General features: G+C 35.7%; 2 protein-coding genes across 2 annotated transcripts in view; both read left to right on the top strand.

Annotated features, from left to right (window-relative positions):
* The window catches only part of LSM8 (LSM8 homolog, U6 small nuclear RNA associated), a 12,907-nt gene extending 2,749 nt beyond the window's left edge, over nt 1–10,158 (top strand). The window contains exons 3-4 of the mRNA XM_012476414.3: nt 1,254–1,381; nt 5,332–10,158. Of these exons, the coding sequence (XP_012331837.1) occupies nt 1,254–1,381; nt 5,332–5,422 (219 nt within the window). The 3' untranslated portion in view covers nt 5,423–10,158. The remainder of the gene's footprint in view (nt 1–1,253; nt 1,382–5,331) is intronic.
* Nucleotides 10,159–45,749: 35,591 nt separating this feature from the next.
* Nucleotides 45,750–57,907, top strand: ANKRD7 (ankyrin repeat domain 7). The gene is made up of 5 exons (XM_021673453.2): nt 45,750–45,955; nt 55,671–55,785; nt 55,974–56,147; nt 56,994–57,100; nt 57,766–57,907. The coding sequence occupies exons 1-5, from the start codon at nt 45,750–45,752 to the stop codon at nt 57,905–57,907; spliced, it is 744 nt and encodes a 247-aa protein (XP_021529128.2).
* The last annotated feature ends 14,182 nt before the right edge of the window (nt 57,908–72,089 follow it).

Raw genomic sequence — 72,089 nt, 5'->3', positions numbered from 1 at the left:
AAGCAATATAAAAAGAGCATCTTAAGTTCTAAAGTTTAACAGTTCTTTATTTCTTTGACACATAGTTTATTTGATGGGATAGTTGTGTGTAAAATGAAGCCAGGAGGTTATGAATGGGTGTTTATGATAACCATTTGTTAACTAGTTCAAGAAAGACTTCATATTTTCTCTTCCAAATTATAGATTTCTTTTTATTTCATTCTCATTTTATATATTTTGGTTTTCAGAAGATAAAACAGTTTAGTAGCTTGAGAGATTTAACCAATCAAAATCAATGTTAGTTGATATTTCTTCAGAAACTTGAATACCATCTGAGTTAATCTGTTGTACTAGTCCCATGTCTTTTTTTATTCAAAACTAAGCTTTCATAAAACCTTCCCTGATTATTTCCTTCAAGTTCTGGTTCTAATTAGTATAGTCACATTTGTATCTACTGGGAGAATTAAATAATTAATGTATTTGATATGCATTAAATAATACATGTGAGACACACAGAACTCTGGTAACTAGTAAGTACTCGTTAGGTGTTACCTGTAACTACTAGTTAAATTTTTTATATATTTATGGGACTGATTTGATTCTCTGAAAAATGGCAAATTATATTTACTTGTGTATAATAGTAGAATGTAATGGTTTAGTAGTCTGGCTCAGGAGCTAGCCTTTTGTGGTTCATCTCCTGGCTCTGACACTTACTGCCCATGTGACCATAAGAGACACCACTCTGTGCTTCAGTTTCTTCTTTGAAATGGGGCTAATTATAGTATTAAAGGGTAGAGATGAGTTGAGACAATATGTACAATGTGTTTAGCACACTACCTAGTGCTAGTATGTAGCATACAGTGATACTGTTACATTACTGTAGTTGGTATGTAAGATTCTTCCTTATTTATATATAGTTATCTATCATTTTATTTTAAATCTTCTTTGTTTTAGTATACACCTTTGGCTGTTGGACTACATGAGCTTTTATGCTACTTACTTGGAAATACGCTAGTACATAGGTGTCCTTTGTAACTGTCATCAGCTCTGCAAATGAGTGAGATGTGTGGTGCAGGTCCCTCCACCCCAACCAAACAGCCAAGAGGTCAATTTTGTATCCTCGAATACTGTTGGTTATAAAAAAGGCATTTTATTTGACAGTGTATAGGTACTTGTATTGGAGTACCTGATAACTAAAATGATTGTGAGGTTGAATTTACACTTTCAGGTAAACCAGAATATTTCTCTTTTTCTCCTGAATATTTTCTTTACAGGGAACACTAAAAGGTTTTGACCAGACCATTAATTTGATTTTGGATGAAAGCCATGAACGAGTATTCAGCTCTTCACAGGGAGTAGAGCAAGTAGTACTAGGATTATACATTGTAAGAGGTGACAATGTGTAAGTAAAATATATCTGTTAAAATTATAAATGATACTCCCTTGCTTTATGGAGAAGAGGTTTTACCCAGAATAGTCTACTGTATTATCCATACATAGTTAATAGAATCTTGCATTCATTTCTTTTATAAATATGGCTTTTCTTATATTTGTGTAAAGTAAGGCAAATCTATACATTTTATGTCAACATTTCTTCAGGTTTCAACCAAAGCTATCTCTTTACAAATCAAACATTTACCTGAGATTTGCCCATTTTTCTACTAGTTAAATAAGTAGCCTGGATAGAGTCCAGAAAGGGCCCTACCTTATATTAAATACTTGATTAAAGAGGTTTCTTAAAATGTTCTTAAAAATACCCAGAATTTTAGAGGAACGTATTTCTAGAGTCCAAGGCAAAAGTTTGAAAAATGTCTATGAAATCTCTCATTTGAACAATTTTAATTCATGCTCAGTCATATAGGTGTATTTATAAACAATTACTTAACCATTCATTTTCTTTTAATTTTTTAGTATACTTGACATACTTAAGATGTCTCTGTGGCCTCAGCTTACTTGGGATAGGCAGTTATAAAAGTTTAAGAGTAGTTGGCTGGGCGTGGTGGCTCATGTCTGTAATCCCAGCACTTTGGGAGGACAAAGCAGGCAAATCACCTGAGGTCAGGAGTTTGACCTGACCAGCCTGGCCAACATGGTGAAACCCTGTCTACTGAAAATACAAAAATTAGCCAGGCGTGGTGGTGTGCACCTGTAGTCCCAGCTACTCAGAAGGCTGAGGTGGGAGAATCACTTGAACCTGGGAGGTGGAAGTTGCAGTGAGCTGCGATTGTACCACTGCACTCCAACCTGGGTGACAGGGCGAGACGCTCTCTCAAAAAAAAAAAATGCTGAGTTTGGTGACTCGTGTGTAATCCCAGCAGTTTGGGAGGCTGAGGCGGGTGGATCACTTGAGGTCAGGAGTTCGAGACTAGCCTGGGCAACATGTCTCTACTAAAAATAGAAAAATTAGCCAGGCGTGGTAGCACAAGCCTGTAATCCAGCTACTTTGGAGGCTGAGGCAGAAGAATCGCTTGGACTCAGCAGGCAGAGGTTGTAATGAGCCAAGACTGCACCACTCCATTCCAACTTGGTCAGCAGAGCAAGACTCCTTCTCAAAAAAAAGAAAAAGGTTTAAGAGTAATTAAAGGTAGCAATTTAAGAAAAGCCTGTAACCATATAGAGCACTGTTGTCCAAAAGAACTTTTTATGATTATGGAAATGTCGTATATCTGCATTTTCCGATACAGTAGCCCTAGCCATGTATGGGTGTTGAATATTTGAAAAGTGGCAGATGTGGGCCGGGTGCAGTGGCTCACGCCTGTAATCCCAGCACTTTGAGAGGCCGAGGCGGGCAGATCATCTGAGGTCAGAAGTTCGAGACCAGCCTGGCCAATATGGTGAAACCCTGTTTCTACTAAAAATACAAAAATTAGCTGGGCATGGTGGTGATGCCTGTAATCCCAGCTACTTGGGAGGCTGAGGCAGGAGGATCGCTTGAACCCAGGAGATGGAGATTGTAGTGAGCCAAGGTTGTGCTGTTGCACCCCAGCCTGGGTAAAAAAAGCAAAACTCCATCTCAGCGGGGAAAAAAAAGAAAAGTGACTGATGTGACAGAGGAACTGATTTTAAATTATATTTAATTGTAAATAAATTTTTTTTTGAGACATAGTTTTGCTCTTGTTGCCCAGGCTGAGTGCAGTGCCACAATCTTGGCTCATTGCAACTGCCACTTCCTGGGTTCAAGTGATTCTCTTGCCTCAGCCTCCTGAATAGCTAGGATTACAGGCACAGGCCACCACGCCTGGCTAAGTTTTTTGTATTTTTAGTAGAGATGGGGTTTCACCATGTTGGTCAGGCTTGTTTTGAACTGACCTCCTGATCCACCCGCTTTGGCCTCCCAAAATGCTGGGATTATAGGTGTAAGCCACTGCATCTGGCTTTACTTGTAATAGTTACACGTGGCCAATATTAGTATGGTTATAGAGGCTAGAAGAACACGGAATGAATTTTCTAGTGAGTACTACATTGAATCAAAATATAGTTGTAAAGAAGCAAAAGATATATTAGCAATTTTAAGCTAGGATACATTAAGCAAATTTAAGGCTATTCTAGGGGACAGATAAGTCCCCTAGAATAACTTAAATAAAATAAAGAGTGAAGGAATAATTTACTCATTTAAGTTGCTTATGTTAACATCACCTTTAGATGAATAAATATTTTGATCTGTAATTAAAATCAAGTTACTAAAATATTTTGTAGAGATGATTAGGGTGGAGTTACAAGGTGAGCTGTAAGTAATGAGAGGGAGGCAGAGCAGATAGGGCCCCCATCTATGGATCAGAACAACACTGTTTATATTGGGGCTGTGCATTAATTGATTTTAAGGTTTCTCTTACATAAAACAATTTTTTTTTCTTGAACTTCAGTGAAAATGATGTGCTGGAGCCAGCTTGTACTGGCTCATGAAAGCAGATTGTTAATTTTAAGGAATTTTTCAAGCTAGTTGATTGATGTCTTATTAGTAGCTTGAAATTGGCCAGGTGGGAGTGTTTGTACAATATTAGTAAATGCTGCAAATCAGGCTCCTGCAGAGAGCTAGTTTTTAAACATTTATCAGCATTCCACTGCTTACCATAGGGATTTTAAATGATACTAAATGTTTAAGAGTAGAATTGAGGCCTTTAGTTTATTTTGAGAAAACTTAATTTATTCTGCCAGAGTTGGTATTTTTCATTTGTTAGAAAAGTTGACTTTATATAGTTTAAAGCAAAATTGGGCAAATTTCTTATTACAAGTATTCGTCTTTAGAATTTGACTGCACACAGTGGCTCACGCTTATAGCCCCAGCACTTTGGGAGGCCAAGCTTGGTGGAGTACCGGAGGTCAGGAGTTCGAGACCAGCCTACCCAAAATGGTGAAACCCTGTCTCTACTAAAATACAAAAAATTAGTTGGGTGTGGTGGTGCGTGCCTGTAAACCCAGCTACCCCAGCTACTCAGGAGGCTGAAGCATTAGAATCCCTTGAACCTGTGAGGCAGAGGTTTGAATGAGCTGAGATTGCGGCATTGTACTCCAGTCTGTGCGTCAAGAGCAAAACTCTTATCTAAAAAAAAAAAAAGAACTTACTCTCATTAAAACCAAACAAATGTAAACCCAACAAATGCTTTTTTAAAAATAATATTTCATAGATATCTTGTTGTCTGATAACATTGAATATTTCCATTTAGAGGGCCATGAGTTGGTTATCTAGCATGGTATTAATGAATTTCATGTTATAGATATTATGTTAGTGTTGAACAAGGAAAAATTTTCTAGCTTTAACCTGAGCCAGTCACTTAAAAAATGATTTGTTAAGTACCAAAGTACTTCTTCCTACTATTGTTTTTATACATGAAGAACTGTACATTTTGGCTTTGGATTTAATTGAAAACTTATGAAAATAATCTAATATATATCATTGGTTATCATTGGTTTAATTCGTCAAAGTTACTCAAATAGTAGATACTTTTACTTGCCAATTATTTTAGGACTGATTTTGTGAAATTTTTTTTTTTTTTTTTACTATAGTCCTAGAATTGAATTGAAATAATAGGATTTGGAAGTTTGGGGGTTTTGTACTATATCTATCCCTGTGTGTCTTTTTCCTTTAAAGATTCATGATACAATCACTATGTACAACATGTCCTTTAATATTGGTTCCTGTAGTAATGTTCCTTCAAATTATTTCTTGAATTTTGTGACTTAAATGTGCAGTTCACTGACTCATGCCAATGTTGTTTGCTTTGTACCTTAATTAGTTCTTTTTACTGTGCTCTGTTTTGGAAGAATGGTACTTAGTGCTTTGATTAGTAAGATTTTTGAAACACATGTAAATTTATTTCAGAAATGTGATTGTTTTAACTCTGACTTTTTTAGTGCAGTCATTGGAGAAATTGATGAAGAAACAGATTCTGCACTTGATTTGGGGAATATTCGAGCAGAACCTTTAAATTCTGTAGCACACTGAAGAAAAACTACATACTTGGACATCTATAAATCTTTGTACAGAAACTGATTATTCTGAGGATGATGTATGGAATTTTTATGAATGTGTAACTGGATTTTGACTCCTTGTCGATTTATTATAATATGTAAATTAAAATATTTCTGCATTTTATTGAAAAACAATTTTTTGCCTAAATCATAAGTTTGGTAGTTTGGTTTCTTTTATTAAATAGTGTGAAAATATAATGGTCATTTTGAAAACTTCTAGAAAATAATAGTACTTTTTGATATTTTAGTATTTATGGAGACTAGTGGAAAAGAGAAATTTGTGTGCTACTTTAAATCAGGCATTCAAATAACAGTAGTAGTACAGGATATATGTGTTTTCTTTCCCTGATATTTAGGAAAGTCACCGTAAGGTAAATCTTTTCAGGAGTTATTTCAATCAGCGACATTTATCCGATTCCACTGGTGGTGGTTTGCTATTGCTTCTAAAAGTTGCTCCCTAGCACTGAAGTTGGGTAGGTACAAATGTGTTTGCTTGAGAAAAGCTAAAATACTAACAAGGTTTTAATAGACTGGGCCAAAATTCCAACTTGAATATTAAGAATGACTAGGAATAGTAGAATTGACAGAGATGATTAGTAAAGTCTCTTGATACCCAATTGATTAGGTATGAAAGTAATATGAACACATTAATGTTACATGAATTTTACAGACAGTATATTATCTGAATAAAATTGATTCCATGTAGTCTTAAATTTTTAATTTTTAAGAATTGGAGAATTTCTAATATTAGAGTTATTTATAAATGTGAGTAAATAAACTCAAGTTTATATTGAAGTAGTGATAGTCATTATTGTCAGAAATTTTTCATGATTCATTAGTTCCATAAACCTGATTTTATGACTTAAATGTGCAGTTTAAAATATCCTCACTCAAAATCAGCCTTGTAAAGGGAGAAGCACTATCCCTAGAATTACCTGGTTGATGTTAAGGGCTATCTCTGGGAGGATTAGAGAAGTTAGCTAATACCGACTATTCATAAATACTTGGCATTTGTAGTATAATGTTTTATAATCAATTTAGTAATGAAATGATGCAAGGTGGGTAAGGCAAACAGGCAAATTTAAGTAGGGACTGTGAATGAAATATTTTATTTTAGTGTATGGCATTTTTAATTGGTAAAATAATTCCAAAAATCAAATAAGAATACACATCAATCAGTTGCTAAGAAAAATGCATTCTAACAGTACAAATGAAGTCCAGAGTCAGATCTTTTCTCAAAATACTTGACATATCAACACAAATTACACATAAACAAGTAAATAAAAACCAGTCTTGTCCCTCACGATAATGAGTTTCTAATGTGATGTATTCTTGAAATCTGAAACCTTTATAAAGTTGTATTTTCCTGTTGATGTTGGAAAAAGCATTCCCAAAATGAATTACTGTTTTCATGAATAGTTGTGAAGGATGTGAATGGTAATAGGCCAGATGATCTATGTAATTCTTTATTCCTGGATACATGCACATGGTAGACTTTTTATGCTGACAGCCAATTTATGTTGGATTTATTTTTGCCTGAGAATTGTAAGGGAGCCACAACCATGAGTAGTAACATAATTAATATACAGTGACAAGATTTTATATTTAATGCAACATTTATTCTAGAGTCAGTTCTTATTTATATAAGAGGCTTAAATCAATTTCAACCTGTAATTACCTCTGTGCTTTGTGACTGGGACACAATCTAAGCCCAGCTTAATGAATCAAAGAGATGTTTCTTGGCAAGATATTTTCATTAAAGTTATTTGGAAAGGGCAATTAACTGCAAAAAGGACTTTTTATTTTTCTTTTTAACCAACAGGATACTATCTAAAATAAAGCTCTTTGATACCTTGGCTTCACATGCTGACAGTTTGGGCTTAAATATTACAATTCTTGATTGCAGAAGAGCAAGATAGAAAGTTTTACTAATATTTGCTTAAACATCCTGTGTAATACCTTTATAACATCCTTCTGAATTTTTAAGCTAATAATGTAAGATATAAGTATGATAAAAACAATTTTTAAATGGTATTTAACGCAAATACAGTATAACAGTGTCAACATTTTTCTCAGCCATGTAAACCTAGTATTCATCATGTGAATGAGAAAGTAAGGTCCCTTTATATGGCGTGTGACCCAGACTGTTTAGTAGCCAGGATTGCAAAGCAACTCTTAACTGACAATATAGTATATTCTGGGCCTTCATCTTCAGAATTAGTAAGTAGCATTTATTGAGTGCATATCATGTGCCAGGCCTGATGCTGAGTGCTATTAATGACCATTTTTTATATGGGAAAATTGAGGCTTAGCAGGGTTAATTAAGTACCTTATAAGAGGTAGCACTAGTAAGTAACAGGGCTCAAATTCAACTAGGTCTTTCAAGTCTTTATACAATACTGCCTGTTATCAGAAAGTATAGTCTCAAAATCTGTCAAGCATCCATCAGAAGCCTGATGATAGATGATCTAATGCAGTTCCCAAAGCCACACTGTAGGCCATTTTCATTATAATTACCTAAGGTGCCTTAATAATATTTTTGGGCCCTACTCATTGATGTGGTTCAGCAGCTCTGTAATGAAGCAAAAAGGAATAGTCACTATCATAACAGCGAAGGAAAGCATGGAATTATTAAAAGACCTAGCAATTATATGCTGAGATGAGTCTCTAACCCCACAGAATTGGATTCAAACAGAATCTTATTCAAGATAAGGATAATAACATCTGTCTTCTTGGGTTGCAAAAAGTAACATTAGACTGCATTTTAAACATTTGGTATGATTTTGAGGACATAATGGTAAACAGCTATTTAATACTATTCTAGGTATTCAAAGGCCATTGTATAAAAGTTAAAACATAGGTCTTGTCAGCTTAGCTTTTTAAGAGTCTGTCCCACTGACTACCATATCTCTAAAAGAGAAGGGTTATGTAAGTTATGAAGAGTTCAGGTTATGTGGAAAGTATGTATAAGTTTACACTGTTTTAACAAATGTACAATAAAATTTGTTTCTATATCATCATACACTCTTGATTCAAGGAGTTTGAAAGTGCAAACCTAGATCTTTCACATGCAAAGAGGAACCTCTCCATTCTGTACTTGTATAGTCATTACCTTATTTTATAGATTTACTTATTTTAAATTTAATTTTACTTATTTTGGGCTTAAAATATGCTTGCGCTGTGAATCTCAGTTTTAAGTCATGGGCAAATTTGATAAAAATTGCTTTCTGTCTACAAGTAATACTGAAAAAAATGTTGACAAGGTAAAGCTATCTCCATTTAGATTGATACTTATTAAATAGCATAGTGCTCTCATTAAACCAGTGACAAATTCATTTAATTATAAGATGATAGTACTTACGCTGCATCCTGTTTATAGGGATTATTGATGTGAAATTTGGTCAGATGCTTTGATGTGATCTTCATTGCTCTGTATAGCAGGAAGCTATGAGACATGGGGTTAGTCTTTGTGAATCATTGCTGCCTTCTAGTGGCCATTGCTTTCTTTTCTACGTGTCCACATACTTCAAAAAAATAGATTTTGGAATTTTGTCAGGGACATTTATCAAGCTGTTAATACACGCCAGGCACTGTGCTCAAAACTATGGATAAGCCAGGGAACAGTATTCTTGTCCTTGTGAAGTTTATGTCTGTCTGTATCTACCTCAACCAAATCATCTTGACTCACATTTACCGTCCAAGGGCATGTGTTACTTCATCAGATTCTTTCAGTATTCTACGATATTATTTATGGGTTCTGGATTCATTCAAAACAACTAGAAATGGTCTTCTTAAAATGAATGTAATTCATATCAATCATTTTCCCCATCTATTTTGTTTTGTTTTGTTTTAAGATTGCTAAGTGTGTAAGCTGCATAATTCTAAAGATAAAGGCAAAATAGCACTTCACCAGTAGAGTTTTCTTTCATTAGTTAACAGTATGCCATCTGCTTCCTAGTGGCATCATTTGGGGAATGGAGGAGCTGAGAATCATTCTTACATGATATTTTTCAGACCTCTTCTTGGTTTTGACATTAATTTTTTTTAATCCAGTTTTTGTGTTAGTTTTTTGTTATGCTTTTTTACTTCCTTATTTTTGTATATTTCTTTCTTTAAAGTCCTTTTATTTTACAGAGTATTACTTGTCAGAAGTGGCACAGATCAAGCATTGCTACAACTAGTATCAAAGTCCCATCGATGTCCCTTCAATGATATGATAGTCCTTCTCTCTTCTCTTTAGGGTAATGTTCAATTATACTGTAAACATTTTGCCTTTATGTTTTTTTTTTTCCACATGTACTAGCTTTACAAATGCCATATTAGAATGGTACCAAATTGTTATTACATTTGAAATAAGAAGAATCCAGGAGTCAGGATGGGTGGGAGACATCTCCAGGGGACACAATACATTGTGTCATGTATTAAAAACTGGTGTATGTTGGGGTGGGGAACAGGCAGGAAACTAATGTATTTCTGTTTGATATATGAAAATATGCATAAGCTATCTTATGTTTCATCTGATGTGCCTCATCAAGAAAATGATTATAATAAATCATACTCTAGAAAACTCATTAACTGATACAAGTTACCAGAAAATGCTGTATTGTGGCTTATATAAAATTTTAAAATAAATGACCTGAAAGTCATCACAATGATAGTTAAAAGTTAATTTTTTTAATTTTAAAATTAAAAATTTTATTTGTAAAAGTATTTCGCTCTCTCAATCTGACTTGGATAAGATTTATTGTAATTGTGCTTCTGCCAATTACAGAGACAGTTTAATTCACACTAACAGGAGGTATGAGTTTTAAAAGGAAATTGTAAATTAGAGTCTTGGGCTAGTCCAGTATAGCATAGCAGTGAAAGGCACAGGCTCTGGAATCCAGACTTAGTTTGTAGAGTTTAGCATATTAATCTTCTCATGTCTTGGTATGAAAATGAGTACCTGCCTCCTTGTACTGCCAAGATTAAAATAAGCAGTTAGCATTCCCTAGAACATTAATTTGTCAACGTTAATTATAGCTAACAATTATCCTGATATTGAATGATGGACTCCAGATTATTTATTTTGGCCTAAGAAAAGTACTAAGAAGTAATTAATAGCATTATCTGATAATTTTGATGAAAAAAAAACCTGAAAATTCTGGACAGACCTAGAAATTTATTGGAAATGAAAGTATGTTTCCCTTGTGCAAAGGTAATGTTTTTATCACATTGTTTAAAATTTAAAATTTGATCAATTAAAAAAAATAACACGAGGCAGAGAAAGCACAGAAAGGCGCAACCAAAGTCAAAGTAATTAAATTATAAAAAAGATTAGATTTCTTTAGTGTGAAAAGATAAATGGGAAATGGGAATATGCCAGAGATCTGAAGAATGGATAAGAGCTTGCATATTTAATTTTGTATATTAAAACCAAATATTCTATGAAGATTGGAAGGATAATTTAGGTCAAATGAAATTCTACGTTAAAGAAGAAGAAACCTTAGCAACTCATTAGTAATCCTTCATTTCCTGAATATTTACTTCATGACAACCATAACAGAGATGATGTGCCCAGTAAAGTGGTGTTTGAAGGCACTATGTAAAAGTGTCCCATGCATGGCAAGGATGCAAATGCTTCTATGCATAGTGATGTGGGAGAGCTTGGAGGAGAATCTTCATGGAAATGGATGACTTGTGCCGGACCTTAAGGATAGTACGGATTTCCAAAGATGGTTGGGAAAACTTCAAATTGGCAGGCAGGAAGGCAGGAATGAGTAAGATGTGGTTGAATAAGGAGTAGGCTGATCTTTCTATACAATAAACACTCAAATCCTTTATATTCCAAAGACAGGACTCATCCTTCACCAGTTCCTGGAAGAAAACCTCTTGAGTCCTTGGGATATCTTACTTGTGAAGCGTGCTTTTGTATGCCTTAGACCATGGGCTGTGTTGTTACCAGTTTAAGCTCTGGGAAACTGGTGATTCAGTGGCTAAGGTCAGTTATGAGGGAGTTGAATATTTATGTGACTGAACCCTGAACCCTATCTCTTGTTAGCAGTACTTTGCATGTGTTGGCAGACACTGTTGCTGAGTTAGGTGCTGTCTGTGCAGCTCCACTGGGAGAGGAAGTTTGTGCTTCATTTCTCCTGAGTTTCACCTTGCACCTTTTCCATTTACTGATTTTAATCTGTATCCTTTTACTAGAATAAACTATAACTGGGAGCATAGCAGCTTTTCTGAGTCTTATGATTCCAAATGTATCATTGAACCTCAGTATGATCTTGGGGACCCCCAACTCAATAAAGTTTTCATTGAAAATTAATGAGAAAAGAAGGGAAAGGATGGCCTTCATTACTAGTGTAAAATTAATACTTTATTCTTAGAGCAGCAAGTTGTTTTTATGGGATTAAAAATGTAAGTTGTGTTAAAGGAACATTAATTTGGATGCATTGAACAAAACTGGTAGCCTGAAGGAGAAACAGGCAGATTATTTCAAGATAGGAAGGTATTGCAGTGATTAAATTGAGCTGATACATTTTCAGGTCAGATTTTCAGGCATGATAAAGGCTGGAAGTATAGATTTCAAAAGATGTATATAAATTTATGGAAAGGAAATTTTTGAATGGTGAGTCTAACCTTTAAGGTTCATGCCAAGGAAGGAAAACAACTAATTTTGCAACAACCTGTTCAACAATGAGAGGCACCAAATGCCAGACACTGCTAAGTGCTGGGAACTTACATCTAACCAAAGACATAAGATACTAGTCTTTAAGACAGGCTTTAAGAAATTCAAGTGTAGGGTAAGGCCACCTCCTCAGCAAGTAAATACTGACATGGTGAAGATATGTATTGGGTGATACGAGAGCATATAGAAGAGACAGAGTTTAATAGCAACAGTAGGCTGGACTGAGTGGTGAATGGGTTGATAGAGCAATTTAATTATGATAACTGTGTTATTGTCAATGTAGGCATTTTGCTCATAGCTTCGGGCAAGTGAGAAGAGACAAAGCTTAATAAAGGACTGGATATTTTAGCTTGACAGCAGTGTCTAAATTACAGATTAGAAAACTAATGACCAGCCATACCAAAGACAATTATCTGGAAATGCCTTCCCTAAGTGCCAACAGATAAGTAATGAAAATATAATCAATAGCTTTAAGTGACCCCATGGATCTTAATGCCTTTCAGGTAACATGTTTTTCTGACTTACAAGCATAAACAGTCTAAGCATTGTGCAGTAGCCATGAAGGATTAGGTATCCAAGTGCACATTATATTAGTTTTGTACAGTCATTGGAGGGAGTAATAGTTTTAGAATCATGAAATGAATCATAAGTAGCTGCTCTGGTGCTCTCTAGAGGCAGAATTCCTAAACCTTAAGACTATTAATGGTGCAGCTCTCAATGGTACAAGTGAAAAACCTCTCAGCCCTACATAGCATCTTTGAGAAAGCTTTAATTTTGATTTTTAAGAGCAATATTCACATGACATCTTTAGGGTCTGTAATCTTACTACCATTAGGTTAGAACTCTACCCAAACTAAAAATAAGTGGCCTCTATCAAGTTGAAATTACTTTAATATTTTTGTTTATGTTTATACTGTTTATTTAAATACAGAGAACATGGCTAACCATTGAGGACCATTTAATTATCAAATTATTAATGATTCTTACATAAAATAAACATAAACTGTCATATTTGTTAACTTATATTTCATTCTGTGGAATTCAAATTTAATTGATAAAGCACAATGTACTTTATAGTAGTTTATTCCTTAAGTGTTTGAGTTTACACTTTTTTTCTCCTGTAACAGACTATTCCCAAGGCAATCAACATTTTAATGGAACAAACTGAGGATTGCAATTGGTAATGTTATTTTCCCATCCTAGTTTCTACTTGTTTCTTATAATAAAGGAGGTTTCCAAATCTTGACTTTTGATTGGCAATTAATGGGCGAAATTTCCCCTTAGCAAACACTTTTCACATGTACACTAATGTTAGTATCTAAATTACATTAAAATCTCTGTAATTTGGTAGCAATTGACTTGAAATTCGTGATGCTTCAACTTGGGCTAGGTTGTAGTTTTGCTTTGTATCACTTATAAAGAGTTACTAAAAATGCAGAGGGCAAATTTGATATAACGATAAGAATAAACCTTTAGTGAACTTTTAATATGCAGTACTTAATTGTAACTAACCATTATCTTTACTGAATCAGGAGATGTTTCATTAACTGTTAGCAGTTATTTTGAGTTATTTACATATCACAGAACTTTGAACTGAAAGGTAAAGATCATCTAGCTGAATTTCCTTTATGTTAAAGAAGAGGAGAAAATGCTTAATACTAAGTATGTGCAAGCCTGGAGCTGCCATGGAGCATGTAGAGAGAGTCTCCTGGGTGATACCAACTCAGGAAAGCAGAATCAAGCAATAAAGAAACATTTTGGGCCTGATGACATCATTTCAGTACCTGGATCCAGCAATGCCTGAAGATGTTACTCCACGACTTTTAACTTACATGAGCCAAAAAGGTTCCTTTGCATAAATAAATTGCTCCGTGACACATTTTATAATGTACAGCCAATAATGTTAATATTTATTATTTTGCATTAAATATCAGTAAGTTCTATATGAAAATCTCAGTAAAATTCATTAATTTGAGAATGTGTCTATATCATAGTTAAGTTTTAAACCTAAACTCTGTACGATTCTACTTATTTGAAATATAAAATAAAATTACTGGTCATTTTCATGTATACATTTGTGGTAACACCTTAACTTTTTCCCTGTAAGGGCACCTTTTGTGTGTTTCTGTTTCCATCAAGCAGCCTTTGAATGCAAATTTATCTTCTGGGTTTTCCTATTCATAATTAAGAGTTTAGCCCTAGTTCACAAGTAATCTTTTAGCACAAATTTTATAAACAAATGCCCTGTGAATCTGTGTGGCATAAATCAAGTCTCTAGATCCTGATCACTTCTATGTGGATTGGTAATATTCTGGGTTTGGACTTACAAGAGCAAGAACAGACTCCCTAAACACAGAGGAGGAAGTAATTTAGGACAGCTTAAATATTCTGGCTGACTGCCTCATCAATGCTCTTTAATAACAGAATTCTGGGGATGTGTTGAAATACATACATTGGTAGTTTTTTTGGTTTTGTTTTTGCTTGTCTCACACAATGCTGATGAAGAATTCTGAAATTTGTTTAGGGTACAAGTTTTACAATTAAGAAAATATGCATATTGATTCTAAACAAGGGTTATAATCTCAGATTTATTTGATCTTTTGTAAAATAAAACCCTAATGACTATATTGGGGTAGGTTAAATAAGTAGGCTCAAATGAGACAGACTATTTATTTAAAGAGTGAGAACTTGGAAACTCCTCTTTACTAGTAATAATTATAGGTCTACGTGCATATATATGTAGCACAAAGGTGTCCACAAGTCTGGACAGAATTCAAAACAATTTTATGCAATAAGGTAGAAGAACAATTGAACCTTCTCTTAATTTCTCAAGAGACAAATAGATGCACCTTGGGATAGTCTCCTGTACACCCCTTGAGAGTTCATTTTGGAGGAATGTAATTATTCCTCCAAGGGCCAGAAGGTCCATACTTTGCATTGCAAAATCTCAAGGTCAGGCTTCCTATTGGACCTACTATGTTTTCAAACAGACACCCTAAAGAGGAAGGTAGGCAGCCTTTCTCCTCAAAGAAAATTTCATCATTTTACCTTTACAATTTTCCCATTTTATTAGAAGTTTATAATAATATAATTTTCTAAATATTGCCATTTGCCACATCTATTTTTCTTTGGGCAATAGCAAAATACAAAGCAATTATCAAAATTACAATAGGATGAATTAAGAAATTAAATAATATGAATAGCAAAGCAATCTATTTGTGTAGTAGCAAGCTTGTTGGAATACTGCTTTTTCTTAGGTTGGTGCAAAATAATTGCAGTTTTGGACCATGAAATTTTACATCATTATAACTAGGTTCAAACATCTTTATTAATCAAAATAGGAACTACTACATTCAACACATTTTTACCAACGAGAAATACGTTTGTTTATTCCTGTAGCATAAAAATCCTTGCTTGGCAAACTCTTGGAAAGCATTTTGTGCATCCTGTTATTTGTGGAAACAGTTTCCCGGCAAGAAGTTCTCCAGATGCTTGAAGAAGTGGTAGTCATTTGGCAAGAGGTCTGGTGAATACAGAGGTAAGGCCAAACTTCATAGCCCAATCCTTTCAACTTTTAAAGCATTGGTTGTGTGACATTCAGTCGGGCTATGTCATGGAAAATTAAGCCCTTTCTGTTGACCAGTGCCGGCTGCAGGTGCTGCAGTTTTCAGTGCATCTCGTCGATTTGGTGAGCATTATTTTCAGATGTGATAGTTTCACCAGGATTCAGAAAGCCGTAGTGGATCAGAATGGCAGCAGACCACCAAACAGTGACCATGATCTTTTTTTGGTGCAAATTTGGCTCTGGGAAGTGCTTTAGAGCTTCCTCTCTGCTCAAACACTGAGCTGGTCATCACCAGTTATCATAAAATCCACTTTTCATCACACATCGCAATCCAATCGAAAAATGGTTCACTGTTGTTGGATAGAATAAGAGAGATGGGTTCACAGCCAAATTCTACCAGACATACAAAGAGGAGCTGGTACCATTCCTTCTGAAACAATTCCAAGCAATCCAAAAAGAGGGAATCCTTCCCAAATCATTTTATGAAACCAACATCATCCTGATACCAAAACCCAGCAGAAACTCAGCAAGAAAAGAAAACTTGAGGCCAATATCCATGATGAACATAGATGCAAAAATCTTCAATACAATACTGGCAAACCCATTGCAACAGCACATCAAAAAGCTTATCCACCATGATCAAGTAGGATTCATCCAGGGGATGCAAGGCTGGTTCAACATACGCAAGTCTATAAACGTAATTCGCCACATAAACAGAACCAAAGACAAAAACCACATGATTATCTTAATTGATGCAGAGAAGGCCTTTGACAAAATTCAACAGCCCTTTATGCTAAAAACCCTCTAACTAGGTATTGATGGAATGTATCTCAAAATAATAAAAGCTATTTATGACAAACCAACAGCCAATATCATACTGAATAGGCGAAAACTGGAAACATTCCCTTTGAAATCTGGCACTAGACAAGGATGCCCTCTCTCACCACTCCTATTCAATATAGTATTGGAATTTCTAGCCAGAGCAATCAGGCAAGAAAAAGAAATAAAGGGTATTCAATTAGGAAAGGAGGAAGTCAAATTGTCTCTATTTGCAGACGACATGATTGTATATTTAGAAGACCCCATTGTCTCAGCCCAAAATCTCCTGAAACTCATAAGCAACTTCAGCAAAGTCTCAGGATACAAAATCAATGTGCAAAAATCACAAGCATTCCCATACACCAATAACAGACTTAAAGAGAGCCAAATCAAGAACGAACTGCCATTCACAATTGCTACAAAGAGAATAAAATACCTAGGAATACAACTAACAAGGAACGTAAAGGATCTCTTCAAGGAGAACTACAAACCACTGCTCAACGAAATAAGAGAGGACACAAACAGATGGAGAAACATTCCATGCTCATGGTTAGGAAGAATCAATATTGTGACAATGGCTATACTGCCCAAAGTAATTTACAGATTCAACACTATCCCCATCAAGCTACCAATGACCTTCTTCACAGAACTGGAAAAAACCACCTTAAACTTCGTATGGAACCAAAAGAGAGCCCACATAGCCAAGTCAATTCTAAGCAAGAACAAAGCTGGAGGCATCACACTACCAGACTTCAAACTATACTACAAGGCTACAGTAATCAAAACAGCATGGTACTGGTACTGAAACAGAGATATAGACCAATGGAACAGAACAGAGGCTTTGGAGGCACCACCACACATCTACAACCATCTGATCTTTTACAAACCATCTGACAAAAACAAGCAATGGGGAAAGGATTCCCTGTTTAATAAATGGTGTCGGGAAAACTGGCTAGCCATGTGCAGAAAGCAGAAACTGGACCCCTTCCTAACACCTTACACTAAAATTAACTCCAGATGGATTAAAGACTTAAACATAAGACCTAACACCATAAAAACCCCAGAAGAAAATCTAGGCAAAACCATTCAGGACATAGGCGTAGGCAAGGACTTCATGACCAAAACACCAAAAGCATTGGTAACAAAAGCCAAAATAGACAAATGGGACCTAATCAAACTCCACAGCTTCTGCACGGCAAAAGAAACAGTCATTAGAGTGAATCGGCAACCAACAGAATGGGAAAAAATTTTTGCAATCTACCCATCTGACAAAGGGCTGATATCCAGAATCTACAAAGAACTAAAACAGATTTACAAGGAAAAAAAAAAAAACAAGCCCATTCAAAAGTGGGAGAAGGATATGAACAGACACTTTACAAAAGACAACATACATGAGGCCAACAAACATGAAAAAATGCTAATCATCTCTGGTCATTAGAGAAATGCAAATCAAAATTACATTGAGATACCATCTCAAGCCAGTTAGAATGGTGATCATTAAAAAATCTGGAGACAACAGATGCTGGAGAGGATGTGGAGAAATAGGAACACTTTTACACTGTTGGTGGGAGTGTAAATTAGTTCAACCATTGTGGAAGACAATGTGGCGATTCCTCAAGGATCTAGAAATAGAAATTCCATTTGACCCAGCAATCCCATTACTGGGTATATATCCAAAGGATTATAAATATTTCTACTGTAAGGATATATGCACATGAATGTTCACTGCAGCACTATTTACAATAGCAAAGACCAAGAACCAACCCAAATGCCCATTGATGGTAGACTGGACAGGGAAAATGTTGCACATATACACTATGGGATACTATGCAGCCATAAAAAACAATGCTTTCATGTCCTTTGTAGGGACATGGATGAACCTGGAAACCATCATTCTCAGCAAACTAACACAAGAACAGAAAATCAAATACCACATGTTCTCACTCATAGGTGGGTGTTGAACAATGAGAACACATGGACACAGGGAAGGGAGCATCACACACTGGGGTCTGTCGGGGGAAATAGGGGAGGGACAGCGTGGGGAGCTGGGGAGAGATGGCATGGAGAGAAATGCCCGATATAGGTGATGGGGAGGAAGGCAGCAAATCACACTGCCATGTGTGAACCTATGCAACAGTCTTGCATGTTCTTCACATGTACCCCCAAACCTAAAATGTGATAAAAAGAAATCTGAAAGAAAATATTTCAGGGTTTTTAGATTGTCTATGCTAATTGACCTTATATACTGAGATATCCACAAATAGCCAACCTAGCTGAGAAGATTTGGTATATATGTTAAAAGTAAGAATGAATTAAAAGCATGTTGTGAAAAAAAAAAGAATAAGAGAAGACAACACTTCAACAATATTTCTTTTTACTTTCGCTCAGCTCATGATGCACACACAGTTACCGAGCTTTTTCACCTTTCCAATTTCCTTCATGTACCAAAGGACCATAGAATGGTGGACACTGAGTTCTTCCACAACTTCTTAGATATTTGTTAAGAGGATCAGCTTTGATAATTGCTCTCAGGTGGTTGCGGTCAACTTCCAATGGCCAGCCACTGTGCTTCTCATCTTCAGGGCTCTCATCTGTTTTGCAAAACTTCTTGAACCATCACTCCACTGCAGGTTTGTTAGTAGTTCCTGGGCCAAATACATTGTTGATGTTGTGAGTTGTCTCTGCTGCTTTATAACCCATTTTGAATTTGATTAAGAAAATCACTAGACTTTGCTTTTTGTCTAACATCATTTCCATAGTCTAAATAAACATAAACAGCAAGTAATACGTCATTAGCAGAAAAACATAGTGAGAAATGTCCATTAAAATGATGTATAACAACATTTCAGAATGTATTTAAATATCAGATGGCAAATTCCAACATTGCAAAAACTGCAATTACTTTTGCACTCACCTAATAAGTTGAGTGCATTAGATATTCTAGCAAACTCAGATATTCTAGGAAATAAAATATTCTCTAGGAAACTAATTTCAAGTTCTTTGTGGGAGTCGAGCAGTCTTTTTGAGGCATTGTCTTCACAGGAAAAGTAGAGTCCAGTTGGGTTTTTCTTTGACTCTGATGGCACTATGAAGTAATCAGTGACATCTAAAAGCTTACCCCTAGGACAGTGATGTTTGTCCCTTGTTCAAAACACTTTTATACTGATGAAATTTCCTGGTCACAGATTTCTTCAGGACACAAAGACTTTTTAGGGCCTTCTGCAAATAAGAATTTTCTATCCTTAGGACTCTGTATCAGGGTTTCTGATTCTGGGGACATTGCTGAAATTTCCCAGATCACATTTTGTAGAAAGTCTCCAAATACAGCTGGCTGTCAGCAAACCCTCTGAATGGGCCTCTAGCATTTTCAGCCCTGCCATTGTTATGGGGTAGTGGACAATCAGCCTTTTGTAGGCACCACTCCACCAATATGATGAATTATCTTCAGGCTCCTGATGGAATTTGTTTTATTAAACAAGCAAAGCCTACTGGTAGTGGTATTTCATGCAGCAGCCAATGCATTTCTTCATGCATAGGGCTGTGAATTGAAAACACACTAAGGAATATTTCTGCAAACCTCTGGATTTTTCTGGGGTAAGGAAAGAGAAGCCTTTAAATGAGATATCTTGGCTGGAGAGAAGGTCATCTGTACTCCTTGAGTAAGGTCCAGAATAGCTTCTCAGTGGCATTCATTTCACTGGTGACTCAAGTTCAGATGCCTTAATGTGAGAATACTCTTGTCTAGGTTTGTAATTATTCCTTGCTTGCCTTTTTATCATTTCTGCTCCTCTGATTATATAATGTATGGAAGGTAGGGGACTCTTAAGAGATGAAATGTGGGTTTACTCTTCAAACAGGAGACTGGATTTTAATCTTTGCTGTGTCACTTTAATATACAAATAATTTAAGCTTATAAATGTTCAAATTTTTAACCTGTAAAAAATTAGACAAATGCCTAGACGTCTCCCTGGGTGGTTGTGAAGATTAAATGAGACAATGTATGCAAAGTACATTAGAAACCATAAAGTGTCATATGAAAGGAAGTTATGATTATCATTGGTGAGTATATCAGTTAGAATGGTGTTTGGTTATAAGCACTGGAAACTCTGACTGTAGTGGCTTTAACAGGCAGGAGTACATTTATCCCAAGAGAAAAGAACAAAAAGTAAAAAGGAAGGCAGTTCAGACCTGGGACTGCTGAAAGAAGTGACCTAGTACCCAGGCCACTATTTTTTGTTTGCCATCCTTTTGCTCTCACAATTTGTCTGTGGTGTTTGGTGACTCTTATTTTCCATTTAATTAAAATAAAGAAAGAGGAAAGTGAGATTATCATATGGGAAAAACAAATGCTTTCCCAACTATAACCAGCAGACTATAGTGGCAAAATATACTGCTTGAATGCCATTGGCCAGATCTTTGTCATATGGTCACCCTAACTACAAGGGAGGCTAGGAAGGTGAGGGATTTTTTGCCTTTTATAGTGACATTTTGCCAGTCCAAATAAAAAAAGGGTTGCTGTTAGGAAAAAGGGAAGAATGGGGATGGGGTGGACAACCAACAATGCCCGCCATTGTGATAATGTAGAAGCAAGTATCTCAGAGGCAGGTGAAAACACTTCTATGTCCAAACAGGATTCTTTCTATATCTCTGATATAATATGCAGGATATGAATTTTAATAAAATTCCCCAGGTGAGTCATATGCACATTAAAGTTTGAGGAGCACTGATCTATACTGTCTGTCTACACACTTCTTTACCTTACTTTATCCTTTGGGATTCTGGCATTGAGTCCCTTCCTATCAGTCTTTAAAAACTGTAACCTTAAGTCAGTAGGGATATAGAAGACATGAACAGTACTTTCATCCATCTTGACCTAGTTGCCATTTATAGAACATTCTATCCCAATACATCAGAATATATATTCTTTTTAAACATTTAATGAAAGGATTTAACTCCCAAACTCCAAAGCAAGTTGTTCTAAAAAGACTTATTAAATAATCTTAAAAAAGAGATTTTAAATTGTACATGAGAAATGCTTTTAAGTACAGAATTATGGGGCACTCTGAATACTAATTTAAAATAAGAAAGAAATATAAAACCCCTTTAAAACTCACATAATTTTCCCATTTCCCTTGAAGAAGATATTAATATCTCTGATATCACATAGGAGTAAAAATTGAGGGGAGGTCCCAATATCCAATTTAATAGAGCTATGATTATTCAAGCTTTAGACTTAAATTTTTAAAATAGAGCCATGGTTGTTCAGTAGAGATTAATATCCAAATAAGGAAAATGAAGAAAGGGACTAAAAATCAAGTAAATAGGATATCTGAGTTTTAATGCGGAAGAATTTTTATATCATTATTTTACAACCCTGAATACCAAAGTCAGTGATGTCTCCAAAAGGCAACGGGAAGTGTACCATTCTTTGGAGCACTATAAAAAGTGAAAGGTCATCTGCCATATCTAATATGGCATACTCTAATGGAAAAAATCATCAAAATTATTTTCCTTCTTATGACTCTGTGGTAACAGTTTAGTCAAGAAAATAAATCATAATTTGTGATTTCCAACATTTAATATGTGCTATATTACGATATACCCATCCTGTATATTTATGCTTTTTTGTATACATTTTTCACCTTATTGAATATGAATATCTCCATATTTTTATAGCTATGGTTGCTTTCTAATTTTTTTCCTCCTTATTGCTTACGAATTGTTTCATTCTAACAATGATTTATAAATCTTAACACTATAGATGTATTGCTGTCAGTTATTACACCTAAAAATAAATTATTTTACAGAGACTACTAAGGATGTCCATTTTTTTCCTGAGAGTCTTGCCTTTTTTTTTTTTTTTTTTTTTTTTTTTTCCCCGAGACGGAGTTTCGCTCTTGTTACCCAGACTGGAGTGCAATGGTGTGATCTCGGCTCACCGCAACCTCCGCCTCCTGGGTTCAGGCAATTCTCCTGCCTCAGCCTCCTGAGTAGCTGGGATTACAGGCACGCGCCACCGTGCACAGCTAATTTTTTGTGTTTTTAGTAGAGACGGGGTTTCACCATGTTGACCAGGATGGTCTCGATCTCTTGACCTCGTGATCCACCCGCCTCGGCCTCCCAAAGTGCTGGGATTACAGGCGTGAGCCACCGAGCCCGGCCGAGTCTTGCCATATTTTAAGGATGATATATAATTATGGGGATAAGGGATGGTATGTAAAAATAGCAAGGACACACTTGTTTAAAAAAGAAAAGTTTATCTTTGAAGAAAGCCCTGGACTTTGATGATTTAAGAAGAATTTTAATTATTATCCTCAAGCAATATTCAGTTTTCTGGTTTGATGAGGCTATATTTTTCATTTACTACAGTAAAAAATAAAGCATATGAAATTATAAACAAGACAGCTGTATGTGTATGTCTATCACTGCACTATTCACAGTAGCAAAATCATAGAAACAACCTAAGTGTCCATGAATGGTTGATTTGGTAAAGAAAATGCACATATATATACATACACACATATATGTAACATTTATTGTATATATACACAATAACATTTATTGTATACAAATTCTATATACTGTGTATATATGTATAGATATATACATATATATATTGTGTGTGTGTGTGTGTGTGTGTATATATATGTATGGTATGTGTGTAAATCACGTCCTTTGCAGCAACATAGATGGAGCTAGAGGCCATTATCTTAAGAGAACTAACTTGGAAACAAAATTAACTATCACATGTTCTCATTTATAAGTGGGAGCTAAACAATGGGTACACCTATGGACATAAAAATGGAAATAATAGACACTTGGGACCACAATGGGGCGGGTATAAGAGGAGGCTAAGGGTTGAAAAATTACCTATTGGGTAATGTTCACTCTATGAGTGTTGGGTATACTAGAAACCCAGTCTCCTCCTTTACACAGTATACCCATGTAATAAAACATGCACATGGTATCCCCTGAATCTAAAATTTAAAAAATAAAGTATAAGAAATTATTTGAAATTTCAAATTGTTACATAACTCAACTGACAGATTTCAAATACCTTATTTTCCTATATGGCTGAGAGGTAGTTGTGAATTTGTTAAACTTGGTTTTGGTATATTCTGGAAAAATATTAAGAATAATGAGTATCAAATTGGGCCAAATAATAATAATATTCATCTTTGCTATCTGATTTAATTCAAAGAGCACAGGCTTGGGGTCAGACATATTGGAGATCAATTCCATGTTCTGTCTATTACTAACTCCTTTTTATAAGGCTAGGCTGTGAATTAAGTGAGATTAAAAGTACATAATTTACAAAAGGTTACATTCCTTCCCCCTATTTTTACTATACATAGAATAAGGTATCCATTAGATTACCATTTAGAGTACTATTGACAAATATTAGTTTTTAGAAATAAATCTAATATATTGATATGCCAGTTTCATACCATCCAAATGATCTTTTCTGCAAAAAATTAGTTCAATTTAATTAGTAGCATGTCATTTAGATAAGTGAAATTACAAATGGTACAGGTTGCTTTGGTTTGTTTAAAAAACTAAATAAAAATGATTGTGTAAGCTCAGGTACTTCCCAGAAAAAGAAAAAAGAAAAAAATAAGAAAATTAGCACGCACACACTGTGGGGACAATGGGAGAGTGTCCACACTTACACATAGCTACTAAGTAGAAAGCTGTAAATAAACACTCTGATAATAGAGATGAAAAAGGGGAGATTAACTGAGAGAGTTAGACACTGAAGAAATGGATTCCGTGAGGTGGACATTTTGCTTGTAATAACTATCAAAGAAAAAGAGAGAGAGAAAAAGAAGAAAGAGGAGAGTGAGAAAGAGGAATAAGGAGTGGTAGAGACAGAAGTGTGACAGGACAAACCAATTATGTATGAGCTTAAGCCAAGGAAGTAAAAGAAAAAGATAATAATAATAAAGTCTATGAAAATATATATCAGAAACTTTTTCATAGACATTTATAATTAAATTCATGTGTATTATTTTTAAATTATTTATTTATAAATGCTTATTGTAATCAATATTAATAGCTTAATTTTATAACTATAAATTATCATGACATTTAATATGCTTATGACTACTACCTGACAGCTGTAGATTACTGGACAGAGGGAGAGAGAGAGGTGCAAAAATAGATAAATTAATAAAATAAAATCTGACACATCTCTCTCCATATATATGGTTTCAAAGATATATTTAATGATACATGGGCCTGGGTTAAAAAATGAGACATTACAGTCTAAAATTCCCTGTATAAGCTTATAATTAGAAGATATCAGAGAACATACTGTATTCTTCTTTCTTATTTATAGTTCCTCAACGTAACTCAATTGAACTTATACATCATAAGCATCAATAGGGAATACAAATGTATGCCATACATTTAGAAATTCAAAAATACTAATTGCCAGGCATATTATGGAGATTGTATTATTGTAATGTTGCATTTTAATGCCTTTTATGTGCTGGCCATTATTCTAGGTACTCCAGGAAAACTCCAAATATGACTCCTGATCTTAAGTAACTTATTATAATGCAGGAGATAAAAATGGGTATAAAAATAACTATAATATAAAAATCCCTGAGGTTGGGGAGCTCTAGAATGTGGTTATCAACAGCTACTGCTTCTGAAATTATTTTACAAAAGCATGCCTTCTGGGATTTGGATGAAGAATTTTTACCATACTCTTAATGAATTGATTTAGGAAGTATAGGGAAATCCCTTTGTAATACTGGTCTGGGAAAGAGAATTTAAATTCATCTTACAAGATAACCACTATTTCGAATATTTTGTTCAGTCGAAGTGTAGAACCAGTAATGAAGAGAAGATAAAGTTACCTCTCTTTATGTATATATAGTCTTTTCTCTCTCTGTATATCTCTCTATATATAAAATTACTAATATATTAGCTTTAAACATATATAAATGTTTGTGTAATGTATGTATATATTTATATTATATAGTATTACATTTGTATATGTATATATAATCTTTAAATAATATGTATAATTATATATCTCTATATATATGTATATTCATTTTAGAACTGAGAGGTACCAGGAAGATTTCATTATTACTGCAGTAATTAATTCAAGAAAATAACATTTTATTAGGCATAACTGATATAAATCAATTAATATGATTTAAATCCACAGTAAATCTCCTTACCTTTGGCTTATTTTCCTAAGTAGAGAAACCAATGAGAAACACTCTCTAAACAGATGCTGAATCTAATTAGTAGAACATAGTCTATATGCATAGTATATTTGCATTGTACATTGTTGTAAAATATGTATTGTAAAGTAATTTTTAGAACAGACTTGCCAGAGTAGGTATTGCTTATGTCAGTTTCATGAAGATAAAGAAGGCAATTAACTCATCTATGGTCCTGAGGCCATAGTTAACTGAGATCTGCCTTCGAACACTTGATTAGGAAAAGTATTATTACATTAACTATCAAACATATGAGAACAAACTCTAAGCCTAATCAATCTTCTCAAAAATAAATTTCAACTGGAGTGAAAACATAACTAAATGTTTTCAAGTGGATCTTATTGGATCCAACATTTTGATACTATGCTGTAAAAATACTATGGGGAGAGGAAAAAGAATGGGTTTGGGAGCCTGGCAGGCTTGGAGTTAAATTACGGTTTAACTGTTTTTTTAACTGTAGGATCTTGGGCCAATTAAATTTCTCTGAACCATAGTTTTGTAATTAGTAAAAAAGAAGAAAATGACAGCATGGCAACTTTGCAGAGTCATGATCATTATGCAGAGAAGATATTCTCAGCACAAAATATGGTGTCTAACCCAGAGTAAAACACTGAATAAATATTATTTCCATCTCTCCCCACTCCCTTATTTAAAAGATAATAAAAGAATCATAAAATTGTACCAGCTTAAAGACTATTCTTCAGAATTCTCATTCATTACTAAAAAGTAAAGAAATTCTATTAAACAATAGACAAATATATAATAACATTAAGAATATAATGTTCTCAGGCTTTGCTACAAAGTACCCCTTTGGAACATACTAGAACAATATTCCAGAGCAAATAGTCATTATACTCTTGGTAGGCAATTAATGCATTAAAATATCTCACCTGGCATATCGTCATATGCAAGGGAGAATGTGATTTATGAAAATTTGATACCTAAAAGTGAATTAAAGTTATCATAATCCTAACTTGACCCTATCAAAGTAACAGAAAATGCTATCATGAACAGAATTGGTATCACAATTGGAGAATGACAAATTTAAATAATATGAAGTTTCTGAGTTTATTCCAGTAGGGTCAGAGAGCATACTTATTTTGCTCTCTAATTCTTTAGTCCAAGGAAGAGATCTTGGTAGACACCATTGAATATAGCACAAAGCATCCACTGTAAGGCCTAGAGGCACTGTATTTTGGAAGATAGCAGATAATAGAAAACAGGTAAGAGAGAATGACACTTGCAAAAACTTTCAAGCTGCCAGGGAAGAGGTGCGCGGGAGAGACCAATGTCCTTACTTATTCTCCTATTTAGTCCTAGCCACTTTATCTATCTTTTCACTGAATCCTGCAAAAGTGGCCGTTTCTCTCTCTCTTGGAAAGAACAAATGAAAAAGTTCCATGTTAAGAATTTATCTATTCTGAACTACTTGGAGGTTATACTCAATGAATTAAGTTGAAGAGGAACCACTGAGGAAGTGGAGGCAGTGTGTCAGAGTGAGACCATCTGAAGATGCAAATAACAACTCATATCAACATATCCAGGCTTCCAGAGTATATCATCATTGTCCCCTTCTCCAGTGGTATAAATGTTTGTTCATATCATGTAAGCAAAACTGTGTCATTTTTTAAAGCACTTTTCACAAAACAGAAACTACTTGTAGAAAGTAAGCCTTATTGTGCAGTATAAACTTTTCAGATTCATCCCTCAAGGGAGGAAGATCAGTGAGGAGTATTTGAAATATAGCATATACTCTTGAACTCTATTTCTTTCCTTTCCTTTTCTTTTTTTGAGACGGAGTCTTGCTTTTGTCACCCAGGCTGAAGTGCAATGGCGCAATCTCAGCTCACTGCAACCTCCGCCTCCTGGGTTCAAGCGATTCTCCTGCCTCAGCCTCCTGAGTAGCTGGGATTACAGGTATGCACCACCACGCCCAGCTAATTTTTGTATTTTTAGTAAAGATGGGGTTTCATCATGTTGGCCAGGCTGGTCTCGAACTTCTGACCTCAGGTGATCCACCTGCCTCAGCCTCCCAAAGTGCTGGGATTACAGGTGTAAGCCACCACGTCCAGCCCTGAACTCTATTTCTAATAAAGGGTTTGTGATTCTTGTTTTAAGTGGTAATCTCTTGAGATTATCTCCTTTAGGTGACAAAGCTGTCTGGACTACCTCTTATAGCATGATAGTTCAAAGAATTAGCATCATATGATGTCACTTTTCTAACCCTTTCTGTAATCATGCTTTATCAAGCATTATGACAAGACCCATGCCAAAGGACAAAAACAAACAAACTTGAATGACAACAATCCATTAAATTGGCATTTAATTTTTTAAACTATTTAAAAAGCTATCTGCTGATTAGTCTATTATAGTATATTGTAGCAAAACTTAGCTGCCTTGAAAGTTGAATATAATTAAAGATTTAAGTAAGGAAACATAAATATTACCCTCAAAGTAGAAGCATATATAATACATAAAGTAATTTTAAAAGTATATTTAGGTAAGAAAATACGTTTTATTCCCCAATATTAGGGCATAATCTAGTACCCTTGAAAGATACTTAATAATTACTTGTTGAGTAAGTGAATGAAATTAATGTTTTCCTTAGAAAAAATTTTTGTAAAACCATAAAAACTAACTGTTCTGTAAGGGTAAGTTGAAGATCAGAAGTATACCTATTTCATGTATGCATTTCTGGCATCTAGCAACATGCCTGACTCATAGAAGTTTCACTAAATGTAGATTATACTCAAGGTGGTCTCACGCAGTTGTTCAGGTCATGCACTACACAAGTCACCACATCTAAAGGGATACAATTTTCACTGTAGTATTATATTTTTGTTTTTGTGACACATTTTTGTACTTCTCTTAAAACTTGAGTAGAGTCCAGAGATGGTCTCTTTGTATATTTATGACACAAATGCAAATCTTCTGGCTAATGCCAATAAAATATCTTTGTTGTAACAAAATTAGTAAATCATGACAATTAGCCAACAGATGAAATAAAAGTATTTTGTTCTAATGGGAGTCAACATATATCATTCCTTTCAACTTGAAAGGGAAAGGATACTGGCAGACTGTTAATATAACCATGTGTGAAATAACTTGTGATTTTCAGTAAAGAATTGCTTTTAATTTCTATAAGAATCCACAGGAGTAAACTGAAAATATAATTTGGTATTAGTGTACACTGTCTAAACCTACATGTCTTTTTTTCTTTTTAAACCTGACATTTCTGTTGTTCATGTTGTCTTCTGTTTGTTTACAGTCCCAGTTTAAATAGACAAACATTTTTATTATTAATAAATCATTATATCATATTTAATGGTTATCTATTAGTAATAATTCACTTGTAAAAGTAGTAGATCCATTTTATAACAAATTCAATATAATTATAGGGAAACAAATAATATACTTAATTATTTTTAAAGTATATATGTACTTAAAATAATTTACTTAAGTAAAAAAATTATACTTATTTTTTACTTATATAATGGTAGCATACGGGCTTCTTGAACATAGTAAACTTTAGAACCTAAAAGTTTCTCCTAAATGTGGTAATATATACACAACAGAATACTATCCAGACTTTAAAAAGCAGGAAACTGTCGTTTGCAATAAGCTAGTGACATCTGCTAAGTGAGATAAGCTAGGCACAAAGGAACAAATATTGTAAGATCTCACATATAAGTGGCATCTAAAAAATTGGAGCTCACAGACGTAGACAGTGAATGGTGGTTACCACACGCTCATGGGGGTTGGGAGGTAGAAAAAGTGAAGATGTTGGTCAGTGTACAAAGTTTCAGTTGAACAGGAGAAATAAATTCTGGTGATCTTTTACACAGTATGATGACCATAGTTAATAATAATGTATTTTATACTTCAAAATAGCTAAAAGAAGATTTAAAATTTTTCAACAGAAATAAATGATAATATTTGAGGTGGAAGATATGTTAATTAGTCTGATTTGAGCATTCCAAAATACATATATGCATCAAAACATCACATTGTACCCCGTAAGTATATGTAATTATTATTTGTTAATTGAAAACTAAAAAAAAATCCTCAGAAAGCACAAAAGTTGTACCATCTTCCAGGCAAACTCGCTAGCAGGAGAACAAGAGCATCAAAAATAATAAAGAAAAGGGCATGAGGTAGAAAAAAACTTTTTAAAATTATTATTTAATAGATATTCATATTTTCTATTTCTACTCATCTTGGCTCTGGTATATTTTAGATTTTAAAGAATTTGTCCATTTTAGCTAAGTTGTTAAAATTGTTAGCATTAAGTTTTTCATAGTATTATCTTACTATTTTTAAAATGTCTATGTGGTATCTCCCCTTTCATTTCTGATATTGGTCATTTGCGTTCTCTCTTTCTCTGTCTCTCTCTTATATGGGCTAGATACGGTTTATCAATTTAGTTACTTTTTTTTTTTTTTTGAGACGGAGTTTCACTCGTTACCCAGGCTGGAGTGCAATGGTGCGATCTCGGCTCACCGCAACCTCCGCCTCCTGGGTTCAGGCAATTTTCCTGCCTCAGCCTCCTGAGTAGCTGGGATTACAGTCACGCGCCACCACGCCCAGCTAATTTTTTGTATTTTTAGTAGAGACGGAGTTTCACCATGTTGACAAGGATGGTCTCGATCTCTTGACCTCGTGATCCATCCGCCTCCGCCTCCCAAAGTGCTGGGATTACAGGCGTGAGCCACTGCGCCCGGCCTAGTTACTCTTTTTAAAGAACTATGTTTGTTTTTATTTATTTTTCTCTACCTTATGTACATTTTATATTTAATTGATTTCTATTCTTATTCTTTTCCTTCTACGTTTTTAAGCTTAAGTTGGAAGCTTAGGTCATTCATTGTCTTTGTTTGTATATAAGTATTTAAAGGTGCAAATTTCTCTCTAATCACTGAATTAGCTTCATCCCACATTTTGGTATGTTATACTTTAACTATCAATCGTTTAAAATGTTTTCTAATTTCCTTTGTGATTTCTTTTTTGATCCATGGCTTATTTAAAAGGATCTTAAAATATAATTTTTAAATATTTGTGGATTTTGCAGAAATATATGTTTTGCTGAATTCTAATTTCAATCTGTTGGGATCAGATAACATATACTGTTGCATTTCAAATCTTTTAAATGTATTCAAATTTGTTTATGGTCCAATGGTCTACCTTGGGGAATGTTTCAGAATATATAAGAAGAATGTACAATCTTCAGGCATTAGGTGTAATGTTCTATATATGTTAATAGGTTAAGTTGATTGGTAGTGTTGTTCAAATTGTCTACGTACTTACTGAATTCTTTTCTTCTAGTTGTTTATTCAGAGAGGAGTGATAAAATCTTCAGCTATTATGAAAGAATTTGCTTCAGATATTATTTCATAATTTCATAAATCACTTCTTAAATAATCCAAAATTCTTGAATTTTAAGAGAAACTAGGCCGGGCGTGGTGGCCCATGCCTGTAATCCCCGCACTTTGGGAGGCCAAGGTGGGTGATCACGGGGTCCGAAGTTCAAGACCAGCCTAGCCAAGATGGTAAAACCTCGTCTCTACTAAAAATACAAAAATTGGCTGGGAATGGTGGCAAATGCCTGTAATCCTAGCTACTTGGGAGGCTGAGGCAGGAGAATTGCTTGAACTCGGGCGGCAGAGGTCGTAGTGAGCCAATATCACACCACTGCACTCCAGCCTGGGCGATAGAGTGAGACACAGTCCAAAAAAAAAAAGAAACTAATAAATTTACATATTGATTTTTAAATTGCTCTTTCATTGTCAGAACTTTCATAATCCTACTTTTCTCATTAGCAGAACAAGAGAAAATCTACTATCAGAATTTTTAACCAGATTGCTGTATTTGAGAAAAAGTACATTTGTGTCTCTTATTTTTCCTGAGAAATTACTTGGTGATTGCTAAGTAAAAAAAATTTTAAATTTGAGTACATTTAAAAGATTTGAAATGCAACAGTATATGTTCTCTGATCACAACAGATTGAAATTAGAATTCAGCAAAACATGTATTTCTGGAAAATCCACAAATCTTTAAAAATTATATTTTAAGATACTTTTAAATAAACCATGGATCAAAAAATAAATAACACTGATAAATAACATTACTATTTTAATAATGATATTAATATAAAGTAGCAACCATATTACACAATACTTCTGATAGAAGAGATAGCAGCTCATAACTGTATTAATAATTATATAAAATTAGTATATATCAACTTCAAACTTTTGAGCTGTATTAATTTTATTTTAGTATTTAATTGAAAAATTATGGCTGAGGAGTCCTAAACTGAGGTTGGTACAACTCTTTAACTGGAGGTGGCATGATATGATGGAGAGTCCTGAAGTCAAAAGAGATTAGTAGTTCTTGCCCTGGGTCTTACAGGTAGCTATATTTTCTTGGTTAAGTACTTTCTTTTAGGCTCAATGTCTTCTATCAGGGGTAGATCTTACCTGCTCTTCTTAACTTACAATAGTTGTTGCAAGGATTTAATGAGATAACATATACTACTATTTTGTGAGATAGTGAAGTGACAGAAGAATTTGCTCTTGAGCTTTATTACTGAAACTATTGTAGAAACCCAAATAAAACCCATTCTCTTTTGACATAGGTTTTAAGATTTCAAAGTTCTGCAGTTTTCACAAAATGTTATAAATTCTAACACTGCTTATTAGGTAGCCTATTGTTTGTGGTTTATAATTTCATGCACACAGGTTTCTATAAAAGCTTTATTCACAATTACCAAAACTTGGAAGCAACTAAAATGTCCTTTGACGCTTGAGTGTATTCTTAAACTGTGGCACATCCAGATAATGAAATATTATTGAGTACTAAAAAGCTCTCAAGCCATGAAAACATGGCTAGTGATATAGTTTGGATATTTGTCCCTGTCCAAATCTCAGTCGAATTGGAATCCCCAGTACTGGAGGTGGGGCCTGGTGGGAGGTTATTAGATCATGGGGGTGGATTTCTCATGAATGGTTTAGCAACATCCTCTTGGTGCTGTCCTGGTGACTGAGTGAGTTCATGAGATCTGGTTGTTTAAAAGTGTGTAGCACCTTCCCTCTCTCTCCCTCTTTTGCTCCTGTTTTTGCCATGTGATATGCCTACTCCCCTTTTGCCTTCTGCTGTGACTGGAAGCTTTCTGAGGCCTCCCCAGAAGAAGATGCTGGTAGACTTCCTGTAAATCCTGCAGAACTGTGAGCCAATTAAACTTCTTTTCTTAAAATAACCCAGTCTCAGATATTTCTTTACAGCAGTGCAAGAACAGCCTAATACAGACATGGAGGAAGCTTAAATGCATATTACTAAGTGAAAGAAGCCAGTCTGAAAGGCTATATACTGTATGATTCCAACTACAGTATATGACATTCCGGAGACAGTAAGATCAGTGGTTGCCAGTGGTTGGGGAAAGGGAGAGATGAGAGGGTGAAGTAGAGGTAAGTTTTAGGGCAGTGAAACTATTCTATATGACACTATAATAAAGAGGGATACATCATTATACATTTGTCCAAATCCACAGAACGTACAAGACCAAGAGGAACCCTAATGTAAACTATGGACTTTTGGGTGATGATGTGTCAATGTAGGTTAATCAACTGTACCAAATGTACAACTCTGGAGGGGTGATAATAGGGTAGCCTATGCATATGTGAGACCAAGCAGGATATGGAAAATCTTTGTATTGTCTTTTCAATTTTGCTGTGAATCTAAAACTGCTTTAAAAATTGTCTATTAAAAAAAACTACGTTGACTTTATCAAAAATACTTTTAATTCAGAAGTGAATATGGGAGTTTTTTTCTCTTATTACATACTTTTCCACAATATGCTAATATTTGATCACCAGAAATGTGTCTACTAAAAAGGAAATGATATATATTTTATTTCTATTGCTATTTAAATTTAGTGAAAATTATAGATATATTTTATTTCTATTGCTATTTAAATTTAGTGAAACCACTTTAAAGTTGTCAATCAAGTGGCCCATAATGGTGCCTTGGGAAAAGACAAGGATCCAGCTACAGGAGTGCTGTCCCTCCACTCCCACCCCGCTCCCCAACTGCCATCCTTTGGGCTGTTTTTAAAGATTTGATTCATGAAAGACTGACAGGCACACTTGGCCTGGACTCTGTGTGAGGATACCCTTTCAGGTGCTTTGGTATCCCTGACTGAAGGAGCCTTAGAAGGACAGAGCACGCCTCTCAGGACTTGAGGGCTTGACCAGCTCCGCAGGGGGCGGAGTCGGGGTTGGGAGCGCGCCTCTCTCAGAATCTGTCCCCGGCGCAGCCCCCTTGGGCCCCGTCTACCCCCCGCCTCGCCGTCTTATTACCTGTCCTTTTTGACTCCTAGGTTGGGCAAAACACTGTGCTGCACTTTCGCCATGTTACCACGCGGCACCCCGGTGGATTTTCCCGAGCTCTGTCGTGGGGCGCGGTTCCCATCCCTGGTCTCTAGCCAGCGAAATGCGGCTTCTTCTCTAGCCCCGGAGGAGCCTGGGGCCCTGACCCTTTCTTCTACAGAAGAACAAACCGTTTCATCTCTTTGGGGAGAGGGTTGAGAATGACCCGGACAAGTCCGGACGCGCAACTCTCCTCTCGGCTTTTCGCAGGAACTCCTACACTAGCGCTAGGCCACAGAGGCAAGTCTCGCCCAGGCCTCCCCGCACCAAAGCCCTGCTGCTTACAAACCGCGACTTCTGAGGCGGGCTAGGTCGCCACGGGCAACTCCGGAAGTGGCAGGTCTGGCCTTGCGCGCGCCTTTTTGGTAGGCGCAGACCGTGCACGCACGCGCAGACGCAGCACGCCAGGCTCTAGGCTCTAAGCTAGGTGCTGGTGGTGGTCTTTGCTAGGTCTGAGGGTAGAGCATTTGGGGAGGCGTTCAAAGGAAGGCTGATGCCTGTGGACAAGCAGGCTCGCACAGGACCTGGGCAGTGCCGACCGGGGCTCCAGGACCCTGAAAGTCTCCTCCCAGTAAGCTTCCCCCGATACGTTGCACGTAACATTTTTTTTAGCGTCTCTTTATCCCACTTTAATAGCCACTTTAGTCTCAGAGCATATTCTCTTCCCACGTCCCTCTAGGCTCTTCCGCATATGTTTCTAGAGGTTAAAGGGTATTATTATGATTCACAGCCCATTCAGCAACCCATGTCCCAGCTGTGGTTGCAGAGAGTATGGCAGCACATATCTAAGGGAAACTTTAAGAACGAAGAGAAGTACGCAGTCTAGATGTAAAGAAGAAAAAAGCATTCTACAGAATCACTTCTTTCCTCTTCTGGCTCTGTCTCATACATAAAACCTTACCTTTAAATTTTAACCCTAATGTCAACAGAGTGTCATGAATTCAATCACAGAGATATACTTACAAGATTCGAAGAAATCAAATTTGTAGCCAACAAATGCAATTTATATCAAAGATACATGGTTCCAAGGATGCTGAAATAATATGCACATTGGGTAAAGGAGAAAAGGTTCTCCTTTATGAGGTCAATCCTGAGAAGTGACCAGTACATCATCTTTATATTACATCGAGGGAAATGAAGCTGTGGTTAATGTCTTAGTTTGTTTGTGCTGCTATGACAAATTTCCTTGAGACTGGATAATTTACAAACAATAGAAATTTATTTCTTACAGTTCTGGAGGCTGGGAAATCCAAGATGAAGGTGTCAGTAGTTTTGGTGTCTGCTGAGAGCCCAGTGTCTATTTCCAAGATGACGTCCTGAACACTGTGTTCTCTAGAAAGAACAAATACTGTGTCCTCACATGACAGAAAGGAGGAAATAGTTAAAAGGGCCTAGATAGTCCTCCCCAGACCTTTTTTGAGGCGGTAATCTCATCCATGAGGGCAGAGTCTTTATAGCCTTATAACCTCCAGAAGACCCTATCCTCTTAATACTGCTGCATTAGGAAGTGAGTTTCAACATAAATTTTGGAGGGAACACATCCAAACCATAGCAGTTAAGAAACTTGAAAATCATTATGCTTCTAGGTGACTAGGTAGGAATTTGAATCTACTACATTTTTTTCATTCTGTTACTAAGATTATCAGTGGAAATAGTAGTATATTAAGGAGGCATAAAATATGGAGAATTTTTTTCATAATGTTTGTAGAGGACAGAACAAAATTTAAAAGCTTTAATAACTCTCATTAAATAGACACATTTTCTGAAGATCTAAAACTTAAAAATCAGGAGGCAAAGCTATTAGAATATGTGTTAGAGAGCAAATATACAAATAGACAATGGCCAGACCATGTATGAAAATAGAACTCTGACCCACAACCTCTGCAGCAATCAGCCCAGAATGGTCAGTGACTGCCAATATTTTGCCTCACTCCGACAAGAACCAACTAGAGGAAACCAAATAGATCCTCAAACCAATCACATAAGTTGTCCCATTTCTCATTAGCCAAATTCCAGCTTCCCCATGCCAGCAACCCCTAATCAGAGTGCACCAGAAGCCTTTTCTTTTTTTCACCATTAAAGTTTTTTCATTTTCCTTTTTGCCCTTTGAGTCTCTTTCAGATGCGAGTAATGGTGGCTGACTCCCTTGCTATGCAGACTCTGAATAAATAGTTTCTGGTTATTCTCATTTGGGTTATCTTTATGGGCACAGTTTCCCTAGACCACCACCAAGATTTGGTCTATACTGCCTGTTACTACAGACCCCATCCTTCAGTCAGTGGTTCACATGGAGACTCTTTGCACCTTGATTTTCACAGCTTGTTGAATCTTTGCTGATGTGACTAAATCAGCACAAGTCTGCATTCTGCTTTATGTGTATAGGTTCAGTTCCTCTACTATTTGTTCTTCGATTTTCTTGGTTTCTTAGTTTGGTATCTGGATTTTGCTACTGAGTCTCATTTGTTTGGCGTCCTTGGTGAAATCAGGCCATTCTTTTTTATCCCTTCTTGCTCTATTTTTCGGCTTTTATTTTGCATTGTGCTATCTAAAGTGTTGTTTGTCAGAAGAAGTAGAATCACAAGATAAACACATGCAGTGTTTTATAAGCCTGATGTTTCAGCTGGTCTCACAGACCAGTGACTGCTCCAGGCTGGCATGCTATTTGACAGACTTTGCTTTGGGCCACCAATAAAATTGGATGAGGTGTCAATTTTTTGTCCGAAGATCTTGAGTTTGAGTACTGTCTCTGGTTACCTGGCAGGCGGTTGGGGAAGGGGCACATTGTATAATCTGTGTTTGGAGCAGGTCAACCATCGGATTGGGGACCTGAGGTACAAAGTGTCCAACCATCACTTTTGTCTACATAAGAATCACAAATGTATAAATTAAGAAAAGAGACTTTATTTTTTATAAAAGGTTGCACCCTATAAGGTAGCCATTCTGACAGGCTAGGAAGCCTAGCCTTTAGCAAAGACTGTTAGCAGGCACATTGAAGGAGGAAGGGTTGGGGCAGGAACTTTCTATTGCATGGGTTGCCTTGGCTACATATTCAACAGGTTAAAGGAAGAGCTGTGAATAATCATAAAACGGGTTCTGACACATGAGTGATGAGCATACATGCATGCTACATGCATTCCATGTTCACTTAGGCATGGAAACTTTGCATTTAAATACATTACAGTTAGGCCCATATGTTAAAAGGTGAAGCAGGGATATAAAGGCACTCAAGCGCACAGCCTCTGTAAACTGGCCAGAACCAGTCTGTGGTCAGTGATCTCTTAACAGAAGAAAGTTACTGAAATCAGTCTCTTGTCCAGTCAAAGCAGAGGTTATGGCTTGTGGAACAGAGGGGTCAGTTATTCAGTGTCTGTCAGGTGGTGAACTGCAATTGTTTAAATATTGTTTATTATGAGGTCAGTGCTTGTTTAGCTAGAGAGAGAAAAAAAAAAAGCCTTGTGACAGAACAGAATTTATTGTTTAGGTGTAAGGGTGTGTCACTTACCCTTGCCTGGCATTACTCTGTAGCAATAAGATACCAAACTTAAAACAGGACATAGATATGTCATTTCTTAGATATGTTATTCTAATTTGGTATCTTATTGCTACAAAAAGTCCATTCTGTCATTCTTATGATCTCTATTTTGACATTAATGCTGATAAATTATTGTGTCTGCACCCCAAAAGGGAGAGGGTATAATGAGGTATGTTGAGCCTTCTGTACTGTCATGGCTAGGAACTCAGTTGTTAAGGTTTCTCTGGGGTCCCCTTGGTCCATTCAGTCAGTTGCAGGGATTAGGATTTTATTTTATTTTATTTTATTTTATTTATTTTTGAGACAGAGTCTCATTCTGTCACTCAGGCTGGAGTGCAGTGGCACAATCTCAGCTCACTGCAACCTCTACCTGCTGGGTTCAATTGATTCTCCTGCCTCAGCCTCCAGAGTAGCTGTGATTACAAGCGCTGCCACCATGCCTGGCTAATTTTTGTAGTTTTAGTAGAGATGGGATTTCACCATGTTGGCTAGGCTGGTCTCAAACTCCTGACCTTGTGATCCACCCGCCTTGGCCTCCCAAAGTGCTGAGATTACAGGTGTGAGCCACCATGCCCAGCCTAGGATTTTATTTTTAGTCCTCACTTTAGACTAACTGCTGCTAGCTGTTAGAAAATCATCTAAATCAAAATTCTCTCCTCCTCCAGGAAAAGCTGCTTCTTCTTACATTTACTCTTTTACACCATGGAGAAAAAAACACTCATAGTACAAAACTGAAACTAAAATGTGTCCCAGGCAGGGAGAACAGCATGTGTGAGAGCCCTGAGATCACAAATGGTTTGTGGCATGAGCACAAATGGTTTGCGGAATGAGCACAAATGAGCAGGGGAGAATGGTTTAAAGATATACTCAGAACATAGGTCATGTCAAAACTTAAATAGACTTCTAAGAATGTTTCATTTTTCTCCATGGAGAAATAATGTAGAGTTTTAAGCAAGGAGAGTGGCACAATTTGATCCCTGTTTGAAAGAAGTATATATGTAAGAATTATCTAAAAGGTTTCTTCTTTCAGTTAGGCACAGCCTAGTCCTATAAGATACGCAGACATCAAGAGCTCAATAGATTATCTGAAAAATACTCCAAACTAGCTCTCTTTTCTGTGTTATTTCAAGGCCATGTGTTACAGGGTTTGGGGCAATTGGTCTATGTTACATCAGGCTACATGTTTATATTTTGACTTGTAGGAAGTGAAGATCTATTGGAAAGTTTTCTTCAAAGTTTTTATAAAGTTAACGCTGGCAGCAGTGTGGAGGATGGGCAAGAGTGAGTCGTCAAAGTTGTGGCCCAGTGATCATTTAGATGTCTGTTGCAATAATTTAAAGAACAAAGAAGAGCCTGGACTAAGGCAACAGGAGTGGGAGACAAGGGAAAAAGAGAAAAGACGAACAACAGCTCCTTAGAGATAGAAGGCAATAACTCTTCTATATGTCTGTGTATCTCTCACTATAATTGTAGCTTTCCTGGGCTCTAGGTTCTGATGGGCAGTCCTGTAGGATAGAAGTGTTATCTCCTTGAAGGAACAGAAATCAGGTGGAAGCAGGTTTGAGAAAGAATGTGAAGAGAAAAACTAGAAAAATCATTCCACTCAACTCCATCAAGGAATTTTTATGCTAAGAGAAAATGAGATATAGGCAGCAGCTGTGTATATGTGTGTGTGCGCATGAGCACGCTATAAAGCATTGAGAAATTACAGTATCTATTGAATAAAGGAAAAAGAAAACATCGTATTGAAATTAGAAAAGGGAGAATTGGTGGAGCAATATCCTTGAGAAGTTAAGAGTTGATGATCTGTCTCCTCTTATAGAAGAGTTTTGACTCATAGGAAGTGAAGATCTATTGGAAAGTTTTCATCAAAGAGGGGGGCCTACTTAGGAGCAGGAGCATTTCATCCACAGTAAAAGGAAAAAAGGAACAATAGGCAAGGTGCAGGTAAGAGGATCAGCGTGGTCCTGGAAGCCTGTGTAAGTTGCCTTCTGCTTGCTTTTCTCATCAGTGAAATACAAAGTCATCAGAGTAGGAGATAGATGGAGAAGATAAGAAATAGAGATCCGAAAGGATGTAAGTGTCAGTAGATCAGGGAACTATCATTATAGTCAAGTGAGATTTAAACTCAGTAGAGGAATACTTTCATAAAATATACACACATCAGATATTTTCAATGACTAACCTATAATTTAATAATATTGTAAATAAAGTTTTGATTCTCTAGTGCAATAGCCATTATTCAGAAAGGCTTTACTTTGAAGAGAAACAGAGAAACCTTCAATTGGTACTTAGTACTAATACCTTTACATTTTTCAATCACACTGACCAGAAGTAGATAAAAATTGTTTATAGCTGGAGGGATCCTGAGAAATGGGAGTAAATGTCCCAGTAGGGCTCAATTCACCTCTGATGTAGGTATGAATGAAAGAATTAATGGATAAAAACCCTTGGAGAACTATTTTAAAAAGAAATTCAGAAAGAAAAGTAATTATTTTGGTATAGAAATAGCTCATAATTTTGCTATTTTTAATGTTCAATTTTCTTAAATAGGACTTAGTTCTAATCTTTGTAAAATCTACCGGGTATAGTAAAAATATAGTCTTTAATTTGGAAAAGGAATAATATATTTCTTAATTCAAAGAAACTACTAACATTGTAATGAAGAAGATATAATCTTTAGGTTTATGAGATTTCTGTTCCTGTACTTCCCAAGAACAGTTTCTTTATACTAAACTTTTAGGACAATTTTGTATATAAGTATTAATGTTAATTGTAGAAATAGGAAAATTGATGGAAAAAAGACAAAAATAGTAACCATAAATAAATGTGAAAAACAACCATTTATCACTTTAAACACACATACTTCATTGCCATTTTTATTCAGAATCTTTTTTTTTTCATAAATCTTGCATGGATACTCGAAACAGTTGATTTCAATTATTATTCTTTCTAAATTTATACTGTTTTTTATAATTCTTAAAGGAAGCATACTATAAATATTGAACATAAGCCCTGATTTGTAGTTCTTGCCAATTTCCATTATGTAACTACTCTCATTTCTGAGTGTAAGCTTCCAACAGTTTTTGTATATTTAGCAGTTGGACCTTAGGTATGATATGAGTCACCTCCAGCTTACCATTCTTTGAATGATGTCTAAAGTGAAAGTACAGAAGCTATTTAAAAGGTCATAGAAGTAATCTAGGCAAGAGATAAAGAGACTAAAGGTAGAAGAAATAGGCGAGAGTAGTTCCAAATAGGAGAGATGGAAGAGAGCTCCTGGGGGAACTAATCCTTTCATATATCTTCATATCTCTGGTATAAATGTTGGACTGCTGTATTCTGATGACTTGTTCTGTCAGGTGGAGCGGATATTGCCCTAAACATAGTGGATTTTTAAAAATCAATCATCCAAATAAAAGAGTTATCCTGGAATAGGAAATGAAGGATTGAGTTATGGGTCATTATCACATGGTAGAACAATTCACTAATTTCTTAGTCCTGGACTTGGAAGATTCTAAGACATGAATGAGGACATACTCTCTAAGTTGATAGCCTTGGAAAAGCAAAACAAAACGCGTTCATATGCACAGTCATGTGCCACTTAACAACAGGGATATTATCTGATAAATATTTGTTAGGTGATTTTGTCATTGAGTGAAAATCATAGAGTGCACTTACACAAACCTAGATGGTATAGCCTACTACACACCTAGGCTATATGCTATAGCCTATTGCTTCTAACCTACAAACCTGTACATCATGTTACTGTACTGAATACTATAGGCAATTATAACACAATGTGTGTATCTAAACTGTTTAAACAGAGAAGAGGTACAGTAAAAATACAGTGTAAAAGATAAACATGTTACACATGTATTGGGCACTTACCATAAATGGATCTTGCAGGACGAAAAGTTGCTCTGGGTGTGTCAGTGAGTGAGTGGTGAACAAATGTGAAGGCCTTGGACATGACCATACACTGCTGTAGACTTTATAAGCACTGTGCACTTAGGCTACACTAAATTTATAGAAAAATATTTTTCAGGCTGGGTGTGGTGGCTCACATCTGTAATCCCAGCACTTTGGGAGGCTGAGGCAGGTAGATCACAAGGTCAGGAGTTCGAGACCAGCCTGACCAACATGGTGAAACCCTGTCTCTACTAAAATTACAAAAATTAGCCGTGCGTGGTGGTGTGCGCCTGTAATCCCAGATACTCAGGAAGCTGAGGCAGGAGAATCGCTTGAACCCAGGAGGTGGAGGTTGCAGTGAGCTGAGATTGCGCCGCTGCACTCCAGCCTGGGTGACAGAGTGAGACTCAGACTCAAAGAAAAAAAATGTTTCTTTCTTCAGTAATAAATTAACCTTAGCATACTGTCATCTTTTTTTTTTTACATTATAAACTTAAATTGTTTAATTTTGACCTTTTGAATTTTTTGTAATAACACTTAACTTAAAACACACATTGTACAACCGTACAAAAATATTTTCTATTTTTATATCCTCATTCTACAAGGTTTTTTTTTTCTTTTTAAATTTTCCTGTCAAAAAGTGAGACACAAATGTGCATATTAGTTCAGGCCTACAGAGGGTCAGGACTATCAATACATCCAAGACATCACCAGGCAACAAAAATTTTTCAGCTCCATTACAATCTTATGGGCCCATAATTGTATATGCAGTCCCTTGTTGACCAAAATGTCATTATGAGGCACATGATTGTATTTTTTTGATTTACATGCTAAATATATGAGTTCATATGTCAATACACTAATATATCATGTCTATTGTAGAGCATATACAATTATTTTCAAGGGAAGTTTTAAAAATAGGTATGAAGAAGTTCTGACACTTTTTCCCCACCCAGGGGAATCATTGTTTTTAATCACTTGAGTGTTATGCATTGCTCTTTAAAGATTCCTGCTCTCAGGAGCACCCTCAGGGTAGAATAGAAACTGTCACTCTCCCATGGCCAGGACACTACCTTCTGGAGGTGCTTATGGAGATGCACTGGAGTCAGGGGTCTTGGAAAGCAGGCATATTTGTTGGGCCAGTTTTATGTTAAGTTTTGTAGTCTCATTTCATCTGGCACCCTCAAGTTTTTTATTAAATACTACAGGCTGTTTTTTAACTTGGTTCCATAGTAGGAAAAGTTTGAGTTCAGGAACAGTTCTGTGCCCAAAATTGCATCCAGGAATTGAAAAGGCAAATAGAAGCAGAGGTTATTTTTCATATACTTATCCATTCATTTGACATACATTTACTGAGCCCTTAATGCGCCCAGCTCTGTTCTGAGAGCTGAGAGGTAGCCTGGAATAAACCATACAGAAATGGCTGCCTTCTGAGAGCTTATATTATTGTGGCAGGACCAGCATTCCAGGAAAGGGGAGCAACAAGGTCAGGGTCCCTGAGACAGGAACATGCCTAGTGTGCTGGGGAATAAAGAAATCACCATGGCTGAAGCAATTTGAGTTTAGGTAAGAAGAACTTTAGGTCAGAAAAGTAAAAGGTGGGGGCAGGGTGCATGGGATTGGGATCGCAGATTGTATAGGGCCATGTGGATCAGTATAAGAAATTTAGCTCTTACTGTTAGGAATTTGAGAAACTATTGGAGAGTTTTTGCAAATAAGTAACTTCATCTAACAGTATGTTAACTGGATAATTCAGGTGGCTAGGTTGAGAATAGACCAGGGCAATAGCAGTGTACAAGGGCAGAAGCATGAAGATATGAAGATCAGTTAGGATTCTAGTATAAAATATTAAAGTAAGGTATTGCAAATGAGAGAGATGATGTTGGCTTGGGCTACATTGGCAGCAGTGGTCAAATTCTGTTTATATTTTGGAAATAGTGCTGTCAGCGTTTGCTAACTGATTAGATGTGGACTTTGAGAAAGAAAAGTCAGGGATGACATCAAAGATTTCGCTTTGAGCAACTAGGAGAATAGTGTTACTCGATCTCAAGTAGGAAAGACAGTAAGAGAATGGAAAGTGAGGTGACCAGTTTAGACATGTTTAGAGTGAGATGTTTATTGAGTCTATAATATAAACAACTAAATTCAGGTATTGAATAGGCAAGTGGATATACCAGTTGGGAGTTCAGGAGAGAGACCATACTGGAACTCTCAATTTGAGTGTCAGTAGCATATAGATGGCATTTAAAGCCATAGGACAGTGGTAACCCAGAAGGGAATATGGGTAAAATAAAAAAATTTCTGAATATATTTTGTAGTTACAATTGACAGGATTTACTGGCTGTCTAAACGTAGATATAAAAGATAAAATGTGAGACTGCCTTTAAGGATTTGGAAAGAATAAAAAAAGCTGCTGGTGGATTGACTCCAGGGATTTCCAATAATTGAAGGTAAAGAAGAACCAATAAATTGGATTGAGAGAAAATGTTTAAAAAGGTAGGAATCAAACCAGGCAAGTATGATATCTTGGAAGCCAAGCAAAAAAAAAAAAAAAAAGTTTCAAGGAGTAAGCAATGGTCAGCTGTGTCAAATGCTGCTGTATTTACATGAAAACTCAGAAATGACCATTTGCTTTCGTGTAATAGAGATCATGGTCAATGTGGCTTAAAAGTAGGGTCAATTGACTAATAGGAGCAAAAAGGCAATGATGCGAACTGCTTTAAGTGAGAACAGAGGGAGAAAAATTGTAGACAAAGATTATGAAATTTTAGACAATCCTACTGAGGAATTTTGCCACAAAAGAGAGCCATTGAGGTGATGGTTTCAGGGGGAGATGTGGTCAATCTTCCTGTTTGTTTTTTTAGGATGAGGCAAGTACCAGTATGTATTTATGCTAATAAGAATTAGCAGAACAGGAAACTTTAAAAATACATATGAAAGCAGGGAAGAAGAGTTTGCTGAATAATGTTTTTGGATAGGCTAGAGAGGATGGGGTCTAGTACATTCAAGAATGGTGCTGACCTTTGCTAGAAACATGAGCATGTCATGAACATACATGTTCATCATATATGAAAAAGAGAGAGATAAAGTTATTTATTTTTTTTGCAAGGTTCAGATAAGTGGGTAGGTATCTTGGGAGCTGGTAGAGTTTCTCTTCTGATTGGATCTTATGCTCAATGGTTCAGGGAAAAAGGCCATGAGCTAAGGAGGTGTGAAGAGAAAGGAAGAATAACAGACCACTTGAGGTGGATTTTCATGAACTGGAAATGAAAGATGGCAGGACTGTATTTTTTCCTTTGGTCACATTTCAGTGGCTTAGGGCAGAACAAACAGTTTAGGGTTTTGGTTTAGGCACAGATAGGTAAGAAAAGGAAGGGGGGAAAACTTATTGAAGGTATCTGCATGGGAATGATTATGACGATTGGTCGTGAAATTTAGTTAAGTAGTAAAGTGAAGACACAGGGTGTGGTGGTCCAAGTCAGGGAAAAGAGGTAAGACTAACTGAGTATAGGTACTGTGAATTAGATTTTGAAAGGACTTTTGGAGTTTTGTGACTGGACAAAGTGAGCTGGAATATGAGAAGTGATGTTTAAAAAGTATGTGAAATTGAGATTATTGAGGAATTGCAGTTACTGTGAAGACAATTTGTAGCATGTAGCCTGGGAGGTGAGAGGCTGGGAGTAGGTTGGAGGCAAGATCACTGGAAGAGATCCATCCCTATCCCCATCACAAGGAAGGTAAATATCAATTTGCAAGACTTCAAGCCTTTAGATGTATTTTTGAAGGAGAAGGGGCTATTTGTAAGAAAGCTGGTAAGTCTCTATTCTAAGGTTCATGATCTAATAGGAAGACTGCAGGTGTGGCCACGAGGCCCAAGTCCTAGGTGAGAATGAAGGTCTGCGAGCCCCTAGGACTGGATCATAATGACCCAACAGCCATTAACGACCATAACCGCCATAACTACCATAACCGCCATAACTACCATAACCGCCATAACGGCTGGCTGTGCGAGGCCCTTCCAGCATTTCCACTTTTGTCAGGGACTGGAGAAAGCTGCGAGCCAGGTGCCAGTGCAGAGGGGCAGAGCGGACGGCTAGGAGCCTAAAGAACAGCCTGGTGTGACGGAAAGACTGCAGCCTGCGCCGCCATGAATAAGCTTTTCAGCTACTGGAAATGGAGGAATGAGACCCGGAGCCGTACCTCCTCAGACCTGCCCGTAGGCCAGGGCTACGAGCTTCTAGATAAGGATGTAAAGAAACTTCACAGAGCTGCTTCACTCGGGGATTTGAAGAAGCTGAAGAAATACATTCAGGTCAAGAAATATGATGTGAACTCGCAGGACGAAGACTACAGGTGACCAGAGCTGAAGAGCCAGTTGGGGAGGACGGGCTGGGGCGGGTCTTCCAACCAGAAACAATACAAGTAGGGGCTGTTTGACACTGATTGTCACTCCGGGTTTCTCAGAGAAGAGAGATTGCATGGTAACCATTGGCAGAAGGTCCCACTCTAACTTTTGGTGTTTTATTTAATTTTTAAAATGTGCTTACTTGAATGTTTTCTGCCTTTCCTGAATCCATCCCCTCTTCTCACCGCCTTAGTCTCCACTGGGCAGTCCATCTTCTCCCCACCTTGCTGTTTTGCTCCTTAGTATTGATTGTCCACAGGCACTAAGCTGTACAATTTTGCTAATGGGAGAATAGGAAAAGAGGCAACTCCCTAGAACGTTGGTTTGTCAGATTTTAACACTTGGAAACATCAAAACAAGTAACTTTTTAATGTTTTGAAAAAGAAACTTGCTGAGTTTATTGATACTTAAAAAACTTACTTGGACAGAGGATGATTTTCTTTTCCCTTCTTTACTATTCATTCCTCTTCACCAATTTGATTAAATCTGAATTCATTTTCTCTCCAAATATATGCTGCAAATATGGGTAACAACTGTATAAATGTTTCAGATTCTGGGACAACATGATGAATAAGCCAGACTGTTCATTAACCACACTCATTACCATTGAACTTGTTAAGTCACAAAGGTCCCTTTAGCCCCTTGGGCCTTGATACATCACAGTCAGCAATATGAACTCTGTTACATCACTGTCCTTACTTTAGTTACAATTTAAAAGAGACTTTGAGAATCTCTAAACTCAGAGTTGCTGTTGAGCTGGGGTTGACAAACAGAGGGACTCCCCAGGTAGCTGCATACCCAGGTTAGCTTTATAACAAGTACAGTTTGTAGGCTCTATCTTGGCATACTTGAGAACACAATAGCTGCTGCAAAACAGGCATTTGAACTCTATGTTTAATCAAATTCTCATCTGCCAAAAAATGTGCAAATTTTATGCTGGACAATTATTTTTATAAGAGCACTCAACATGATATCTATTCTCTTTTGATGTTTTTTTCCATCTTAAAAGATTTTTAAGTGTTAATATACCACTGTTGATTATAGGTACAATGTTTTACAACAGATCTCTAGAGCTTATGTTGCTTGACTGAAACTTGTCATTTGATGGTAACTTCCCATTTCTGGGTCTAAGATCATGTCATTTGCAAACAGTTTTGCTTCTTTCTTTCTGATTTGAATGTTTTTTATTTCCTGTCTTGCCTATTTCCTCTGGCTGGGACTTCCAATACTATGGCTAATAGAAGTCATCATCCTTTCCTAGTTGTTGATCTTAGAGGAAAAGCTTTCTATTATTATTATTATTATTATTATTATTATTATTATTATTGAACATGATGTTAGCTATGGACTTTCATGCATAGCCTTTATCATGGCTAGGTAATTTCTTTCATCCTCACCCTGTTTACTTCTTTGATCTTACATCCTACAACTCTTTCATTCGTTTACCTCCAGCTACGCTGCCTTCTTACTGTTCCACAGAAATGCAAGACATACATTTAGGGTTTTTGGACTTGCTGGTCCTCTGCCTGGGGTGCTTTTCCCTCAGTCATATGACTTGCTCTTTCACTTCCTTTAGGTGTTACTCAATTGTTACCTTACTAGTGAGGCCTTCCCTGGCTATTCTTTATCTACAATTGTACCCTTTTTCCCTCACTGGCATTTCCTACACTTCTTCCCTGCTTTTCTCATTAGAACTTAATATTGTCTGATGTATTTTGTATCTTTTAAGTTGTTTTGTTTACCTCTTCTACTAACATATATGATTTATAAAAGAAGGCATTTGCATATGTTTTGTTCGCTGATATATCTTCATCACCTAGAACCCTGCTTAGCCATAGTGAGTGCTTAATATTTTTAAAATAAGTGAATGAAAGGATGAATACATACATATATACACATATAAATAGGATAATTTAAAGATACTGTTCAGCAATAAAAGCAATGAATTATGGATATATGCAAAAATATGGATGAATCTCAAAAGTGTCATGCTAACTGAAAGAAACCAGGCACAAATGACTACATTTACATGAAATTATAGAAAAGGTAAAGGCATAGTAGCATAGAGGAAACAACAAAGAAAACTCCAGTCCAATATTCCTGATGAGCATAAGACACAAAAATGAGCAAAATACTAGCAAACCAAATCCAGCAGTACATCAAACAGCTAATTCAACACAATCAAGAGGGTTTTATTTCAGGTATACAAGGATGGCTCAACATAGGCAAATCAACAACTGTGATTTATTACATAGACAGAATTAAAAACAAAAACCAGATGATCATCTCAAACGTTGCAGAAAAAGCATTTGATAAAATTCAACATCCTTTCATTGTAAAAACCCTCAACAAACTAGGCATCGAAGGAACATACCTCAAAATAATAAAGGCCATCTATAACAAACACACAACCAACATCATACTGAATGTGGAAAAGTTGAAAGCATTCCTCCTAATAACTGGAATAAGACAAAGATGTCTACTCTCTGCTCTCACCATTCCTATCCAGCATAGTACTGGAAGTCCTAGCCAGAAAAATCAGGCAAAAGAAAGAAAGAAAAGGCACCCAAATTGAAACAGAGGATATGAAATTATCTCTATCACATGGATATAAAGGTGGAAATAATAGACACTAGGAACTCCAAATGGGGAAAGGGTGGAATGGGCATGAGAGTTGAAAAACTACCTATGAGATACTATGGGTATCACTGTTTGGGTAATGAGTTCAGCAGAAACTCAGCATTATGCAAGAAACCTATGTAGCAAATCTGCATATGTACACCCCAAATCTAAAAAAAATAAGGTGACATAATGCAAATTACTAGTTACCAGTGGTTTTAGATATGGGGGATGGGAAAGAATTGACTATTGACCGTAAATTGACCAGTCAAAATTCATAAAATTGTATAATTTTATTATAAATTATACCTCAATAAAGCTGAATGAAGAAAATCTCATAGTATATTTCTGTTTGAACATGTGTGTGTATGTGTCTGTGTGTGTAGAGAGAGAGATTGAAAATGAGAAAGATAAAATCTTAAAGGACATATACTTAAATCACTGTTTCTTAGAGACATGAAATGTGGGCAGAGGAAAGTGGATCGAGTGAGATGGTTATTGAGAACTATTTGTTTTGTTTGAATTTTTAATAAGGTAAATCACAGTGTTTTATCAAATGTTTCATAGACTAATTTTGGAAGCATTTCACTGAAGGTCTCTGAGGTCTCATGCAAGCATATATGCATATTAATAGCCTAATAGAAAAATATTGTTAGATATCTTTTCTAGTAAAAACAAAAATACTGAAAGTTGGAATTTCCGGTCAGAAAAAAGGACAGGGGAACTAGCATAAGCAGACCACCTTGCCATGTATGTACCTATGCAACAATCCTGCATGTTCTTCACATGTACCCCAGAACCTAAAGTGCAACAAAATGTATATTTAAAAAAAGATTAAGATTACTATCCATTAATGATGTCTAAGAAATACTATGACAGTTTATATATGAACATGAGAAAACAAATGTGAAGAAAGAACACAAAAGTAAACAAATAAAAATAAAAATAAAGTAAAAAAATACAAATAAAGTAGTGTGTTAACAGCCCCAGAAAATACATGGCCTGAGAGAGAGAAATGTTTTTCCTGATCTTGGTCCCATAGATTAAGGCATTACTCAATGAAATGGAAATACTTAATAAAGTTCAATTTTGTAAAAAAAAAAAAATAAAATACAATCACACACACACACACACACACACACACACACACACACTGCTCTTACTGAAAGGAAGTAAATGGATTCCCAACAGGTCCTCCAAAAACGTCTGCTGCATCTTGCTATATACCTCACTCTTCCACCAACTTGACTCTAAAGTCTTCAGTAACAAATCTCATAAATTTCATGGCCCATATTAAGCTCCAAGAACTTAGGAAATCAGCTGCAAATTCAGTAAAATAAAATAGCCATGAAAGATTCCACTTTCTAGGGAGGTATTAAACAATATAGCCTGGGGTCATTTACACAAAATCTGAAAACAAGAACTAATCTAGGTTGAGCATGCACGAAACACTAAAAGGTTCATCGTATTCACTCAAACCAAGAGAATCTTGCAAAGAAGGATTTTACTTAGAATATTTGACATCCTTTTAAAGAAGTCATCTTAGTTTAAAAAAAACAAAACAAAACAATTTTAAAGACATACAGAGTTAACATTTACATTCATTTTATTTTAAATTTTAGACTAAATTTTAGAACTCACAATTTGCAAGCAGCCAAAAAAAAAGTTTTTGTTGTGGCCACTTATTTATATGTTTACACATATAATGTAAATACTTCGAGGCCCGTATGAATGTTTTTCCACCTAATGTCAAAAACAAAAACAAAATGTTTCTATTTTTTGGAACAGTTGAATGCAAAAAGTATATTTACAGATATCTTAGAGAAACATTTTAAAATCGATATTATTCTATTTGTCAAAAAATCCTTAACTTTTGTCAATATATTATACTCCAATTTAAGACTTTAGTTTATATTGTTACTTTTTTTTTTGATGTTCCCAAGTTTTATTGCAAACAGAGATGTAATTACAGCAGCCTAAAGAACATAATGGCCATTCCCATTTGCTTCCCTCTTCTTCAATTCCTCTACCCTTAGCACTGTACCTGTTATTTAAATGGAGGTTTTCCAGGAGAGTTTTTAATGTAGATATGTCCAGCCCATTGTTAGGTTTAAAGCACCTGTTAAAGCTTTAACTATATGTCTTTTTTAAAAAAATTGTACTTTAGGTTCTAGGGTAAATGTGCAGATCATGCAGGATTGTTGCATAGGTACATACATAGAAAGGTGGTTTACCACCTTCATCCTCCCCATCACCTATATCTGGTATTTCTCCCCACATTATCCTTCCCCACTCTTCCCACTCCCTGCTGTCCTTCCCCTAGCCCCCCAGCTGACTGCAGTGTGTGATGCTCCCCTCCATGTGTCCATGTGTTCTCATTGTTCAACATCTGCCTATGAGTGAGAACATGTGGTGTTTGGTTTTCTGTTCTTGTGTCAGTTTGCTAAGAATGATGGTTTCCAGATTCATCCATAAGACATGAACTCATCTTTTTTTATGGCTGCATACTATTCCATGGTGTATATGTGCCATATTTTCTTTATCCAGTCTATCTTTGATGGACATTTGGGTTGGTTCCAAGTCTTTGCTATTGTAAACCATGCCACAGTGAACGTATGTGTGCATGTGTCTTTATAATAGAACGATTTATAATCCTTTGGGTATATACCCAGTAATGGGATTGCTGGGTTGAATGGCATTTCTATTTCTAGGTCCTTGAGGAATTGCCACACTGCCTTCCACAATGGTTGAACTAATTTACAGTCCCACCAAGAGTGTAAAAGTGTTCCTATTTCTCCACATCCTCTCTAGCATCTGTTGTCTCCAGATTTTTTAATGATCACCTTTATAACTGGTGTGAGATGGTATCTCAATGTGGTTTTGATTTGCATTTCTCTAATGACCAGTGATGATGAGCATTTTTTCATATGTTTGTTGGACTCATATATGTCTTCTTTTGAAAAGTGTCTGTTCATGTCCTTTGCCCCCTTTTGAATGGGTTTGTTTGTTTCTTTGCTTGTAAATCTGTTTTAGTTCTTTGTAGATTCTGGATATTAGCCCTTTGTCAGATGGATAGATTGCAAAAATTTTTTCCCATTCTGTTGGTTGTCAGTTCACTCTAGTGATTGTTTCTTTTGCTGTACAGAAGCTGTGGAGTTTAATTAGGTCCGATTTGTCTCTTTTGGCTTTTGTTGCCATTGCTTTTGGTGTTTTAGTCATGAAGTCCTTGCCTATGCCTATGTCCTGAATGGTTTTGCCTAGGTTTTCTTCTAGGATTTTTATGGTGTTAGGTTTATGTTTAAATCTTTAATCCATCTGGAGTTAATTTTAGTGTAAGGTGTTAGGAAGGAGTCCAGTTTCTGCTTTCTGCACATGGCTAGCCAGATTTCCCAACACAATTTATTGAACATGGAATCCTTTCCCCATTGCTTGTTTTTGTCAGGTTTGTCAAAGATCAGATGGTTGTAGATGTGTGGCGTTTCCTCCGAGGCTTCTGTTCTGTTCCATTGGTCTGTTTTGGTACCAGTACCATGCTGTTTTCATTATTGTAGCCTTGAAATATAGTTTGAAGTCAGGCAGCATGATGTCTCCAGCTTTGTTCTTTTTGGTTAGAATTGTATTGGCTAAGTGGGCTCTCTTTTGGTTCCATATGAAGTTTAAGGTGTTTTTTTCCAGTTCTGTGAAAAGGGTCATAGGTAGCTTGATGGGGATAGTGTTGAATCTATAATTACTTTGGGAAGTACGGCTATTTTCACAATACTGATTCTTCCTAACCATGAGCATGGAATGTTTTTCCATCTGTTTGTGTCCTCTTTAATTTCCTTGAGCAGTGGTTTGTAGCTCTCCTTGAAGAGATCCTTTACTTACTTTGTTAGTTGTATTCCTAGGTATTTTATTCTCTTTGTAGCAATTGTGAATGGCAGTTTGTTCTTGATTTGACTCTCTGTTAGTCTGTTATTGATGTATAGGAATGCTTGTGATTTCTGCACGTTGATTTTGTATCCTGAAACTTTGCTGAATTTGCTTATCAGTTTAAGGAGATTTTGGGCTGAGATGATGGGGTCTTCTAGATATACAATCATGTCATCTGCAAATAGAGACAATTTGACTTCCTCCTTTCCTAATTGAATACACTTTATTTCTTTTTCTTGCCTGATTGCTCTGGCTAGAACTTCCAAAACTATATGAATAAGAGTGGTGAGAGAGGGCATCCTTATCTAGTGCCAGATTTCAAAGAGAATGCTTCCAGTTTTTGCCCATTCAGTATGATATTGGCTGTTGGTTTGTCATAAATAGCTTTTATTATTTTGAGATACATTCCATCGATACCTAGTTTATTGAGAGTTTTTAGCATAAAGGGCTGTTGAATTTTGTCAAAGGTCGTCTTCTCTGCATCTATTGCGATAATCATGTGGGTCTTTGGTTCTGTTTATGTGGTGGATTACATTTATAGACTTGCATATGTTGCACCAGCCTTGCATCCCTGGAATGACGCCTACTTGATTGTGATGGATAAGCTGTTTGATGTGCTGTTGCAATCAGTTTGCCAGTATTTTATTGAAGATTTTTGGGATTGTGCTCATCATGGATATTGGCCTGAAGTTTTCTTTTCTTGTTGAGTCTCTGCTGGGTTTTGGTATCAGGATGATGTGGTCTCATAAAATTATTTGTGAAGGATTCCCTCTTTCTGGATTGTTTGGAATCGTTTCAGAAGGAGTGGTACCAGCTCCTCTTTGTATGTCTGGTAGAATTCAGCTGTGAACCCATCTGGACCTGGGCTTTTTTTGGTTGGTAGGCTATTCATTGCTGCCTCAACTTTAGACTTTGTTATTGGTCTATTTAGGGTTTTGACGTCTTCCTGGTTTAGGCTTGGGAGGGTGCATGTGTCCAGGAATTTATCCATTTCTTCCAGATTTACTGGTTTATGTGGGTAGAGTTGTTTGTAGTAATCTCTGATGGTTGTTTGTATTTCTGTTGAATCGGTGGTGATATCCCCTTTATCATTTTTTACTGCATCTATTTGATTCTTCTCCCTTTTCTTTTTTATTAATCTGGCTAGTGGTCTATTTTGTTGATCTTTTAAAAAAGCCACCTCCTGGATTTATTAATTTTTGGAAGGGTTTTTTGTGTGTCTATCTCCTTCAGTTCTGTTCTGATCTTAGTTATTTCTTGTCTTCTGCTAGCTTTTGAGTTTTTTTCATCTTGCTCCTCCAGCTCTTTCAATTTTGATGTTAGGGTATCAATTTTAGATCTTTCCTTGCTTCTCATATAGTTAAAAGATAAAACTGGAGTTGGTGGGAGAAGCAGATCTAAAAATTGGATGGAAACCACCAAAGTTCCTTGGAACTAAATTCTCAAGATGTATTTAATGACAGATGAAGGAGAAACATGAAAATGTTTGCCAGGATTTGCTGTCTACTGCAAGGAGTTATCTTTGGTGGGCTTAAAGCTATTTAGCCCTGTGTTGTGTTTGGATTGAGGGCTCTAAAAACACTATTACATAAGAAATTTCATCCTTAAGCCAAATTATGGATGTGAACAGAAGGGTTAATCAGTGCTTCATTGTATCAGGATTACTGAGAAATTAGTCACAGAAATTTGCTTGGTAAGGATGGAATCACAGTAAAGTAAGGTGGATAGTTTTGAGGGAAACTCTATTTAGACCATGGTGTTTAATGAATTATTTTTGTCTTATAACAAAGTACTTCTTTGTTAGTTCCTTAAATTCAGATTGTCTTTTCCAATCTGAATTTAATTAATTATGATTTACGGATAACTTTTGTTTTATTCTGTTATCCTAGGTGACCATCCTCTTCCTGATTGTGCTCTCTCTTCAGCTAAACAATAATGTAATTGGTTAGAATTTTGCTTTTTATATTGTAGTTATATTACAGTCTTGCCTTCCAGAGTTACATTCAGGTAAAATTAATTAGAAATTTAGGTTTCTCCAATTTTTTTGACTTATTTTTATATTTTGTTGGTTTATTGCCAGAGATGATAAGTTATTGTTTATGGGTCTTATTAGTATATCTTTTTGAAAGTTACCTTATTTTTAATTAGTTATTTTTGAGGGTCATTTTGCAACACCTATGTGTCAATACTGTGTCTATTTAAGGTATGCATAGAGTACTTTGGGGAGCTAAAGTGAAACAAGGAAAATATATTTAAGTTTTTTTGTTTGGAGCATGGGTTATTTATATATGGCCTTGGTATTATAAAATTATCTAAAAACAGAGCTTTCGTGATATCACCTTAGAAATAGATAAAAGTTTATTGAGGGCCAGTCCAGGCTAAAAACTGCAAAATTTGAATGGATCTCATTCATCTTCTGTCACACTTCATTAGTGTATATCTGGTTTTTGGTAGGCTACCTAGAATAGGGTTCTCTGAGAAGTAGAAATTAGGGTAATAACTTAAAATAGGGTTAAGATCTACAACTTAGAGAGTCCTTAGACATTCACCTTTTGTTTCTCAGATACAAATGTCAACTTTAATCACTGAGTAAAGGCAAACATGCAATTATGGATAGCATGTCATTGATTAAGTTATATCCTTTTCTCCAGTTACCTATTAGATGTATCTCAGATTTTAAATATAATTTCTAAATTTTATTGTGATACCTAACTATTATCTTTTCCAAGGCCCAGACACCATTTTGGTATTTTTAAAAAATCGATTTTTCAACTCATTATATTTAAGTTTTCCTTGAAGTGAAATCAGTTAAATATTTGATCTTCAACACACTTGCACAGCCCTGAAAGTTCAATAAAAAGTTCATTTTTAAAAATATCTATTTTTCAACTCATTATAGTTAAGTTTTCCTTGAAGTGAAATCAGTAGTTAAATATTTGATCTTCAACACACTTGCACAGTCTTGAAAGTTCAATAAAAAGTAAGTGTAATTAATGTAAATTTGTTTAAATAGAAATATGTGCATGAAGCAAATACCTTACCAATGTACAATCTGGTCTGGTTTTGGGTAAAATAAGTAACTTCTCAAATGAAGACTTATCTCTAACTTTGTGTTTTGTTTTATTGACATAGAACACCTTTGCACCTGGCCTGTGCTAATGGACATACAAATGTTGTACTTTTCCTAATTGAGCAGAAATGCAAAATAAATGTCCAAGATAGTGAAAACAAATCCCCATTGATTGTGGTATGTCATAATTTTTCTTTTTCAATTGCAATGTGTTTGAGTTCTCCTAGTTTTGTTGATTTTCCTATTTTAAAACATAGTAATAAACTCATTTATCATAGTATTAAATAGTATTATCATAATATTAATCAATTTATCATATACCAAATAGTAAATTGGTTACTCATCTACTCTTGTTGCATTAACAGGCAGTACAGTGTCAAAAGGAGGATTGTGCTAACATTCTTCTAAACTGTGGTGCAGACCCAAATCTGATGGATTTTTGTTATAATACTGCTCTTCACTATGCTGTTTGTGGTCAAAGTTTCTCGTTAGTTGAAAAACTGCTTGAACACAAAGCTGATTTGGAAGCTAAAAATAAGGTGATTTTCTATTAAAGAAAAAATCCTATATTTAGAAAGCAACTGGAGTATTTCAGATAATTCATCTATGTTGAAAGATATGTTACGTAAAAATGAGTTTTCCAAACTGAAAATTGGGGAGAAAGAGAAGAGATTATCAAAAACTGATAAAAGTTTTCTTCTCTTAAAGTCCGTCTTTATTTTATTGCAGATTGTAATTCTGACCTACAAAGTAACACTATATTTAACAACTATAATTGTTTAAAGGGTCATAACAAATAAGGAATATTTAATTCTCATATAACTGGGTATTGATAAAAATCATAAAACACACCTTTTTTCTATTTTGTTAATATACTCATTAATAATAATGGTTGAATTAACATCACATAATATTAAAATTAATCTGAGTCTTCTATTGAGGCATTATGCATACCCGATGAATTTTTTAAGAAAGCATATTGATACTTTAGTTTACTGATATCTGTCTACACGACAGCCAAAATAAGTGCCAGCCTTGGAGGTTTAAATGAAACCCAGTGGAAATCTGAACATACAACATTATGAAATGTGAATTGATGGTATGCAATACTTACATTAAATGCTAAGTGCTCATCACTTACTTATTCTAGGCTGCTCTTGCCTACAATTTGAATTAAGCCTAAAATGGAAACTTTAATTTTTTTGGCTCAACACTGATTTGTTTTCTTTGTCTTTGAAATCATATTTTATTATGTATTAAAATCTTTTAAGAGTTAAAGTGTATATTCGGAAGTTCTCATGCACAAATATTTTAAGTTGAACTTAAATCTAAAAAACATGAAAATTTGGTACAATATTTTAATCATTTTGAAATAATTTTTTCAGGATGGGTATACTCCACTATTAGTTGCTGTTATTAAAAGTAATCCAAAAATGCTAAAATTTCTTCTGGACAAAGGGGCTAATGTGAATGCTACAGATAATTATCAAAGGTATAATTAATAAAGTTAAATAAAATAGCACATAACTATACCTACCTAATAGGATTATATGCATATGTGTGTATGTGTATGTATGTGTCTGTATGTGTGTTTGTGTGTGTGTGTACACAAAACAAATATATATGATATTGGGAAAATATAGAACCATAAGAACCATAAGATGTATGCTCACATGCTTTTGGATAAATTACCTAAGCTCTCAGGATTTGTTTTTCCTTTTGTAAAATCAAACAGTTGGACCTGGTTGATTGGTTATTATTATTATTCATTTATCATTTATTATTAGAATTTAACATTAGATTCTTACATAGAAGACCAACTGTTGCAGTTAAGTGGGATCAGGGGACCTAAAATCCCAGACACACTCCTTCATGGAATTTTGAGACATGTTTTTGAAAACACTGGGCTTCCAGGGAGAAGAGATTGAAAAGGATTGAGCTAGCTGCTTCCTAGGTGCTGTTCATGTTTAGACCCCATGATATGATCTGTGGTTGGCACACTTTTTTGAGCAGATCTGCAGTACTTTTTACATTCTTGCCTTGACTCTTTCTGATAGAGGTCCTGCATTTGAGTATTAAACTGAAAAGACTGACTTTAAAAAAATGAGGCATGTGTAAGATCTTTAAGTGGGCATTCATTTCTATCTTTTGCTCCAGAACAGCTCTTATTATTGCTCTCAGTGGTGGAACAACATGTGTACAAAGAAGGCTTCTTCAGCAAGGTGTGGAATTATCTTGTGAAGATGTGTATGGATTCACAGCTGAGGAATATGCTTTTCTCAATGGTTTTACTGTGTAAGTGATACTGCATGTCTTTTAACAATTGTGTGGGGTTTGAGTATAAGGATCAAAGCCTAAGCCCCAAGGTGCAAGGCTGGAATAGGCTCAAATATACGGGTAATCACATACAAATCTGTACAGGGATTCTTGATTTTCTCTGTTTGTGGGTTCAGTCAACATAAGGGCTACAGATGGACTGAGTATACAAATAAACTACCAAAGGCATGAGCATTGGAAGTGTGCCAGGACAGGGATTTAAACACTCATAAAATAGCCGTTAATAAAACATATAGGTGATAGAGTTGGGCAAAAGATGATTCATTCACATAAATCTCTTTCATTGTCTTTAGATTTATTAAGGTATGGATTTTATTCATGTTTTGAATATTATTGTTAACATTTCATTAGCTAGCTTTAGTTTGGTAAGTGTTCAGAATTCTTAAGTGCACTCTACATCCAGGAGAAAAACTATTTTCATGTATAAATACGAAGTTCTGATTTTTAATAGTTAATGAGAAAATCAAATACAATGTTCAGAAATTTAGTTTACAGTAAATGAATTTAACTTATAATTTATAGCTTAATGAAGTTAACTAACATATGAGATATTTTCTCTATAATTTTATTTTAAGAGCAATTTAAAATTATGAGTAGGTATTTTTTTCAGTTTTTGTTATTCTTCTTCCATCACTTTATTCACATTTTAGAAATATTTTTTATTCATAAATTCTATATGAAAAGCATAGGTGAGAAGGAAGAAAAATAATCACATATACATATGGATGTTTAGTCTTAAGTTTAGACACAAAAGAATTTTTATTAAATGTATGAACCATAATTGAATAAATATAATTTTTTCATCTTTGTAATATGGAACATGTGTACTTTGTTTTAAGGAGGGCATATGCATAAAACTTAAATGAACATGTAAATTATTGGTGAATATCCAAACTATAAAAGGATTCTTCACTCTATAAAATGGATCCCTTCTGTTTCTTTCATGTATGAATTTTTTCCCATTACTTAAAAAGTTTAGGTATATGAAACTAGGAGACACATGTATCTGTTTAGTAACGTATCTATTGGTCAAAAGCAGTACTTGTATATTTAAGATAACTTATTTACATCTATGTAAGAAAATCTTATGAAGGCATTATTGGATAGTTTGATGAGAAGAAAATCTTACAATCTTTCTTTATTTCTCCCAAATGGCTTTTAGAACAGAAAATTCTTTTTGTAGATTGCTTCATCATTAATTTTAAAATAAAACATATTGACCATAAAGCTTTTGTCCTCTTAATATATTCATGTTTTCAATGTTGAAAATTCTAAGATAATTAAATTTTTTTCTTTTTTTCCAAAGAGTTGAAAGGGAAGAGAAGCCACTTCCTAATGACTAAGCAGTTACTTCTAGGATGTGGAAATGATCAATATTTAATAAATATTGCAAGTAACTCTTTAAAATTACAATCTAATTCCCCTTGTCCTTTTGCAGTATTTGTCCCTCTTTTGCAGTAGGAACTAAGCTTTCTGTAATTGTGACTTTTGTTGCTCAAGTAGCTGTTGCCTATCTAACGTACTTAATCATGTACTGCTTCGTAGCATCATTTGTTGGGTCTCTATGTAAAATCTACATAGATTTTATGGCTTAGTAAAGTGGAAGCATAGACGATATTTCTTATATAGTTTTAAAAAATTAGTGAAACACTTCCAAATGAAGGAATTATATTTTAAGTTTTTATTTTATGGTTAGCCATAACCCATGTATTTCTTCATTTCTTTCATTAAAATTCAGAGCCATTTGGAGCCATATGGCTCTTTTCTGTCATGGAGAAAAAATGTATTTGCCACTGGATATGTTTCAGTCCCTGACTGAGTTACTTGTCTTCACTTTGTTAATTTACTATTAAATCCAAGTGCTGTGAGCTTTCTTTCCCCCTAAAATTTACTCATGATGGCCCATACCCAAGTACCTGAGAATGTGGCCATTTTTGGAGATAGAGCCTTTAAATGGGTGTTTAAGTTAAAGTAAGGCCATTAGCTTGGGCCCTGACTTAATATCCAACCTGAGTCCTTATAAACACGGGAGGTTAGAACATGCAGAGAGACACCACGGTGCTTGTGCTCAGAGGATGACTTATATGAAAAGGCCAATCATCTAAAAGGCAGTCACCTAAAGCAGGAGTCTCTAACCCCTGGGCCATTGACCAGACCTGGTCCTTGGCCTGTTAGGAACTGGGCAGCACAACAGGAGGTGAGCCGCAGGCCAGCAAGCATTATCGCCTGAGCTCTGCCTCCTGTCAGATCAGCCAGAGGCATTGGGTTCTCATAGGAGCGTGAACCCTCTTGTGAACCACTTTGTAAGGGATCTAGTTTGTGGGCTCCTTATGAGAATCTAATGCTTGATGATCTCAGATGGAACAGTTTCATCCTGAAACACCCCTGTCCCCCGACTTGTGTGGAAAAATTGTCTTCCACAAAGTCGGTTCCTGGTACCAAAAAGGTTGGGGATCACTAATCTGAAAAACAGTTATCTAAAAGGTAAGAAAATGCTTGGAACAGATTTTCTATTGAGGACCTCAGAGAAAGCCTACCCCACTGGCACCTCAGTAAACTTGCAGCCAACAGATCCATGAGAAAATTAGTTTTTGTTTAAGCCACCCCATTTGTGGTGTTTTGTTATGGCAGCCCTAGCAAATGAATAGACCAATTATAAATTAAAACCATTTTTACTAACTTGCTAGTGGCTTTTTAAAATATCATATTTGTGATAGCAGGAAGAAAAGAAGTGCCAGAGAAAGGGAGTACATGAAATAAAAGTGGTGTCTGCTGACAGAGTTGGCTTGAGAGCAAGCTTGTCCTCAAGTGTGTTACATTCTTGGGATGACATTGGTTGGTGTCTAAGGTTTTGATTTTATACTTATATTTTATGAATTACATTTCTATGCATGCTGGCATTCACACTTAATTCCTCTTTATGGATAGATACCCACAATCAATGGCAAGTTATGGAAAGAAGAAAAATGTTAAGTAGACACCTTATTCTTGGTACTACATGTGACTAAAGGAAGGTAAGAAGATTGCTAACTGGATGAGTGGTTTTTTTGTTGCTTTTTATTTGTTTAGGAAAGGAAATAACTTTAAGTAACATTTAGTTTTAAAATAGAAATTTTGTATTATTTTGAAATGTCGAATATTGTTAAGAGCTATTCTTAAGAATATTTGTGATTAAAATATTCTGATACTGTGTTGGCAGAAAATGTAAAGATGTAATGTAAAAATATGCTTAATGATTAAGATCTTTTCTTATCCATAGTCTCATGTCTAGCTATAAAACACAAAATTTTTACACATATATAGATATTTTAATAGATAAAAAACTATCATAAAAATTTAATTTTATTGTAAAAATATTTTAAATAAGCACTGTTGATAATAGTTTATATAAAATTTAAAAGAAAGTAACAATATTTGTAAAGAATTGAATTTACCATGCATCAACTAAAATAAAATTTTGGTGTTCATTTTCAAGAGTATATTCAGTTTTTTAGGTCTGTAAAACATAGCTTTTATTGACAAATAAAAATACTGTTTATTTTTATAAAAATAAGTTTATACTGACTTGTTTTGTTGGATGAAAGAGAAAAACTTTTAGAACTCCCCTCTGTATTCACTAGCAACCACACTCCTGCACTACAGTTCACCCGCAGTGTAAAAATGGAAGAAAATAAAAAGAACATAGAAGGAGTGTTGAGGCAACAGGAGATTATATACATTCACAATTGTTCAAGATCTCTCAATCCCCTGTCCCTGCAAATCTATAGTGATAATGCTTACAACAATGTTTTGTCCTATCAATTCCAGGTGAATAAACTTAAGGGAGAATTTCTCTGAATTACTCTTTTTTTTTTTTTTTTTTTTGAGACAGATTCTCACTCTGTCACCCAAGCCAGAGTGCAGTGGCACAATCTCAGCTCACTGCAATCTCAGCCTCCTGGGTTCAAGCAATTCTCCTGCCTCAGCCTCCTGAGTAGTTGGAATTACAGGCGTCCACCACCATGCCTGGCTAATTTTTGTATTTTTAGTAGAGATGGGGTTTTGTCTTGTTGGCCAGGCTGATCTCAAACTCCTAACCTCCGGTGATCCACCAGCCTTGGCCTCCCAAAGTGCTGGGATTACAGGCATAAGCCACTGTGCCTAGTGCTCTGAATTACTCTTAATGTACACACTTATTTCCTCTTCTCCTGTACTTCTCTCTCTTTTAAATGTCTATGCAGCTCTAAGAAGTAAAGAATTTCTGTGATTAACACTTCATTTCTTAAGGGAACTAAAGCAATAGAAACTACAGAAAAATCATTGCTACCTTTTAACTGCCTCTTGAGGGTAGACATTTAAAACCACGCTCAATAATTTTATTTTGGCAATCTTTGTTTATAGTTCATAGTGAAATGTTAATTTTTATATGTTTTAAAGCATAGATTTATTGTGTCAAGAAAATTACCAAAAGATGCTGCAAAAATGGTAAACTTAAAAAGTTATGTTTCTGTCAAATTCAAAAGGGCAACTTAATCATTTAAAAAATGGCTATTAGATATAGAAATGCTAAATTATAATTGTGTTGTAGCTGAGGCATATAATTTAAGAAATACACATAGGAATGAAAATGTTTAGACATAAGCGAAGACATTATGAATATCATTTGTTTCCTAGATATGGAACCCATTTCTACAATTTCTTTGGCACTTTGTTGAATTAGAAAAATCTATTTTGAAAGAGCCATTAAGTGAATTGCTATAATATTTTTGCTGACTGCCCAGTTGAAGAAAGTTTTGTTAAATGGATGGAATTTTTTTTCACTTTAGAAGACATGAAGAAATTTTACAAGATAAACATCTATATTGTGAACCATCAGCTGAAAAGATATAATTGTGTTCAATATATAGGTAGAAAAAATTTTGTGTCAAAACATCGAATGGAATAATAATGAGTAAACTGTGTTAGGCATGTATTAAAACATTTAAATAAAATGAAAATACATTTCAGCTACAAAATGAAGGAAATATTATAAATAATCCTGTATAAATCAAAATTCTCTTTTATTTACAAGTATTTTCACTGGTAAAGCCTTTTTGATTTTTTAGAAATACTACAGTACTATAATATATATTCAGGAAACTCGTGGGTTTTTTTTTCTTTCTTTCTTTTTTTTTTTTTTGAGACGGTGTCTCGCTCTGTTGCCTAGGTTGGAGGGCAGTGGCACATCTTGGCTCACTGCAACCTCCACCTCCTGGGTTCAAGTGATTCTCGTGCCTCAGCCTCCCCAGCAGCTGGGATTACAGGCATCCACCACCACACCCAGCTAATTTTTGTATTTTTAGTAGAGATGGGGTTTCACCACGTTGTCCAGGCTGGTCTCGAACTCCTGTCCTCGGATGATCCACCTGCCTCAGCCTCCCAAAGTGCTGGGATTACAGGCATGAGCCACCGACTGAGTCCAGCCAAAATTTGGATATTATAGAAAAGAAAAAAAGAAAATGCATTGCCCGAAGTCTCATTACCCAAGTAAAACATTTGTTAAATTTTTGGCATGTTTTGTAGTATTTTAAAATTTCCTTAGTTTTTTTTCCTCAAAGAGAATTTACAATTGTACATTTTTCTTCTTAAAAATACAATACATCTTTCACAGTTTTCACTGTGCTCTTTGCTATAGCTTAAACACATCAAGTGTAGTCTGGCTTCAGAACAGTTCCCTATAAGACCCTTTTTTGTTTAGCTATTGCCTAGGACAACTCCTCATGGGACCTCAGTAGCTGCTCTGTCATTCTGTCACTTACAATGCACCACTATGTACTCCTCTTGTGTTTTGGAATTAAATCTCCATGAGGGCTTGAAATTTTTGTTCCCTATTACTTGTAAAATGCCTGGTGTATAGTAGATACTCAATTTGCTGAATAATAAGTGATACTTGTCAGGCACTGTTCCAATAACTTTACATATCTTAACCTCATGACCTTTGCACAGTCTTGATAAGGTAGGAATCATTTATGTCCTCATTTTAAGATCAGAACATTGAGTTGCTACATGGTTCAATGACTTGCTTGAGGTTGCTGAGCTAGAACACTGGGAGCTGGTGTATAAACCCATGCTCTCTGGATTTGAACCCAGCCAGTTGCATTCCAGAATTTGTACCATGAGCCAATATGTCATGCCATTTCTCTCATGAATGAATGTATATCATCCTTGTAAGCTCTACCTTTTTTTTTTATTTGGGGGGACAAAGTCTCACTCTGTCACCCAGGCTGGAGTTCAGTGCCACAATTTCAGTTCACTGCAACCCCCACCTCCCGGGTTCAAGCAATTCTCAAGACTGAACTTCCCGAGTAGCTAGGATTACAGGCGCCTGCCACCATGCCTGGCTAATTTTTGTGTTTTCAGTAGAGACAGGGTTTCATCATATTCGCTAGGCTGGTCTCAAACTCCTGACCTCAGTTGATCCACCCACCTTAGCCTCCCAAAGTGTTGGGATTACAGGCGTGAGCCATCGCGCCTGGCCAGCTCTACTTTCAATGGCTCAGAAGGAAGATTTTCTTTCAATTTAAAACTTATAAACCACTCTTTTATTTAAGCATGTTTGTTTCACTTATTTCTAGTGCTAGATGATATTGAAGAGCTAAAAGGGAGGAAAAAACCCAGACAATTCTTGACTTCAAGTCAACAAATATTTAATTTCTGCTATTATCTAAATAAGCGAATCTTAACTGGGAGCAATTTTGTCTCCCAGGGGATATTTGGGAATGTCTGCAGAGATTTATGGCTGTCAAGACTGAGACTCGATACTGCTAAATATCCTGTCATACATGGGACAGTCCCCACTACAAGTAATTGGCCTCAAATGTCAACAGTTTCAAGGCTGAGAACTCTGTTCTAGATGCTATATTATATGCTGGGGACCAAAGATGAAAAAGATATTTTTATATTCTCTGCCTTAATTGAGCTCACAAATGTTTAGTTTCCCTATTCCCAGTTTTCTTAGTATGTAAGTAAGTGAGAGAACTCTCATTTTGCCATTAGCAGAAAAGGAGGGAGTGATAAACTACCTAGAGTTAGGGAGGGTCAGGGGTGATTTCAGATAAAAAGGAACTTTTTGGCTGGGCTCGTAGAATAAGTAGGGTTTCTCTAGATCTCCCATTGAAAACTTAACCATAATAAAAAATTTATAATAGAGGCTAAAGCAAAACACCCAAGAATCAGAGGAGAGAGGAAATCATCACAAGGTTAAGTTATTAGTGGGGTAGATGAGATTTTAACCAGGTCCTGAAGGGCAGGTGGAATTTTGACACAGTACCTCTAATAAGAAATTAGGCTGGGCACCTTGACTCACACCTGTAATCCCAACACTTTGGGAGGCTGAGCTGGGAGGATCACTGGAGCCCAGGAGTTTGAGACCAGCTAAGGCAGCATAATGACATCCCATCTCTACAAAAAAATTAAAAATTAGCCAAGCACATGCTGGTAGTCTCAGCTACTCAGGAGACTCCTGCTGAGGTGGAAGGATTGCTGGAGCCCAGGAGGTCGAGGCTTCAGTGAGCTGTGATTTTGCCACTGTATTCTAGCCTCACCTTGTCACAAAAAGAAAAAAATAAATTAGGTGGGATGAAGAACTTTGTGTATTTTATAACTGAATTTGTGTTGACTACTCATTGTGGAAAATGTGTACTCTAAAATGATACGCTGTAGTGCAGATGTGTTGCACAGATATTTGATCTGATTTTGCCAGCTCTGCTTCTCCATTACTGTTACATCTCTAGGAACATTTTTGTGAATTCTATCAAGTATTTCAATTCTTAGAATACTGTCAAGTTGTGAATTACTTTTTAGTGTGCAAGTTTACTTTTCCTTTAAGAAGTTTAACAACAGAAAACAACTATTTAATACATACCAAACTTTAGGTAAACATGTAAATTTCCTTTAAGCAACCATATAAGTAGAGTACTTTCCTCACTCATGTGGACAGCTGGGAGGAATACATTTCTTCATGAATGATCTCTTCCCCTAACCAACTTAGAGTTATGGCATAAAGTTATGCAAATTTAGAGCACCCTTGTGGAGAGAATGATGCTGGCTAAACCATGTGCTTCGACACAAGTTTGTGTCAAAGAAAGGGCACATTTTTCTAATTTTCAAAGGTAAGTGGAAGTGACAGGTTGCCTTTTTTTTTTCCTATCAGAAGCCCATCACTTTCTTGCACTCTTGCCATCCTCCTCCCCAAGGAGAGCATGTTTAGATAGCAGCTACTTCTCCAACATTGGTCTCCAAATGAGACACACACGAGGCATATCTGAATTAAGCCTAGCTGATAAGAGGAGCCCTGCCAGGCTCAGCAGAGCCACAGCCAATACTCAAAATTAAGAAATAAATGTTTGGAGTCTAAACCACTGAGACTGTGAGATGGTTTATTGTCCCCAGCAAAAAGATGGCTAATAATGGAAATCATGGGGTCAGCTTGTCAGCTCAACTGTGTGCATCTTGCTTGCGACATGCTTACCCCGTGTTCATTCTCTAGAAATCAAGCCTCTCCCTACAAAAGATTATTTTACCAGCTGCAAGGAAAATCATTTCATGTGTTACATAGATGATGATGCTTTTATTCCACAGTCTTTACTGAGATGTAATAAATTATACATTTACATAATCACTTTTTTGCTTTAAAAGAAATACCTGATATTTCTTTCCTAAGGAGTTGTATTAGTTTGTTATTGTTGCTGTAACAAACTACCACATATGCGGTGAAACAACACAAATTGATTATCTTACAGTTTTGGAGATCAGAAGTAAAAAGTGGATCTTGGAGCTAATAAGATGTTGGCAGGATGTGTTTCTTTCTGGAGGTTCTCGGGGAGAATCTATTTCCTTGCCATTTCTAGCATCTAGATGCTGCCCACGATCCTTGGCTCCTGACCCACAGCAATTGCATCACTCTGACCTCTGCTTCTGTCCTCAAATCTCCTCTGACTTCCCTGCCTCCTATTTTCCCTTATAAAGATGCTGTGGTTACATTCAGTCCACTTGGATAATCTATGATAGCCTCCTCCGTCTAAAAACTCTTAATCTAATCATATCTTTACATCTTTTTTGCCTTCTAAAATAACATATTCCCAGGTCCTGGGCATTAGGATGTGGATATCTTTGGCAGACCATTATTCTGCCAACCACAGGTGGAGTGGAGTGGATTGAAGATTACTCTCTGATTTTATTTTAAATTTTGAAACAATCTCAAATTTAGAGAAAAATTGTCTTCTCAATACAAATTTTTTTCTGAGCCATTTGTGCAAGTGAGTAACTGATCTTATGTTGTATCACCCCTAAGACTTTTGTGTGTATTTTCCACAAACAAGAACATTCTTCTGCATAATCACAATATAACCATCTAAATTGGGGAATGATTAATATTGATATAATACTAACATATACTTCTCAGATTTCATTCACATTTTTCCAAACGATCCAGTAATGTTCTTTATAACAAAAGAATCAAATCAAATATTGCCTCTGTCATGTGTATTTATTCTCCTTCACTTTCCAATAAATCTTTGGTTTTTCATTTTTATGACCTTGACACTTTAGGAATTATAAGCCAGTTGTTTGAATGTTCTGATTTTGAGTTTGATAATTCTTTGATTGAATCCATGTTATGTGTGTTTGGTAAAATTATCCCAGAAGTGTTGTTGCATCCTCTTTTGTGCCTTATCATTTCAATTTGCAGTTTACTTTGATCACTGGATTAAGGTGGTATTGTCAGCCAGGCTTCTGCAACATAAAGTTGGTCTTTTTTCTATTTGTAATAATATGTATCTTGTGGAGAGCTACTTTGAAACAATGTAAAGATCCTGTTCCTCAGTTACATTTTCCATTTGTTTATGTGAACCTGAATTCATAGTTTCCTATTTCAATGGATTGTGTAACTTAATTTATTTGATGTTCACATTTTCCCAGAGTTGCATGTCTAATATTTTTTTGGTGAAAGACTGGACATTCTAAATAATATATTTAGCAACTCTGTCTTCTGTTTTATATTTCTGAGGATTTTTTTTCTGTTTTGGAGCTTGATTGAAATTAAACTCTAAAATTTGTTTCTCCTCCAATGTGGAGATAGATGCTGATGTCTCTACTGGGTTATTTTATTTTTATCATTAATTATTATTTTTGTCTGAATCTTTTTTTTTTCTGCGTCTAAAAAACATAGTGAAGAGTTTATTATTTGGTCAGAAGTTAGATTCAGATGCTTGAAGCTTGTAAGTGTGGGCTGAGGACTACATTTGAGGTTGCAGCCAGTTCTCAAGTCTCCTTCGACTTTAACTTACTGGGTTCTTTCTGGTCTCCCATTCACTTTAGTATTCAGCTAGGCTTGCACAGAGAGCTTAAATCAGTCCTTTTTCGGTGCTCTTATTTTCAGAATCTCTGTTAAATTTCTACTTGATTCACTTCTACTCTTGAACCAGACCTTAGTCTAGAACTGCAGCCTTAGGCTAGCAAAGCTTCAGGATTTCCATATCTGTTCTGACTGCAGCTCTCAGACTGCAAGGCTCTGTATTTTTACCCTACTTACTCTTCAAATCAAGTTGGCTATGTTTGACAGCAAAGCAACTCATGTTCATTGTCAGTTCCAAACCAGTAAAGCTAATTTTCATTTTTTAAACCATATATTAAAATGGCATGCATAGAGCTGTGAGAAATAAGGTGGTGAACACTCTCACATTCCTTTCACCCCTCTTCTCATTTCATGATTTTGTTTCTTGTATTATTTCATTAGCATTTAATTAATTATTATTATTTAGATGAAGTCTCACCCTGTTCTGGACTGAAGTGCAGTGGTGCAATCTCAGCTCATTGCAACCTCCACCTCCCGGGTTCAAGTGATTCTGCTTCAGCCTCCCAAGGCTCATTGCAACCTCCGCCTCCCGGGTTCAAGTGATTCTGCTTCAGCCTCCCGAGTAGCTGAGATTTCAGGCACCTGCCACCATGCCTGGCTAATTTTTGTATTTTTAGTAGAGATGGGGTTTCACCATGTTGGCATCGAACTCCTGACCTCAAGTGATCTGCCCGCCTCGGCCTTCCAAAGTGCTGGGATGACAGGCGCAGGCCACTGTGCCCAGCGCTTTTTTTTTTTTTTAACTTTTAAGTTCAAGTGCACATGTGCAGGATGTGCAGGTTTGTTACATAGGTAAACATGTGTCATGGGGATTTCTTGTGCAGGTGATTTCATCACCCAGGTGAATACTAGGCTTAGTATCCATTAGTTATTTTTCCTGATCCTCTCCCTCCCATCATCCACCCTCTGGTAGGCTCCAGTGTATGTTCCCCTCTACGTGTCCATGTGTTCTCATAATTTAGTTCCTGTTTATAAGTGAGGGCATGCAGTATTTGGTTTTGTGTTCCTGCGTTAGTTTGCTAAGGATTGTGGCCTCCAGCTTCAGCCATGTCCCTGCAAAGGACATGATCTCATTCTTTTTAATGGCTCCATAGTATTCCATGGTGTATATGTACCACATTTTCTGTATCCAGTCTTTCATTGATGGGCATTTCGATTGATTCCATATCTTTGCTATTGTGAATAGCACTGTGGTGAACATATGCATGCATGTGTCTTTATAGCAGACTGATTTATATTCCTTTGGATATATACCCAGCAATGGGATTACAGGGTTGAATAGTATTTCTGTCTTTAGGTCTTTGAGGAATCACCACACTGTCTTCCACAATGGTTAAACTAATTTACACTCTTAATAACAGTGCAAAAGCATCCTTTTTCTCTACAACCTTGCCAGCATCTGTTATTTTTTGACTTTTTAATAATAATCATTCTGACTGGTGTGAGATGGTATCTCACTGTGGTTTTGATTGAGCTTTTTTCATGTGATTGTTTGCTGTATGTGTGTCTTCTTTTGAGAAGTATCTATTCATGTCCTTTGTCTACTTTTTAATGAGGTTGTTTGTTTTTCTCTTGTAAAATTGTTTAAATTCCTTATAAATGCTGGACATTAGACCTTTGTCAGATGCATGGTTTGCAAAAATTATTTTCTCCCATTCTATAAATTGTTTAGTCTGTGGATAGTTTGTTTTTTCTTTTTTCTTCTTCTTCTTCTTCTTCTTCTTTTTTTTTTTTTTTGCTGTGCAGAAGCTCTTTAGTTTAATTGGATCCCATTTGTCAGTTTTTGCTTTTGTTGCAATTACTTTTGGTATCTTTGTCATGAAGTTTTTGTCCATGCCTATGTCATAAATGGTATTGCTTAGGTTTTCTTCTAGAGTTTTTAAAGTTTGGGGTTTTACATTTAAGTCTTTAATCCATCTTGAGTTGATTTTTGTATAAAATGTAAAGTAGGGGTCCAGTTTCAGTTTTCTGTATATGGCTAGCCAGTTATCCTCGTGCCATTTATTAAATAGAAATCTTTTCCTCATTGCTTTTTGTCAGGTTTGTTGAAGATCAGATAGTTGTAGGTGTGTGGTATCATTTCTCTGTTATGTTCCATTGGTCACTGTGTCTGTTTTTGTACCAGTACCATGCTGTTTTGGTTATTGTAGCCCTGTAATATAGTTTAAAGTCAGGTAATGTGATACCTCCCATTCTTTTTACCTAGGATTGTCTTGGATAGTTGGGTTCTTTTTTGGTTCCATATGAATTTTAATATAGTTTTTTCCAAATCTGTGAAGAATGTCAGTGGTAGTTTAATGGTAATAGCATCAAATCTATAAATTGCTTTGGGCACTATGGCCATGTTCATGATATTGATTCTTCCTATCCAGAAGCATAGAATGTTTTTCCATTTGTTTGTGTCATCCCTGATTTCTTTGAGCAGTGGTTTGTTGTTCTCTTTGTAGAGGTCATTCACTTCCCTTGTTAGCTGTATTCCCAGGTATTTTATTATTTTGTGGGCAATTGTGAATGGGAGTTCATTCATGATTTGGCTCTCAGCTTGTGGGATTGTTTAAACTTTAGCCCATGCCAAGGTATTTTTAATGTGGACTTAAATAAAACATCAAAAAAGAGACTGTATTTTTCTTAAAATGCCTAAATTCTAAAATATTTTTGAGAAGAGACTTAGGGGCTCAAAAAATCTGGCTTAAATTTTACTCTCCCATCTCCACTTATGTGAAATATTTTAGAACATGGACATTTTACAGGATGAAAACAATGTTCACTCTAACTTGGTACCTTAATTAGCAACATTATAGGGCTATGCTGCTATAAAAATAAAGAGATTAAGTGGAAATCACTGGAGCCATATGATGATATATAAGATGCACGATAATCCCTTTTTGGAATGAGACTATGACCATTGCTAACAAAAAGCAGCTGTTGGTTCTATTCATTTGAAAGTCACATATGGATCATTTATTGTGGCAGACAGTATGTGGGAGCAGTGGACATAGAGGTCAGAGGACCTCTTATATACTGAGTCAAATATTTTCCCCATGTTAGTGTATATAATCAGTAAATACATAAACTCTTGCTGAAAAACATGCCTAAGAAGCTAGTAACACTGTTTGCCTCAGAACTCACTATATTTTCAAGGATGATAACTTTTAACATTTTGATACAACATTTCAAAAATAATTCTAAGGACATTTTTGTAAAAGAATCCCTTTTTGTAGAGATGAGCTTTTTTGTATTGGATAATTCAAGACTACTGTAAATCAGCAACTGTACTATTAAAAGTATATTATTGTTATTGGACCTGGTCATTCCACATCTTGGAATATATTCTAAGAAAATGACTAGAAAATAAGGCAAATATTTATATACACTGATGTACATCACAGATTTATTTAAATATTAGCAAAAGTTTAAAAGCCATTTGTGTTCAATCACAGTGGATGCCTTGGACTTCTAGAGTGAGATGATCTTCTCCTAATGCTAAATATAAAAAATAAGTTTCTTGCACTCCTGCTTGATGGCCAGCATCCTGTTGTGATGATTCTGCTGATTCATTGCTGTTCTTTGCTGCATTTATTTTGACATTTTCTTTTGAAGCATTAGAAAATATAAACAAAGGAATATAAAATAAAATGCATCCCCAATCCTTTAACATAAATGTAACTCTATAAATACATTATAAATAATCCATATAACAATATATAATCACATATCTATTTATATAGTATATGTCTATATATTGTATATATAGTGTGTGTACATATAGCAT

The sequence above is a fragment of the Aotus nancymaae genome, unplaced genomic scaffold (genome assembly GCF_030222135.1).
Source record: "Aotus nancymaae isolate 86718 unplaced genomic scaffold, 86718_ANA_hifiasm-v0.15.2.pri h1tg000002l, whole genome shotgun sequence".
NCBI lineage: Eukaryota > Metazoa > Chordata > Mammalia > Primates > Aotidae > Aotus > Aotus nancymaae.
This window is presented reverse-complemented; position numbering and strand designations above follow the sequence as displayed.

What these genes read in the sequence shown, in the direction of transcription:
- ANKRD7 (XM_021673453.2), top strand. Translation starts at nt 45,750, where the DNA reads ATGAATAAGCTTTTCAGCTACTGGAAATGGAGGAATGAGACCCGGAGC. An exon ending in TCGCAGGACGAAGACTACAG is followed by an intron (nt 45,956 to 55,670) that starts GTGACCAGAGCT and finishes TTATTGACATAG; the next exon opens with AACACCTTTGCACCTGGCCT. An exon ending in ACAAATCCCCATTGATTGTG is followed by an intron (nt 55,786 to 55,973) that starts GTATGTCATAAT and finishes TTGCATTAACAG; the next exon opens with GCAGTACAGTGTCAAAAGGA.